The sequence below is a fragment of the Amphiura filiformis genome, chromosome 20, assembly GCF_039555335.1.
Source record: "Amphiura filiformis chromosome 20, Afil_fr2py, whole genome shotgun sequence".
In the NCBI taxonomy this organism is placed as follows: domain Eukaryota; kingdom Metazoa; phylum Echinodermata; class Ophiuroidea; order Amphilepidida; family Amphiuridae; genus Amphiura; species Amphiura filiformis.
Genome location: NC_092647.1, coordinates 39,119,988 through 39,192,076, shown reverse-complemented (window position 1 = coordinate 39,192,076; position 72,089 = coordinate 39,119,988). Strand labels below are relative to the sequence as shown.

The window sequence follows — 72,089 nt, the reverse complement described above, 5'->3', positions numbered from 1 at the left end:
TAGATATTACACTACAGGATTCCTGGCGACGGTGTACCTCTGCTGACGTTGACAATCCTGGTAAAAGTCCACATTTGCACTAACATATTTACCTTGAAAGATCCATATAATTTTCATATATTTCCATGCATTATGAAGTAAAGTACGAGATTTTCAAATGCAAAAGAGTTTCATTGTTAACTATTTTGGATTTTACTTAAGCAAATCATTTAAACTTTAGACATATCTAATCAAAAGAAATCCCAAAATTACGTGCCAATAAAAATGCAAAACTAAATATAATAATAAAATAAATAAATGAATAAATCTTGTCTTCTTTCAAAAACTACCCGAACCCCAAATCACTTTTTAACTAGTAAACGAGGTTGCTCGAATTGTTATTGCTACTTTATTTGATATAACTCGACAATTATTTAAAAAAGAACAAAAACCACTTGTGTATGTTTATAACTGGTTATTATGAACTTTCCATTCCTTTCTGGGGCAAGCTGTCTTGGATCATATATTTGCTTCTTTATTATAATAATCATGATTGAAATTTAATTATGCCTTTCGTACAGCATTGTCCGTACTCTATCAATAATGATATCAATAATCGCAAATATCAAAGCAGTAGCATAATCCTTGATAAAGCACTTAGTGATAATGAATATCACGAATGCAGTATTTAAAAAAAACCTCGGAAATAATGAATACAATTGGATACGACGCCTTTAAGGGTAGACACGGTATTGTTGGTCGAAGCAGCCAAAATATCGATTTTAATTATCGAAATCAATATATTATTGACAAATATTCACTTTGATGTTTTGTAAAAGTTCATTCTACAAATCATATACTTTGAAAACTTGCTTGATTTATTGTTGTTAATGAGTTAGGTACGTTTTACAAAAGTGTTGTTGTTTCAGATTTCACACCACCAAATAGAATTATATCGCTGTGCGCCCTTAATTTCACTTCTTAGAAAACCCTAAAAACCCCAATTTAACATTAAAATGAGCAGAAATTTGCATAATTTTAGCCAAATTTGGATTGGTCATGATTAGTAATATTATTTCCTGCAAGTGTACCACAGATGGGCGAGATCAAATAACTTTTAATGATTTTAAGCAGCCTTTTCTTTACAGAAACACTGGCATGGTTTTGCCTGTACAATAGGCAATTCCCAGACATCGTAGACTTCGAGGGCCAGTCGTAAAAAATAATGACGGTCAACCTATATTTTTTCCCAGCCAGAGGGATCAGGCAAGGGCTGATTTCAACCATCATAGCTGTCGCTTAAAACTGAGTCGCTCCTGTGAAGAAAAAATGACGTTTTCTAAAGGCAAATCTATGGGACTCTGATTTGGTGGTGTGTTCATCCCTCTTTACAACATAACTCAAGAACCACAGGACCTACAAAAGTTTATCTGTGATATTTGAATTCTTCTACACACTCGCTATGAAATGATCAATGCAATTTTTTCCAAAGCTCACTACCATTCGCAAGATGCTGTGAACTACCAAGTCGCAACAGTTTAAAATAGTTGGTAACCTTAATGAGAGAGATATAATGCGCATGCTGATCAATACTTTCTTTCGAATGACGATAATTTAGGATGTGGCCTAGAACGCTTCTATATTAATGATGCCAATCTTACCGTGAATGTTAATGTTTTCATCTTCCAAGTGTTTGGACGGCTATCGAGAAGCATCAAACTTAAACATATAACATCGGCTTTGTTGAATACTAATGCAATAGTTTATGGGAGAAAGGGATGGAAGACCGGGATAGTTCATTTACATTTACGATAATATCTACTTGATAAAATGAGGCAAACACTGACATCTTCTGGTAATGAAAGATCAATATGTTGATGGTTATCAAAGCCATCATTACGCTTAAATATCTAACTGTCAATCTAAAATTTAAATAGTATCTTTATACTATCGATGGTACATGTATCTATGAGTTTACCCACATGCAGTATATCGTTATGAACACGACAGAGTGCCGAATACGCAAAATTGCTGTTCTGAGTAAACGGTGTTTGAAAATCTTGGTACCATTCTATTGGTCCTTCTAAAAATTTAGAACCTTCGTGAGCACTCATTTGAAATGTATATTATATTATTGGCAATACTTGAATGTTCTGAAATAATCGATATATCCCTCAAAATGCGTTTTAACGGTTATTCGGCTTTATGCTGTATCCAAAATGTCTCTACCACTGCGCAGAGAGAGGTCGAATATGCATTCAAATACGTGTAAACCATAGCACGCATTCTTGATTTGGGGCTTTTGTGTAGAAATTACTGGTTGTCCGAAGGCTATGTAGACTTAACTTGCTATATAAGTTATAAGTAGTCATCCCTGTAATATTTAGCAAAAACTCGAGGATTTTCAAGCAGAAATATGCGCACTCACATTATTAAACAACAGCAATATCATGTGGGGAATGTTTATACTTATTTTGGTATCACTGGATAGAATATACCTACAGCTATACGTTGGTATCAAATATATTAGTATAGGACATGTAATATAGAAAATTCGGGGTTTCCTGCAATACAATACTATAGATCAACATGATTTGTACAGCTAAGAATACGATTCGTCTCTCTGCCGAATTCATTTATCGCACTTAGGCGCGATTCGTCCAAATCAAAATTTCAATAACTACGTCGGTGAGATTTACCATTAATTTTTGGTGGAAATAAAAGACAACCTGAAATATAATCATAAGCATACAAAAACCCAATTTGCTCCAAATTCTCGATTCGTCACTCTGCCGAATTCATAACGAATAACCATGGATCATCGGCCAATATTGCCTGTCACTTCCATCTTTTTAATTTATTTATGTTGAACAAGTTATTATTGTAATTTATTGACTACCTTTTGGGAGAGGCGTCTGGACCAGACTCAGGAGCTGTGACCTGTCCTCGTCGATCAAGAAGATATCCGACCAAATTGCTAAATGACATGGACTTTGCTGATGATATCGCACTTCTTGAGTCTTCCACCCCAAAGACACAATCTCAGCTCCCCAGGACCACTAATGCCGCAGCAGACCTCAGACTTATTATCAGCGCAACCAGCGTACCTAAAACAGAATATATGACCATCAACTGTCAACCCCACCCTCCTCTCCAAGTGAACCCCCATTAAAATGACCCCGACTTCATATATCTAGGCTGCATAATGGGTCCAGTGATTGTGACCTGAAGAGACGGAAAGCTCTTGCTTGGACAGCCTTCTGGAAATTAGAGCACCTATGAAAAAGTCATACAATCCCAATTTCCACCAAGCTTAAACTGTTTCACACAACCTGCGTCACAGTTTTACTATACGGCTGTGAGTCGTGGGCTATCTTTAAGGATATGGAAAATAAAATCAACTCATTTGGCACATCCTGCTACCGTATTATGCTGAACATCAAGAGAGTATACTGAATACTACCATCTACAATCTGACAGAGACAGCACCACTTGTTGAGAAAGCCAGGACTCCTCAACTGAAATTTGTAGGGCATATGCTCCGCTTGCCTGACGATGAGTCTGTAAAAGAGTATGCATTGTATGTCCCTACTCATGGCAAGAGGAAACCCTGACGGCAACGAACCTTCTTCTGAAAATACCTCCATTGCCTTTTGGGGGATATGGACAGCACGTTGAGTCAAGGTCAACTATCAGCAATGGCTCAAGACCGATGTAACTGGAGAAAACTTGTAGTCGCCTGCTCCGTAGCCGAAGGATGATGATGATGATGATGATGATGATGATGATGTAATGTAATATGAAAATAACGTGCACAGTAATACTGATAACATCATCATTACCCAGCTGATGTAGGAAGCGTGCGCGTAACTGCCTTATGATTGAGTCTGTGTGTCTTTAGTGATGACGGTTATGTTTGATACGTATTGATGCGTATTGATGCGTTAAACTTTTATGATACCTCTTCCTTCAGATTAATGTATTTTCAATGAGTTATATGGTTTTGTTAGGGAAATGTATTAATACATGTTCTTTTGTACAAGTAACTAAGTGTTGTTTTGAATTGTGTGTCTGAATACCACTACTAGTATTTGAAGCGTTTACCCTCATCCTAATGGGAGTGATATCAGTGATTAGCTATCAGTACTTTTTTTCTAATGTGTATATGGCAATTATAATTTATATCAAAATCTCAATTGTCTAATTTCCCGACATCAATCCCAATAACGATTTTTCTAGTATTTAAACTTAAGGGAGGTGTAATGAGCGAACCGTGGTTTGGATTCCAGAGGGAGGGTGTCTGTAAGAGGCACAGCCATCAGAAAATGAATAACTGAGATCGCGCGCCAAATAAACTTACTGCAGTAATTTTCCAAGTCTTTACAAAAATAGGCATAGGTGGGAATCGAACCCGGCACCTTCCGGTTCTGAATCAACGGATAGTATCACTAAGCCAACTTCCTATTTGCACTAAAACCTGTGATATTAATTCTTGATAATGCTTAACGGAACAAATCAATACTAATGTACGATGTCATTCAAAATCAAATAGAAGTCCCACAACTTAAGTAGCAATCGATAAATCTGCTCACTCAATCATCAAATAATCATTCGAAAAATAAATAAATAAATAAATGTGTCCGTTCTCTCGAGCCCCAAAACGTCATTAATAAAATAAAATAAATAAATAAATAAATAAATAAATAAATAAATAAATAAATAAATAAATAAATAAATAAAAAATACATAAATACATAAATAAATAAAGAAAGAAAGAAATAAAGAAATATATAATACAAAAAGAAATTATAAATTAGTTTTTCTAGGCGCTAAAAATAAAGCAGCATAAGAAAAGTGACAGACGCATGGTTTCGAACAAGCGACGCTCAGAACAGCAACTAAGAAACCACAACGCCTTAGACCGCTCGGCCATAGAATCACACAGTCTATTCAATGTCAAAGAAATATATTAACCTTTAATGTTACGCAATATTGGCACAAGACACGGGCACATGTCTGCGGGTAAAGATACTGCATGATAGAAAGGCGCATAAAGGGTCTATCCCTGAAGTTATACTAACCAAATGGTCAACCAATTCTTTGTATACCAGCTACAGTCAACATATAGAAAGAAGTATATTGTTAGGCGTAGACGCAATCATCAATGCGGGAAGTATAAAACCATAGTCGCCACTCGTGCACTTGTTTGAGTCCACGGGTATTCCGAAAACAGCCTTCAACCCTGAATTCAGAGGTCGATTTTGGGTTGTTACATGCAAATACAAAGTAATTATATCATGAAAAAACCCACAAAGAGGACTACGATACTTATTCAGAGCCAATCTACATTCTATCTTGGTGTAGATTATTCATCCAGTAGTTCAAAACATTATTTTGTAAATTAAATCAAATACTGGAACTAAGATTTGCAACTCACTTTGTAAAGGAAATTCGCGATAGCTCAGTGGACGATAACGCGATCATTACTTCTTATGATGTGAGCGCCCTTTTCACCTCCATCCCACCGGACGACCCCATCAAGGTTGTTGAGGATTTCTTATCGGAGGATACCACTTTGAGTGAACGCACATATTTAACCGTTGAACAAATTGTTGAACTTGTCACCATCTGCCTCAAAAAACTTATTTCTCGTACGACAATAAGTATTTCATCCAACAATATGGGTGCGCGATGGGCTCAGGTGTTTCCCCAATTGTGGTCAATCTCTACATGGAGACATTTGAACAGCACGTGCTGAGTAGTTACCCCGGTAAACCGCCCAAATTGTGGCTTCGTTTTGTTGACACATTCATTATCATAGACAAAAGCGAGTCGGAGTCCTTCTTTAATTTCTTTAATCAAGTTGACCCGAACATCAAATTCACTCAGGAGGAATGGGTGGACAATAAGTTAGCTTACTTGGACTGCTTGGTTCACTTGAACAGTGACGGTACCCTCAACTCAACGGTTTATAGGAAGCCCACGCATACGATCACTATTTACAATTTGACTCACACCATCCGCTGATCCACAAATTAGGCGTGATCAGAACCCTCCAATACCGTGCGGACACGGTGATAAGCAATTCTGAGGACATTCCGGAGGAAAAAGATCACCTACAGAAAGCCCTTGGACATTGTGGATACCCCGGTTGGGTTTACTAAAGCGAACAAAACCACAGACACACCGCTAAATCCACCACAGGAGAGGTAAACTACGACAATCGCACACAGGTAACCATCCCATACATCGCTGGTTTATCTGAAAGGCTTAAGAACTCTTTCAAGTCCTTCGGCATCACTACGTGCTTCAAACCTACCAACATCCTACGGGGGAAACACGTGCATGTCAAGGACAAACCCCCCAGAGATAAACAGTGCAATTTAGTTTATGGCATTACCTGTGCTGCCCCGGACTGTGGTGACTCCTATGTAGGCGAGACAAAACAATCTCTACGAGCGCTATTGAACCAACACAGGCGCCCTAGCTCCAGCGAAGCCCAAAACTCCGCGGTTTACAACCACTGCAATAAGAAAACCGAACATTTCTTCAACCCTGAGGAAGCGGTTATCCTAGATTAGGAGGAGAAGTAGTTTGAGCGAGGAGTCAGAGAATCCATATGGGAGAGAGTGGAGGAGCCCGCCATTAACAGAAAAGGGGGACTCCGCTTCCAGTTGTCACACGCATGGGACCAGGCGTTACGAGACATTCCTCGCCGTCTGACGTCACAACATCTGACGTCATCACAACATCTTCAATCAGATGCCTGACGAAGTCCGATGCTTTCGGACGCAACGTAGCAAAGTGAGTTGCAAATCTTAGTTCCAGTAGATAGATAGATAGATAGATAGATAGATTTTATTTGGCAATTCAAAAAACATTATACAATACATCAGAACAGAATAAATGCATTAAAATACATCACACAACATATTTATAAAACAACATACAATGCCAAGGATAGCCCAAGAAAGCCCTAAAAAGGGCTTATTTCCATTGGGGTCCTTTATATAATAAAAACATTACATAAAAAAATTATTGCACCTTTGGTGAAACAACTGCATATAATAAAACTGCATAATTATGATAAAACAGATTCAAATCAAGATAAAAAAAAGTGGCTTTTAACTGCCTTTTTGAACTGTGAATGAGTTGTGGATTGTTTAACATCAATTGGAAGCAAATTCCATTCCTGTACACCAGCAAAAAAGAAGGTATTACACTTCTGGCCCTTAGCTTTTGGTACCAACAAATTTGTTGCACTGCCCGTGGTAAAGTAATTGTGAGTCTGAGAAAATTTCACAAAATGAGAATTTAGGTACTCTGGTGCAATATCATTGTAAATTTTAAAAACATGATTGAGTTTGAGTTGTTTAACTCGGTCTTCAACTTTCAACATATCCAACTTCTTAAATTGTTCAACACCAATATGGGACCTGGGCTCTAGCTTCAATATGAAGCGAATCAGTTTGTTTTGCATTACTTGCAGCTTCTTTTTCAGCTTTACAGAAAGTGAAGAAAACCACGAAGAGCAACAATAATCAAAATTACATTGTATAAGGGCAGTGCAAAGGGTCTTCCGGGTTTGTTCATTTAAAAAGTGACTTTGCCTATATAAGAAACTTAGTCTACTACAAACTTTTTTGATTACTAACTTTGCAATACTTTCACCACTTAGATCTTCATCAAGAGTAATCCCAAGGTACTTGACAGAGTTGGTGGGATTAATAATTTTACCATCACAAGAAACTTCAAATTTGTTCACCCTGCTCAGTCTGATTTTAGAACCAAAAAGAATAGATTCTGTTTTGCCAAGGTGTAGTGACAATTTGTTGTCAATCAGCCACTGTCTGCAAGACAGTATTTGATTTAATTTACAAAATAAAATCTACATTCTGTTATTTACAAAAGCCGACGATCAAAGTAAAATTATAAAGGAGCAAGACCAGATATCAACGTTAAATCACGGTAAGCCTAAAATCGCATCGAAAACGCCAAAATGCAGTCACAAAATTTATAATATTACTAAATCACCAAAACGAATTGTAACGTAGGTATGCAGAAAAGAGTTGTATTAGCAATAACAAAGTATGTGCAAAAAGATTTGTCTTTGGCATGTCGCTTTTTTGAAATATCACCAAAAATATCAAAGTTTGGAAAAACGCCCCAAAATTTAAAACAAATACGAACCTTCCAAAATAAATATATATTAGCATTCGGCGGCCCAGTTACTACCTGTCTCTGTGATTTGGGGTAACTCGTTGCTTCCTTTCTCCAGATACCTGTACTTCAAGGTCGCTCATACCCCACGCCTTAAGGGACGTTTACACAGTATTTTTGTGGGACCTGAGACCACACACAAAAATTGCCGAATCCACTCGTTCTTCAAGATAGGCCGATTGACTCGGGCTATTAAAGCATATCACTTACACAATATGAGATACCGCAGCGTTTCCATTCATACACGTTTATACGATCTGCGTATCTTTCGTATTGAAGATATACCATTTGATCCCCAAATCCCTAAAAAATTAGATCTTTGGGGAACAAATGTAAATCTTCAATAAAAAAGGTCTTTTCCAACCAGACACATACACAAGTACACATCATTAGATTTATAAAGTTTATTTTGAGGACAATTAAAAAAAAATCGAAAATATCAAAAATATAAAATATATAACGCGTGCCATAATGTGTTACCTACCTGCTTCATCATTCTGTAACTATCGGGTTGTGTAAATGTTTCAGTTTCTTTTCTGAATAAACTTATCAATTTTAAAATCATTATTAAAACATCCAATTTTTAAAGCAAATCGGAAGGTGGTCATCACCCAGAGACATTTTGACCCATTTTGTGAAAATATCTCACAAATTATATATCATAGTTTAGCTGAGATTATGCTCTTCCTTATTCCAAAGGTATCAAAGACGGTAGAACGAATGACGAGGTTTCAATTTTGTTTTTAATAACTGAGGCTTTAGAAGCTTCAAATTCCATTTTTCGGGGTCTGCTTTGATCTAACCTAACCACAAAGAGAGCTAAACAAATGCAGCAATTGACCATTGGTTATGAACTTTCCTCAGATTTAACCTATAGTGCATTAAAAGCAAACTTACCGCGAGATATCCAATATACCGCCATTTTTAAAATCTCAAGTGCAAAGCCCGTAGGCTACCAGAATGGGCAAATTACTGAATAATAGTCTGGTTGAAATACACGTAAATAACCTAATTTTAAAATTCGATTTTTGTTCCCACATGACAATAACTTTAATATTGTAGTGTATGGGTGTCTTTAAAAAAATTAAAATTTAATTTCAGGTTGCTTTTGTGATAAATAATTATCTCGGCCTAGATCAATTTGGAGCTATCGCCTGAACAGCGGGCTCAATAAACGGAGCATAATTGAGCGTTCTGTACACTATAAAGGGTTGCGGGTATTTTATAACAATTTCAAAGTCTCGTTTATAGTCGTTTTACTACCCACTCCGACGTACCTTTAAAAATTGATGAGTTATATTTAGCATATCATTCACACATTCACACATATCAGAATATTGGAAGAATGCAAACAGCCGACACTGCGATACTACGCTCGCGTGGACGTCGACTTTTTGAATTTTTCAGAAAAACAGCTTTTTTTAATTGTGCAAGACTTGCACAATTAAAAAAAGCTTTTGTTAGTATTACTTGTTCGATTTGATTCAATTTGGGTTCTATTCGGATAAAGTGTTGAGGAATAGAAACTAAAAGAATAGGTTTAGTACAATTTTTAAGCCTTCCTATTTATTTTATTTTTTCATTTATATCGCGCCTTTTGTGGATGTAAGGGCTTTTGCAACAGAATAAATGTACCCCTTTTCTAGAAACACCTTGGCAATCAAATTTGAGCCCATATGTTTGCACTACTTTATGTAACTTGACTAATGCTTTCAAAATCCAAAAGAAAAAATGTTTTTAATTATGAAGTTTTGATTAATTCCGGCAAAATGACATTTTTGAACATTTCCGAAGCTACAGCTTTCGTTAATTACAATTTCAAACATAGTGAACCCAAAACAGTTCCGTTTGGTTTGTATAGTTAAAGAATATTCAAGGCTACAAATACAGATACATCAAAAAATAATTTTCCTAAAATGTTGTATTCATTTAAAGTTCAGATTTCCGGAAATTCCCTAAGATTTCCCAAACGGGAAATATACCATATATCCGGAAGGGAAGGTGGTATGTCATGTCAATAACTCAATTTCAGCCAAACGTGGCTGTAAGTGCTTTTGCAACAGAGCTCCTCATTGGTGTAGGTGCATGCAGTCTATGGTTTTTTTGCTGTCTATTAAATAAGAAGCTAAAGCAATGTCAGTATTTCGATATTTTCAGGAGAGAGTTTTGCATAAACAAAAGAAACACTGTCATAATAGAACTCATATTATACAGACGACATAATACCTGGCGGTTTTTTTTATAAAACTTTGTTTGAAAATTTGTATACTTTAAGATTGGTCAAGATATCAGAGAAGCCTAAACATTTCGATGATCTTTCTCGCCTGTTAACTCAAAAGGCTATAGTAGACATTACCGGGAGAGTTATTTGGACATCACCATGATCACTGATATGAGATGAGAGTTAGATCAAACTAGCTTGAGTGTTCCGCCTACTTTTATTATCGACACGTACTCATACAATCGTCCTTTGCCTTTTTAAACATTATAAAAATGGCCCTTTCCGGATTAAAGTAACCGTTAGGTAGGCAAGGATGCATGGCGGCGGTTTACGTAACTTTTGATCCACATACACTAGTAGAAATTTGCAATGAGAATTCTTTCAAAACGATGAGAATTGGACAAAAGTATGAGAATTTAAAATTTTCTCATAAATATAACACTTTCTCATTCAAATGAATGAGAAATACCAATTAACGTGTCAACCACCTGTCACATTGTTTTAAATGAGAAAATTTAAATTCTCATACTTTTGTCAAATTCTCATCGTTTTGAAAGAATTCTCATTAAATTTTCCACTAGTGATAATAACTACAAATGGAATTTCTTACACATTTCTTACGAGTTGGCGAAAACATCTGAAGATGCATTCTCTTGAGAGTTACCTTATATATTATTATACCAAGGAAGCAATAAAGGAGAACTTTCTATTTATATTCCTTAACCACGTTTACATGTCACATACAATAAAATGTAATGGTATCCGTTATCTTGTACTGTCATCTTTGATTACATCAAAACTCTCAAAAATAGAACACTCAATGATGTCTGATCCCACCATTTCATCTTCTTCAAGAACGAGGTGTTTGATTTCGCTCAAACCTGAGCAAGAAATAAGAATTCACCTAATACACAGAGATTCAAGTCAATTTGAACAAGTGAAAAACCCGTGTGGATCAATAGAAGATTTCATGCTGATGTAATGTTGGTTAAAGACAAACTCCGATGTGTATAGAAAAAAATGACTCTCAAATTATTGTTGCTGGGCGAGAAAACAGAAAGGATTATGTTTGCCGATAATGTGCATATTGTTGATAGCATTTGTATATATTTCTTATGATTGGAGTGGTGGCAATTTCGTACAATATTTACCATTAAGCTACCAATAAACATAGCTGTAACGCTACTGTTCTTATAAAGTTTCCTATAAAATGAACGCAGTAATGACCTTCCTTTGTTATAATTGGCGTCATGTGACGAACCGATTTTCATTATCTAAATCAATATATTATTGAAAAATAACACTTTGATGTTTTGCAAAACTTCATTCTACAAATCATATACTTTGAAAAGTTGTTTGATTTATTGTTGTCAAAGAGTTATGTATGTTTTTCAAAAGTGTCGTTGCTTCAGCTCTCTTTAAAAACATAACTCAAGAACCACAGAACCTACAAAGTATATCTGTAATATTTGAATTCGTCTACCTAGCAAACACAAAAACGTTTTAAAACGTTTTAAATAAGTTATATTTTGGGTTTTGGTTTAGGTAAAAACGTTTTAATAACATTAAAATGTCGGGTTATATAAAGGTCATGAAATCGTTTTAAAACGTTTTGTATGAAAACACACTACAACAATATTTTAAAAATGTTTTCGAAATGTCATTTTAAACTATTTTTGCAAACATTTTTGGCCAAATATTTTGTCAACACTTAAATAACATTATGTTAAAATATTTGCACCCAGCAAACACAGTAATGTTCTTAAAATGTTTTTTACAAAACGTTTTAATAACATTTAAATGTCGGGTAATATAAAGGTCGTGAAAACATTTTAAAAACGTTATTGTAAATATTTTGGGCAAACATTTTTTGCAAAATATTTTTTCAACCCCAAAATAACATTCTGTTTAGAATGATGTGTACCAAGTTTTCAAAAATGTTTTTGGAATTTTATTAAAACGTTTTTATACCCTTTATATAACTCGACATTTAAATGTTTTCTGTAAAACATTTGTGTTTGCTGTGCAGTAAATTACCAACAAATGTTTTTAATGTTATGAAAACGTTTTATACTCATTAATGTACCCTTTATATAACCCGACATTTAAACGTTTTCTGACAACCTTTTATAACCTTTTGCGAATGATGTCGAAAACGTTTTGTGTTTGCTGGGTACATACTGGCTATGAAATGATTGGCATAGTGAATTTCGAGGGTTTATTGCAAGGAAGCCCTATATGTAATAGCTGCCCTATAGATATTTAACAATTTCGGCATTGTATATTTTACACATATAAAGATATTATACCTGGCAGCCTTTGCAGATACTCAGATAGGGCCTTCTAGCACTTACCCCTCGATTATTAAAACAAAAAGAAGCTAGGTCAACTTAATACCCAATGTAGATATTCATAGTAATAAAGAGGATGTTGATTATTCTCTCCTCAGGAGTACAGCAATCAATGTTAATGCATGGTGTCTACCCCGTAGAGATGAAGGAAAGCTACTATTACGTGATTCTATGTAATGGGTGTTGTAAAACAATCACCTGGTTGCATGTTACACTACCTAAGCTGCTTCGGTGAACTTCAAGCGATGTTAATTATATTGGTTCGATTTTTCTTAAAATTTGTAAAGTCTGCTATTAAATACTAACTCTCTGTTCATCAGTACATATACGAGAACAAATGACTTCCAAGCAAAACTCTTTATAGATTTCATATTATATGTTCAACCTTGACACATAATGCCCCCTATTAATTGGCAATTACATCACGTATCTTAATGCACACAATACAAACACTACGAAACCTAATATTTTACCTAAAGCATTAATGCACACATTATATATTTTAATAAAAAATACCACATATTATCTTTAATGTATATAGTCTATTTCCTTTCTACTATAAAACTATCTGAAAGCAAGTTTTTGAACCAAGCTGCAGCCAAAGTAAAGTACATTAACAGAGTATACTGCGTGTTTTTCTTGGAGGGCAGAAGTAAACGAATGATTTACAAATGTGTTATTCATTGATAATATTGCTACATTAATTGTATACATTATTGTAACTCTGAAATGGTTGTTTAGTTCATTCATAAATATTGTTATAATAATAATGATAATGTAACTTTTACAATGAACACAATCGAGCAGTGAAAAGCACCATTAATTAGTGCAGAAGCTTGTTTTGTTTGTTATTTTGGTTCCAATAATTTGCAATTTCGAATCATATGTATATATTTGCTCTTTTTGGCTTATAACCAGGCAAAACAACTTTAACATTTAATATAATTCACATATCTGTCATAAGTTACACACAGTAGTAAGTTGATAAATGTATGACAACATTGGTATAGGTAGGCTCTTGCGTTAGTTAAGTTTCGGTTGAACAAACATGCGCCATTATATTAACAAGTTTGACCAACATATCACACTGTTTGAAAATGTCGACTTAAACGATATGAAAATATCGAATTTTACGAGAATTATTATCATCGACATGAGAGTCAATAATTTTGACTATTGAAACATCTTATCATTAAAACGATGTTAACATCAAAGCTAGCTTAATATAATTTTTCGCATCGTTGATCCAAATATTTTCACTGAAAGTTTGAAATGGAATACAAAAATCAATTACGATGAATGATATTGTCTCCTTTGCAGAGAGGATAAAAAAAATGAAGTCATATTATTTTGAATTACCAATAATTATGCATATCAAATTGATAATTAAAATCTAGTCAACTGGACTTACTATTTTTGCGCGGCGAGAAATCAGACGGCTTGAAGAAGCATCCAGGATAGGATGTGAAACGTCGTCAGTCAAAAATAGTAAGTCCAGTTGACTAGATTTTAAATATCAATTTGCTATTTTATATACCTGGATTACGGTTGTTTGATGTATATAGAATTGGCTTCATTATTAACTAAATGCAAACTATAGATGGCGCTATTTATCCTAAATCATATTTCTTTATTTGCAAGGGATAGGTGATTAATACTGCCATTAAAACAGCTGAAATAGGGGAAACAAGCAACGAGGAAATTTTATAAACATATTTTATCAAACAATAAAAGGAAATATTTTTATTAAAAGCTTGAAAGAGTAATTTCCAGTAACTAAATAGCGCCACCAATTTTGTCATTAATAGATACATTTACTGAAATTAAAGTTGAAAATGACTCAAAAGTATCTGTATACATTAGCATGATATCACATTTAGCTGTTTAAGCCTAAAATTTGGTTGTACAATGTACATGATGTTTTGTTTGAAAAACTTATAAATGATCCATTCAAACAACCGTGGGATGACTGAGAATATACACAAATAATTATTCAGTTGACGTAAAGGTCTAGACATGTCTTGACATCCTTAGGAACATGTTTATAACATGAGCCGCTAACTTCATATTCGTATGATCAAATCACCAAATGTTTTAGAAAGTCTACATTTTCTACCTATGAAAGAGTATATTTCCTTTCGGCAACTGCAAAAACACTCCATAACTATGTTAACTAGTTCTTCAGTATATTGTATTTACACAATTATACCACATTTGACATTTTTGCATTTATATAACACATTGTTTGATATTTCGTCGTTAAGCCTTAATTATCATATAAATCATTTTCTGGATCTAGTTGAGTACACAACAATAGTGAATTCATGTTATTCATAACTATTTTATTGTATTTTTTATTTCTATGTAAATACGGTTTCTAAAAATGAAGATTTGTGCGAAGATTAATATCTACTGAGCGCATACTACAACCAAGAAAAATAGACAGGTTTAGCAAGGTATCTTTAGAATCGTCAGACATTTTGTCGGGTTAATTATCATTCTCCAGCTACTGCATGCTTTTGCCGATTTACAGATTCCCAAATTCTGATCCATAAGGTTGTTACATCTGCATAACGCATGTTGTTAATGCACGTGTCACCCATCTGCACACCGGAGCGTAGATTTTGGATATCTATCATGGCAAACTGCAGATATGGCTTGAAGAGACATAGCGGCAGAAGTCAACCCTGTCTCGCACCAAAGACTTTAAACCAATCAGTGATTTTTCCATTTACTACTCTCCTGAATACTTGGTTATGCTCTTACATTCTTCCAATGAGGTTCGCCATTTTTTTGTCTACTCCAACTGATAGCAGACATTTCCAAAGGGCCTCTCTTCATATGGTGTCAAATGCTGCTTTGACGTCTACGAAGTTCCTGTGTATAGAGGCCGTCAGCGTGACGTCATATGCCGCCATCTTGTGGGTACACGCTGCGATGATCGTTCGATCTCTATGCGTGAACAGCAAAATCACTGCGTCGATGCGTGAAAACAGCTGCGTGGCAAGCTGCCCCCTGCGAGCAGTGTCTGGCGCATGAACACGCGTATCAATTGTACCCACAAGATGGCGAAAGGCTGACGGTCTCTATTGGTATAATGTCTTTCTTTGGCCTTTCCAAAGATTTGGCGGACTATAAAAACAGCATCCGTAATGCCTCTGAAAGTCCTGAACCCACATTGTTCCTTTCTCAAATGGTTATTCACAATCTGATGTATTCTGCTAAGAACCATCCTACCATCCCGGGATCGAGAGGGGGCAATAGGTATATGTAGTTGGCTGGGTCCCGATTGTCACCCTTTTTGTACACATACCGGGGATTTTTCCTTCAGCCTATGCTGCGTTGATGATCTTCAACATCATTTTGTTTCATCTTGGGTCCTCCTGCTTTCAACACTTCTGCTGAGATTTTATCCCAACCACGAGTTTTGTTGTCCCTCGATACCTTACAGTTACTTGGTGAGTGTGATAAAAAGTAATAAAAAGAAAATAAAAAACATCCGTAGAACAAGTGATCGCGTTAAATAATGAAAATTGTGGGCCTCTAGTGGGAATATGAGCAATCCCATCATCAGGCCATCTGTTTGAGGATATTTATATTTAGAGGTCCTCTTCGATCAAGAGTAAGCATATTTGATTGCTCAGAAGAAAACATACGTCAGAAATGGAGTGACGTAAACATATTAATATTTTTATTTGAATTTGAACAAAATACAGTTTATACAAGGAACAGAAAACATAACCAAATACACCGCAAAGCCATCAATCGAGGTAGACAATATTTGGTATTTGTTTATTTAACATTTCTTCAAATATTAATAAATGAGAAAAACAAGAAAAATAGATTGTATTTCACTGATGCGTTAATCAGTGTATAGCACATCCCATAGTACCGATTTTGTTTAAACACTTATTTATAAATTGCATATATGTATACGGTAGCACGAACCTTTTTCAATGATCCTTGTCATTAAAATGCAGAGTTCTGATTTCAATCGTCAATGCTAATTTCAGGATCATGACTGTTTGAATTTCAATTTCAAATTAAACTTCAACTTTGGAGATACACGATACAAGGTTTTATGGTAATAAATTCGTCATTAATTTTTTTTACCCATTAAACGCACTCAGGGAAATATTATCAAATGCAAATACATCCCACTTAAACATGTTAAATAATCAATTCGGGTTTTTTTTTGTCCTTCATGTTTATGTAAAAAATAGTTTTGGCTTAGGCAAAAAAAAATCGTCATTATTAATATTAATTTTTCCGCATTGAACGCTCTCAGGGAACTAGTATCAAATGCAAATGCATCCCACTTAAACATGTTACATTATCAATTTGGTTTTCTATTCTTAATGTTTATGTTAAAAATAGTTTCGGGTTACGCGAAAGGCAAAATGAAATGAATCATAAGTATTCAATTTAATCTAATTTACATTTGCCAATATTTCATTTTTTATATTTAATAACACGCACTTTTCTTTAAAAAGATCGGAGTCTGTACAAAACCATTACTCTTATCCTTCCGATGAGTTAAACTAAGTTTCAGACTTGCTTACTCGCTTGCTTGCTTATTTCGGGTGGTTTTCCCGAACCACGACAGCTTTCCATTATCCTCATGTCCTGTATCGCCGTTCCCAGGTCAGATGCTTGCAGTCCAGTGTCTTGCTTGAGTACATCTACATATGTAAGGGGTGGCCTACCATTGGTTTCTTGTTCCATGTTTTGGGTGTCCAGATTATCAGATTGGCGACAGGTTCGCACTTACCCCTAAAGCAGTGTCCAGCGAAGCGTATTCTCTTTTCCTTCTCTGACCTTTTCTGAGAGTCTTGGAAGGTCTCCATGCAGCCCTTTATTGCTGATATGCTGCTTCTAATGGATGTTATACACTCCCCTAAGCATTCAAGTGTATCAGCCGTCCAGCTCTTTAGATAGTTTGGGAGTTATGGTCCATGCTTCGCATTATGTTAACACAGACTCAGAGGATGATTTAAGCACTACCCAGCACTCCCCTGGGGTCACCTTGCGGTTAACACACCTGTGTGAGTAAACATGACACCACTGCTCACACACAACATAGACGTGCATGGTTAAATTTGAATTTGGACTGATATATTTACAATAAAAACACATTCAAAATGTTGGTCGATTTCACATATTATGTTATCTACAGAAGGTGTGATTTATCCTTTGTGCATACATCACTTTTATTCTGAAATCGACCAAGTAATAATGACACACCATACACACACACAATTCTAAAACAACATCTTTACACAGACTCCACTGTTGCACTGAAAACCCGCATGCAGTTTTAATTTCTTTGGTAGAGCAGAATTCCAGATCTTGCGTAGGCTGTTACATGCTCTCCAAGCCGATGCCTTACGTGTTTTACATCATGCTCTGTGCTAACCATCCAACACCTTAGACTGGTGCAAAATGAAGTGTTGCCTAATAATTGATAACGAAAAGCGTCAATATCCTCCTTTTTTGAAATCTTTTTTTTTTAAATGTCCAATTGGAAACCAATGATCCATTTCCATTAGCCTTAAGTCATGTAAGTTGTAGATGTCAAATATTCAATATTGCTCACCTGGCTGTGATTTGAAAATAGATCAAAGTAAACCAACGTGTATCCAATGATTGTGCTAGAATGTCTAGAACATCTTATTCGGGTTAATATTATGTAATAAAAATAAAATAAACCCAAGTGATCAAAGACAACTTACCCCAGAAAGGGATGGAAAGTTTGTTTAAATATTTACATTTACGTCTCTTTTTCTTTTTTTAATAATACTGGTTAATAAATATAGTTCTCGACTCATATCAAACAAGTTGAAATACGGTGTCTGCATTTGGGACAAAATGAGAAATATCGTTTTCTAGTTAACGGAGTATTTCGGGAGCCTAGCATCCTGTTTTTATGACAATTTTTGGTTGATATGAACAAAAACAGCTTATTCCCAACATTTCAGTTGATTCCGAATTTGCATGTTGCGAGTTATAAATGATTATGTGTCACTGTGTGTATTACACTGCACCATAGACAATGTGTTGTAATTTCGTTCACATAATTCTAATTTCACGATATTTTTACTAAATGAATTATTTATCTGTAGGAAATGTTTGTACATAAACATAATAAAGCCAGAGGTTTACAGTGATATAAAAATCTCAATTTTTTTGAGGATCACGAAATGCCCCTTTAAGGGCTTGGGCGTATACGTTTGGGTTGTTTTAGAAAGAGGGCAAGATTGCCATTGGCACGGTATTTTGGGATTTTGTTTTTTGATAATTATATAGATACTTCTAAGATCAACATGATTAAAGCTGATTTCCTTACTATGTTTAAAGAAAGTTTAGAAAATTATTCTAAAATGAACAAATGAAAATTTGTTTTTGCTTGAAAATTTATTATTTGCCTGTATCTTTATTGTAGATCTTTTCAACGTAGACAGGTTAACATGTTCGTGCAAGTTTTGACTTTTTTACCACGATTGTCAACGGGATTCGTGATTCAATTTATATTCAATTAGACGAGCCACCTTGCATTATCATATTTATATCTAAAGTGCTCCGGGTTTTAATTAAAAGTTGTTAAACAGCATGCACTTGGTTCAGGCATTATCAAAATGTTTCCTTTCAATAGGTATAGTTTGTAAACATGGTAAATGCGAGGATACTAACAAAGAGAACTTAACTCAATCTGTATTGTTTTATTACTCCAATAATGGGAATATATACAGTTATGTTAATAGGTGAGGAAATTGGTTTGATGGAAGTGATCGTGGTTTTAAGGTTATTAATTATTTTAAACTGTTGTGATTTGGTAGTTCACAGCATCTTACGAATGGTAGTGAGCTTTGGCAAAAATTGCATTGCTCAATTCATAGCCAGCGTGTAGAAGAATTAAAATATCACAGATATACTTTTAAAGGTGCTGCGGTTCTTGAGTTACGTTGTGAATAGGGCTGAAACAACAACAATTTTGTAAAACGTACATAACTAATTAACAACAATAAATTAAGCAAGTTTGCAGAGTAAACGATTTGTAGACCGAAATTTTGCAAAACATCAAGGTGTTAATTTTCAATAATATATTGATCTAGATAATGAAAATCGATTTTTAGGTTGTTTCGACCAACTATACCTCGTCTACCCTTAAGTGATCATAATGGTTACACAAAACTGGCTGAATTACTTCCAACGTTGATACGCAGACATGGCATTACTCATTCAAAATATCACTTTATGTGGTATCAGAACTACTGAGCCATATTTTGTAACACGGACTACGAAGGGGGGTTTGCAAACGTCAATGGTACCAATGTATAGCTATAAAAAAAATGGGTCTCCTGTATCCAGTGATACCAGATACCAAATTAAGAACAAACATACCCCACATAATGTCACTATGACGTCATAATGTGAGGGCACCCATGCAAATTTGGAAAATTCTGGCTATGTACAAAGAATAAGCGAAATTGATATTCGGCTAAAAATTCGACAAAAATGCCAAAATGGAATAAAAGGAAATGACTATTTCAACTTACTAACAAGTAAAAAGTCAGTAGCTCTTGGAATAACTTTACAAGAGTGAAATGAAAATCATTGATTTTACTGTAGAAACCAATGGTGGGCCTCACCAATCCCCCATCTATGGTCATCTTTGACGGCCGGTCGTACCCCCGAGTAAGGTGCTGGGGTAAAAATTGTATCACTAAAATGAGCACAAGGCTGAATATACGATTAGCTTAGGTCGTTTGGGCGTAAATGCGTGTGTTTTGTGGTTTTCTTGTTTTTTTTGGGGGTTTTTTTTATGACGGATAAAACATCTTGGGGGTTGATACACCCCCCCCCCCCTTCGTAGTTATAGGGTAATCTAAAATTCCATGCCTGCATGTTGAAATGATTATTTCCTGCATCATACCATCAGCTGACATATTTTGTTTTGTTTCATTTGCTTTTATCTCTGAAGAGAAATACCCGCAAAAAAAAACCCACCTATCCGTTGATAATCTAGTTTGTACCGCAATGCGGCAGTGGTGCATTATAAAACCAATGAACCAATCAACTTTAGATTAAAAGCCCACTTCATTTGCTTTTATCTTTCACCAGTCTAAAGAAAAATACCCGCAAAATCAAGTTGTTGATAATCTATCTGTAGTATTCGGTAAAAGTTCCACATCAGCGGTGTCCGAGTGCTCTTCCTTATTAATATATATGTGACCGTACAGCACGAATGAGCCGTAAATGTCCTCAATTGTATTCTGAGTTACAGTGTAAAATGGGCATGAAGGTCGTATTCATAGGTACCTCAATTGGGTGCTACGTGTACCTCATTTAATGAGATACACGTAGCACCAAATTGAAATACCTATGGATATGACCTTCATGCCCATTTTACACTGTAACTCAGAATACAATTGAGGACATTTACGGCTCATTCGTGCTGTACGGTCACATATATATAAAACTATTAAGAAGTAGAAGTATCACAGACAGCTATACAGTGCTCGATACCAATAAATGGTACAGCTATTTTAAAATATAAACACAGATTTTATAACATATCATCGTGTAGTGAAATGTTATAAAATCTGTGTTTATATTATTTAAAAAAAACTCTATAAAGAGCAATGTCAGTAGCATAAAAATACCACGTAATAGTATCGCAGGGTCGGCTGTTTGCATTTGCCCGTTATTTATTGATGTGTGACTGATATGCGAGATAAAAGTCATCACTTTAAGGAAATCTCCGGCCATCACAACATTATTCCCATTGACCTTAAAAACAAATAGAAACAGTCGTCTCTCACCACGCGATATTCAAATTTCCCGGGCACCAAAATAGCCTGTGGTAATGACGTTTCAGTAACATAATGAAGGCTGACGACAATTGAGCACAAATAACCATGACGTCATTACCTTAGACAATTTTGAATATCGCGTTTTGGGAGAGCCGGCTGCTTTTATTCGTTTATGTTTAGTTTAGTTTAGTTTTATTTCACCATTAAATAACTTTTACATAAGTATAGCAAAATCATATGGTAGGAGACCAAACAGAGCAGGTCTCGAACAATTTATATGTGCGTTTGTTTTAAATAAAACCATGTGATTCGTGCTTGATAATTGTTTATAACATATAACTGTCGTGATTATCGGAGTGTTCCTTTAAGAATGAGGTTAATGGGAGTGAGTTGCACTTTGTCTTTAATGGATTTAAGGGATGATATGGGTCTACATCGATGGCTGAATTACTCCCAATGTTGGTATAACATGCATCAACTAACACATTCAGCTTTCAGAATCTTTTTGTTCCATTTCATTAACACCCTTTATCGCTGAAGGGACATAGCCACAAATGAAGTTGTTGATAATAACCTAAACTACAATAGTTCACGTTCTGTCATCTCGGGTTGACAATGGCACTTAAATTATACCATACTGACTATACATATCAACTATAGAATAAAAGCTTATTTGAATTCGTAACAAATTTTTTTTAAAAAGGATTGTGGCAATGTTTTGGAACTGTGACAGAATGAAAAATTAATGGAAAAATCCTTCACATATTTTCCTGATGTGTTCAATACATATAACAAATTAATGGAATATTGCATTATCTTTGACTTTCACCTGGTTAACCACTTAACTTATTTTTCTTCAGGCGTATCAAGGTGCCACAAAGAAATATTCGTAAATCAATGAAAGTGACACAAGCTCTTACCAAGTTTAATATCTTACCTAGGCCATCATGTCTGTAACGAGAAGAAATAAGATCTATATTTCTCTACAACTTAAAATTGAATGCAATCCATTATTTTTGATTGCTATTTATTTATTTATTTATTTATTTATTTATTTATTTATTTATTTATTTATTTATTTATTTATTTGTTTATTTATTTACGACCGTTTATGTGCGCAATTATTATACCCAACGATGAACTGCTTTTGCTGTATTTAGATGTGTTGATTCAAATGTGTTTTATTCAGTTGTACTGTAATTTCAAGTTGTACTCTAACAAACGTGTGTTAGTTTTTAGTCAATATATATTTTAATCATGTCAAACTTGAATATCACACAATATAATATAGGCCTAGATGTTATTTTTTCAAACGAAATAAAATGTCTTTATAAACTTGACAATATTTTCATCTTTTGACTTATTCTCGCAACTTATTTTCGGAAATTACATTTCACTCAAATCCACCTGAAATTTCTTTTTTTATCTGTGCACAAAGAATTGTATAGGACATAAAAGGGGTATTAAAATTTAAAATTTAAATGATGTATATTGAGACCTCTACCTCAAATTATTTACAGTTGCCGACATTCCTCTCAGCTATGACTACAAGTGCAATGCGTGCATGTTTCCTACGTGTTGGTAATGTTACTGTCTGTTCAAATAGCTTAGATTCTTGAATCGCGCCATATAATTTCGTGTAACAAAAACCGGCGGACCATCATCACCTATAGACCCTATCCAATAACCGGAACGATATAACAATTGAAATGGCAGGACAGATTGGTGGACAGATTGTTTTGCTAAATTGGATAGGGTATATGCACTAAGTTGAGAATGAACCGACCCACTCGATTTGTAAAAAGGTCGCGAACCCTTTTGGTGGACCCAAGTAACTGACTAAAATGAGGCAAAATTGACAAGAAATGGGGTTTTAAATTGAATTTTAGAATTTGAAAAGTATAAATAACGTTAGGTCTAAGGCTGTGCTAACACTTTTCTTTGATGATTTTGGCCTCAATTTTTTATTTTTTCATATATCTTAAGAATTCAAGAATCTAAGCTAATTGAACAGACAGTAATGTTAACGTAATTTATATGTTACACCTTCAAAGTACACGACTTACAATATTGATTAAATTATATCGATCAATTTGCTGCTGTGATTCTATAATGATTAATTCAATTATATGTAACCAAAGATGGAAGTGACATAATGTGATTTAACATAAATTATTTAACACACTGCGAATTGGCACTGCTTTAACACTTTAGCATGGCTTGATAATCAGGTGTAAAGAAATGAACACAATCTTAATCATCCCTAGAGTGTCAACGTAATATTTTTATTAGAAACATCTTATTGTTACGATCTTAATTTGATTTGAATGAAACGGTTTGAAACAATCTACTGAAATCAGTATGTCGTCAACACTACTTAAAGAATCCACGCTTACACATCACCACCATCACCATCACCATCAAAAGGGCACATCGCGGATAAGTATCAATATATTTTATTTCAAACATTATAGTCAGCTCAACATACATTTCCTACGCGAAAACAGGACAAAGCAACATAGGGAAGCATTGTATGCTTTCCACACCAACACACAAAATACACATCAACATAGGGAAGTAGTAGACTAGCAGTGTACGCTTTCCACACCAACACATCCCGGTGGACAAAGCAACATAGGGAAGCAGTGTACACCTTCCACACCAACACATCCCGGTGGACAAAGCAACATAGGGAAGCAGTGTACACCTTCCACACCAACACATCCCGGTGGACAAAGCAACATAGGGAAGCAGTGTACACTTTCCACACCAACACATCCCGGTGGACAAAGCAACATAGGGAAGCAGTGTACACCTTCCACACCAACACATCCCGGTGGACAAAGCAACATAGGGAAGCAGTGTACACTTTCCACACCAACACATCCCGGTGGACAAAGCAACATAGGGAAGCAGTGTACACTTTCCACACCAACACATCCCGGTGGACAAAGCAACATAGGGAAGCAGTGTACACTTTCCACACCAACACATCCCGGTGGACAAAGCAACATATAGGGAAGCAGTGTACACTTTCCACACCAACACATCCCGGTAGACAAAGCAACATAGGGAAGCAGTGTACACTTTCCACACCAACACATCCCGGTGGACAAAGCAACATAGGGAAGCAGTGTACACTTTCCACACCAACACATCCCGGTGGACAAAGCAACATATAGGGAAGCAGTGTACACTTTCCACACCAACACATCCCGGTGGACAAAGCAACATAGGGAAGCAGTGTACACTTTCCACACCAACACATCCCGGTGGACAAAGCAACATAGGGAAGCAGTGTACACTTTCCACACCAACACATCCCGGTGGACAAAGCAACATAGGGTAGCAGTGTACACTTTCCACACCAACACATCCCGGTGGACAAAGCAACATAGGGAAGCAGTGTACACTTTCCACACCAACACATCCTGGTGGATAAATCAACATATAGGGAAGCAGTGTACACTTTCCACACCAACACATCCCGGTGGACAAAGCAACATAGGGAAGCAGTGTACACTTTCCACACCAACACATCCCGGTGGACAAAGCAACATAGGGAAGCAGTGTACACTTTCCACACCAACACATCCCGGTAGACAAAGCAACATATAGGGAAGCAGTGTACACTTTCCACACCAACACATCCCGGTGGACAAAGCAACATATAGGGAAGCAGTGTACACTTTCCACACCAACACATCCCGGTAGACAAAGCAACATATAGGGAAGCAGTGTACACTTTCCACACCAACACATCCCGGTGGACAAAGCAACATAGGGAAGCAGTGTACACTTTCCACACCAACACATCCCGGTGGACAAAGCAACATAGGGAAGCAGTGTACACCTTCCACACCAACACATCCCGGTTGACAAAGCAACATAGGGAAGCAGTGTACACTTTCCACACCAACACATGCCGGTGGACAAAGCAACATAGGGAAGCAGTGTACACTTTCCACACCAACACATCCCGGTGGACAAAGCAACATAGGGAAGCAGTGTACACCTTCCACACCAACACATCCCGGTGGACAAAGCAACATAGGGAAGCAGTGTACACTTTCCACACCAACACATCCCGGTAGACAAAGCAACATAGGGAAGCAGTGTACACTTTCCACACCAACACATCCTGGTGGACAAAGCAACATAGGGAAGCAGTGTACACCTTCCACACCAACACATCCCGGTGGACAAAGCAACATAGGGTAGCAGTGTACACTTTCCACACCAACACATCCCGGTAGACAAAGCAACATATAGGGAAGCAGTGTACACTTTCCACACCAACACATCCCGGTGGACAAAGCAACATATAGGGAAGCAGTGTACACTTTCCACACCAACACATCCCGGTGGACAAAGCAACATAGGGAAGCAGTGTACACCTTCCACACCAACACATCCCGGTGGACAAAGCAACATAGGGAAGCAGTGTACACTTTCCACACCAACACATCCCGGTGGACAAAGCAACATAGGGAAGCAGTGTACACCTTCCACACCAACACATCCCGGTGGACAAAGCAACATAGGGAAGCAGTGTACACTTTCCACACCAACACATCCCGGTGGACAAAGCAACATAGGGAAGCAGTGTACACTTTCCACACCAACACATCCCGGTGGACAAAGCAACATAGGGAAGCAGTGCACACTTTCCACACCAACACACAATAGTACAAAGCAACATGGCATGGGGGAAGTGGAGATAGCGGTGTGTACGTGTTCGCTTTACATCCACATTCACTATTATATTGCGGCTCTTTTAGATTCCCCAGGCTCGTACATCTGAAATCGAGTCTCACTCCAAATAATTGTCTAATGTTATCCAGTCATTCATGTTGTTTTGTAAAGTTTTCCAAATAAGTAACTAAGGTACCCGTAGGTTACGTCCCACTTTAATGTAACCATTTATGCTTAATACTTCATTTACATTCTAGTACAAAGTCACTTTATACGCCCCTATTTGTTTGACTGAAAACGTGCATAAAGACATGCGATACATCAGTAAATTGCAGATAAAAATCATGAACAATGATCACTGTTTATCTTGTTTTGTTCAAACATCGAAATATCTTTAGCGAATGCAAAAAAAGATGAGACAAATAAGATAGAGAGCACATCTACTCATTTTACCTATTCTGTAAATAGAAGATATGGTAAAGAAGGGGATGACACACACGTCCCTTTAAGATCCATTGGAGTGATAACAAATACTATAAACTAATTATTATCCTCAATTCGTATATATGAGTACGTTGAAATAGAGACTTTAATTGTGTTAGTTTTTTTTTTCTGCCCATTTAATTGGAGCAGAAACACAGACTAAACTATCGTATAGTGAGCACAGTTATACAGAATAAAGTAGCATTCAAAATAGGGCACATCTTTTACGCTGAAGATTTGTTGTTTTAAGGTTTAATACTAGAAACATTTGTTAGTAGTCAACGCGATTAAATGGGACCGAGGTCGGGAAATTAGACAATTAAGGTTATGGTATCATAGCGTCTAGTGTCTAAAGCGACACATTTATCACTCTTATTAGGTTAACAGTTACACAGTGATGGTAGGTAGGTAGGTAGGTAGGTAGGTAGGTAGGTAGGTCAAGGGGCACAGTAACAATATGGATTGTAAAAAGATATGAGCAGTAGGAAAAAGTTGACGAAAACAACTTGATATGCACTCTCAGTGACTGGCTCCCTAAAAATAAAACAAATCATCAAAAATAAGACTTAGAGTATAGTAAAAAGTATCTACTAATATACTTTACATGTGATATAACAATGAAAACACGTACGCATTTCAGTACAGTATTGTTTTGCTGTTGTTGTTGTTGTTGTTGTTGTTGTTGTTGTTGTTGTTGTTGTTGTTGTTGTTGTTGTTCGTGTTGTTTTAATTTTTTCCTGCACTGGGGTTTTATGTTTGTAATGTGTCATGTAAAAATGTAGCTAATGAGATTTAAACAAATTCTTTTTTTTTTTTTAATATGTTTGTTTTGTTTTGTTTTTTGGTTTTACTAGCTTGAACGATCCCTGTCATATATCAAATCAATACAGCACACATGCAGCTATGGTACCAGCACAAAATCAATTTCTACCAAAAGAAAATGTTTCCTGCATTGCGTTTTATTAATAGAATACAATGGTACATTTCAAAAGATTTGAAGTGTAGACTTCGCGTTAATAAAACTGGTCACGTTGCTACATTTCACTTATTTCTTCTTCGTAAACTATCCATTATTTGTTTCTTTTTTAAAACTTTGACAAACCTCGACCGACCTACTCACACTACACAAAAGCATTGCAACATTGCTGAAAAAGACGAATTCCGCAAACTGTAAGTTGAACATTGATCCAATATCCTGTCGATTTTACATGACGTACTGGATGGAAATGTAATGTTGCATGAAATAAGTAAGATAAGGCTAACAAATAGGATGGAAGGTGTTACTTGTGGTGACGACATGCGCCTATTCCAGTGCTTACGATTGATTGATATTTTATTTTATTGCCAATTCGTGGGCCGTAGGCCAAATTACATACAATAAATTACAATATAAAAAATACACATAAGAACAATTAGAATTAAATATTTAGGCAGGCATTGCACAAGATATAAAAGACACAAAAATATACAATTTGAATTAACATTTAGAAAATTGATTATAAAAGTCACTAAAATCGTATTATGAAATATTGCACTTTTTTTATATATATAAAATGACATTGAAAGTATAGTATATGCAGAACAATTCTGGGTGGCAAAGCAAAAACACAAACTATTTATTTAGGAGATCAACGAAATATGGAAGAGGACTATTTTTAAAACGGTTTGTCCTAGTCCTAAACTGAGAAAATTTGCTGCAATTACGTAAAGCACGACCATGACACTCCTTCCTGGTAGGAGGGATAAGAGAACTTGTTCGATTTGTTTTGGTAAGCCCTTCGGCGAACCTAAGACAGTGGTCCTCCCTCCTATCAGAGAGGGTGTCAAACTTGCAGATTTGAAGCGCGTTACTATAAGATAAATAGTGCCGACCCAGAATTGTTATGCAGGCACGTTTTTGGATGGCCTCTATATCTTTGGACTGTTTAGCTGCGATTCCAGAATGCCACACCACATCAGCGTACTCAAGAATTGGCCTGACATAACCACTATATACGACACCGAGCTCTTGGTTGGTAAAACCAAAACGCTTAAGGGTTCGTAGCATGAACAACCGGGAATTAGCCTTTTCAACATCGCGTCCATCTGGACATTCCATTTAAGGTTGTTCTGTAGCCACAAACCAAGTACCTTGGCTTCGGTGACGTATGATAGTGGTTCAGTGCCAATTCTTAAGTCGCGATGTGGCGGCAATGGATTAGAAAAAGCAATTTGCATGGCTTGACACTTGCTGGGATTCAATTTCAGGTGGCTGTCACTAGCCCACTCTGAGAACTGATCAAGATCACCCTGAAGTGGACTAGCACAACCACCGAAAAAGTCATCAACATATTTCCAACACCGACTACCAGCGTCTTGTGCTGCTTCGTTAATAAGAATCTGAAACCCAATTGGGCCAAATTTTGTACCCTGGGGTACACCACCATGAAGAGTTGTATAATCTGAGAGCACACTGTTGTATCTGACACACTGTTGACGGTTACGGAGGAAATCGCAAATCCAAGGAACAATGGACCTACGGACTCCCATATCGATGATCTTACCAATAAGAAGCGTATGGTCGACGAGGTCGAACGCCTTCGAGAAATCCGTAAGTACCACCGTTCCTATGTTGCGACTTCTCTCCGCTCCTGGAAAAGAAAATGAACAAGAGAAACTAAATAATGAGAAGTTGACACTCCTTTTACATTACCATATTGGCGGATGTCAATATCATTTTGAATATCGTTTAGGACCCAATCAGTAATGAAACCTTCAGCTATTTTGGCAAAAATTGATGTGAGCGAATCAGGTCTCAACTTATCAATACTTGGTGGATACTGTTTAGGAATAGGGATGACAATTGCTTTCTTCTTCTGCTCAGGAACATAACCCTCACTATAAGAATTATTCAAAATATCAGTAAGCGGCACACTTAACTCATATGCAATTTCTTTGACCAGTTTGGGTGGAACTTGATCAGGACCGCAAGATTTGGCAGACTTAAGTTTACGTAACTCAGCATAAACTTCCCATGGGTATAACTGAGGGACTGGTTCTTCAGCAGGAAGATAAGATGGTAACCTGCTACAGTCGAGAGGATCTAAACAATCAGACACATGAGCGAACTTGGAATGACAATGGCAAAAAGACAGATAACCTTGTAAATGCAGAGACAAAAAAACTTTAGAACACAAAATGAATAAATGATACCTTTATAATAGTAAACCATTGGAGACTATTATAAAGGTATCATTTACTCAATTAAAATTGCTTTTTGCAAGATATCAGAAAAACGGTGGTGGAAAATGATTAATGGATGTGTCGAGTGGAAGAAGTTGTCAGTTGTAAGCTCTTTCAAGGTGTGGGGGATTCATAAGAGAGAAATGTCACTTGGCTACCAATAAGGCACTGGATGACCTTGAATCGCACCAACAACATTGTCTTATGTGTTCATTACGTGTTTAACTGTTATTATGTCCTTTATGGAGTTACCACGTGACCATAATTTATTATTGCAATTGAAATTCTCGAATCCCCCAATCCTTGCAAGACGTCGACCATCTTTGACTGTTATTTTCGTCCAATCACCAAATTTCTTCCGTGACCATTTTCCTGATGCCACTTAAAACCACTTAAAACATTTGGCGACAATTCTAGAGGCATCTGGACATTTTGCGAACTAAAGTTTCTTTGTCTCTGCATTCAAAAGGATTTCTATATTTCGCAATTATCGTAAGTACTGTAATGGGCGCATGATGTCACCACAAGTAACACCTTCCATCCCATTTGTTAGCCTTATCTTAATATTTCATGCAAAGAACATTTCCATCCAGTACGTCATGTGCAATCGACAGGATATTGAATCAATGTTCAACTTACTTTTAGCGGAATTCCTCGTTTTTCAGAAATGTTGCAATACTTGTGTGCAGTGTGTGTAGAAACACTATAAACTTACCAAAACATTTATTTATCTTTGTACAAAGTCAAAAAGTTGTATACTGCGGTATAGGACATGAAAGCGGAGATAAGATGTGTACTTTATACGTTACATATTTCCACCCTTTGTGCATATTTTGACCTCAATCGCAAATTCGTCGACATACACCACATGTTTATTACATTCACATTTGTAGATTGAGTGATCGATTGAATTGATTGGTATATTAACAACAATAAAAGATTAATAATTACAATATTGCGCAGAATTTGATACATTTTAAAAATACATTGTACGGATACATAGAAATCAATCTTTACTGTTCAAATAAAGATTTTATAAAAACAAGATCGTCCATGTAAATCACAAATAAACAAATAACTTATTTCCAGTGGGCCCTTGAAATTAGCCGATAATGAAAAAAAATGAAAGGCAAGATCGTTTAAAGAAAAATAATTAGAGAAGGAATTGCTCTACTATTGAATAGATGACTTGCACATAAGTTAATAGAAAATGACTGAAGTATAAAGAAATAACTTGACAATAGCTGCACCGACGATAGCCCTCGTTGAAAATGGGTTAAGCTTTAAATCTTAAGGAGATATCACAAAAAGTTTAACACTAGAAGTAGGTTACGTCTTAAACATAAAGATACACCTACTCAATCAAAGGGTGTTTATACTTGCAGAAGTGTGTAATTTGTACTATACATGTTTCTTACAAGTCAAGTTGGTTATCGTTATTAACTGATTTGTTCCACATGCAACCAAAGGGGGAAGTGACAGAATGTGACTTGAGTGTGATCTTAACCCTGGAATTATGGAAACTATCGAGCCTCCTAATTGCTAAAGTGTTGGTCTAAAGTATATAAAAGTATTCATATTTAGAATGGCAAAGACTTGATAAATTCATCTGTGAGGTCAAATTTGGGCCAAAATTCTCATTTTTGGCCCAATTCCCCCCAAACCGTTTTTTGGCCCAAAATGTTTCGTTCAACGTAACAAAAATTCTTGGGCCAATTTTTTTTTTATTAATAATTTTAAAAACTAGATAAAAAATATGTAGGAGCTTTTTGGTTTTTTGTTTTAAATTTTGACCAACTTCACCAAAAATATTTGAAATTTGGGCGAAAATCGGGCTTTTTTATTATTATTTTTTGACAATTAGCATTTTTGTGAATATTATAGTTGCCATTTTCTCAATGAATGAATTTCCAACAGTTCATTAATCAATTACTTTTTCTTGCTAACATTTTTAAAGGTTTTAGAGTTTCACATCATCACTGCGTGGACAAATGTACATATGGTCTGTTTCATTTATTGAAGGGTTCTGCGAGATTCATGTGATGCACAGTCAAGGTCAATGTCAAGTTCATCATATGTCATTCATTTACAATGTTATTACTATTAATGCTTCTGATATAGCCCCAAGCCAGGAGATTGTGCAAGTACTGTGCAGCTGCATTTTCTTACAATGTGGTAGGAAGTTGTCAAAGGGCTGTTAGTGGTTGCTTTCTTATTATATATAACAGGTGAATGCATCTATATTGTAACCTTTGAGTCACATTCAAGTTCATCATGTGTCATTCACTTACAATATTATTACCATGTCATGCTTAAGCTTCCTAGCCCAAGCCGGGGGATGTGCAACTAGTATTTGCTGTATCCTATTGTGTTAAGAGCTGTCAAAGAGGCTTTAAGCATGTTAAGTGTCATCTTTCTCTTTAAATTACCGGTAAATACATGCTTATTTACGCTTCTTAATATTGGAATGACTTTAAAGGACAGTAAAACATAAAGATACATCTCGAGGCCACTGTGTAACTAAACCCGTGTGAATATGCCCCTCTAAAGTTTACTTGAGCAGCGTATTATTACTTCAACAATAATGACAAACTATCACCCTTCGGGTACATGTCATTTATTTAGAATATTAAGAACCAAACGTGTTTTCTAGTGCTTAAACATGTTAATAGAATGTCAGTAACTTAATTAATATTAAAGTGCAGCGTGGCACGTTAGTTAAGATGTTGGCTCTGGTGCAAATGGCCCTCTGGTTTCAAGTCACGGCAGAGGTAAACGTTCTACTGCATTGTGGGGTAGACGCAGTAGATGAAAAAAAGAATGCTCACATTCTGTGTTGCCCATTGACATTTCATTTCATTTTGACGATAACGATTGATAAGAATGAAAAATTGGTGTAAGCATCTTTCAAATGTTTTTATATATATGTTCAAAAAATAAATCTTCAAAATGTCAACAAATTAATGGAATTTTGCATTCTGTTATCAATTAATTTTCACCTGGTTGACTCCATTTTCTTCAGGTGTGTCAAGGTGTTACAACTCACAAGGGCAAATCAATAAATGTGGCACAAGTTACAAAAACATCTTTCAAAAAACTATATCGTGCCCATCATTTATATAATGAGGGAACATTTCTCCTCAGCTCAAACATTGAATGAAATAAACATCTCAAAAAAAGTAACTAACCCCCTTAAATAATTCCATTTTTCTAAAACGGGCTATTGTATTACAAATCTGTTAATGCGTTGAAAGCAGTTTATTTCTGTATATTTTGACACCGCATTTGATACGATAGCCCAGAAAACAATAAAACACCGGTCAATTTAATGTAGTGAGGTCCAGATTTGAAAGTTGCACTTAACACGTTGCTTACACAATACAAACACACTCAGATATCATTACACATTTCCTTAAAGTTATTTTTTTTAAACTTCCGTGGACCGAGCTGTGCGTCAAGCGTCTACGAGCGTACACACAGAAAAAATAAGCAATCACGCTGATTGGCTGATCAACGCACTTGACAACAAGTCGGTTGACCCATTGGTTGTCTGTTCGGCGCGTAGTAGGCGACCATGTCTCTTTTACGCGATCGCAATTCACCCCGATCACGGAAGTTTTAAGAAAACAACTTTACATTATACTGAATACAAATCAATAGAATTTACTGCAACTTTCAAAGCTTGGGTTACATTGATTTAAATGTACGCTGTGACGTCAATATTTAGTCAATTGCTACAAATGATGTGTCAAAATATGCAGAAATAAATTCTGCTTCCAACACATTTTACAGATTTGTAATACAATCGCCCGTTTTTTAATAATGGCTATTATTTAAGCGGGTTAGTTACTTTTTTTAGATGTTTATATCGATATAAACTTTTAAAACATTCGACTGAGCTCAGTTCGTTTCTACTGTCTGGATAGACAGGATAGATTCTTTGTTACTCTTAAAATAAGGTTGACTGATGAACTCAACCAGTTGTCTAATAATCGCTATTAAGGTTACACAAAGAGACGTATAAAAAACGTATAAAAGACGTATAAAGTTGTTCTCTAAAACAGAGTTTTCTCAGTAATCAAATATCGCAGCGAGTGAAATGTTGGTGCATTGGATGTAGCTTAACATTTTTGTGTGTGTTATATACAAATTATTAGAATAAATTTGAAAATCCTTCGTTTAAAGCATTTTTACCCACCATGTTCACAAGATCAAAAACACGTTCCATGAGGTTTTTTCAAATGTGCGCTCCGTATAAATCCACACCGAGCGATTGTTTTCTTCTTTTTCGTATTATATTACAAATCGATCAAAGAAATAATGTTGCCATGGGGAAGAACCAAATACAGTACCGATTAAATTTTAAAAGCCCGTTTTGGGGGAAAATTTTGGAGAATTTGCTTGAGAAAAAGCTGGTTTGTGAAATTATCGATATCTTGATTACGAGACGTTAATTTAGACATCTGAATACCTACATTATTTCTCAACATTCTGCCAATTGCTATTCCATTTGATTTTCACTCCAAATTGAAGCTAGTTTTGCAAAAACGAGGTTTTCCTCCATCAGTTCGTTCAAAATTTCAGCGCCGACATGCGTGTTTATTCTAAGAGCCATAATGCGGACGCGATTGTAATCATGTAAATTATTGCATCCAATTATAGTTATCATCCGCTTTGAGAACAATCAATTGTGTAAGCTGATCGATGGCCGAGTGGATAGAGCGTTGGACTGGGAATCTAGTATGAACTATTTTTGTGGGTTCGAGTCTCCGTGTGGCTGAATTTTCTTTTTTTTTCTCTTTTCTCATTTTTACTTCTTTTCTTTCCTCTTTTCTTTCTCCCTCTCTTTTTTCATTTCTTTTTTTTTTCCTTTCTTTCTTTCTTTTTCTTTCATTTTCTTTCTCTCTCTTTCTTTCTCTTTTTCCCTATTTATTCTTTCTTGCTCCTTTCTTTTTAGTTTTATTTGATTGATTCGCTGAGTGCAGTGAATCGTGATTGATTGTTTTTCACTTTATATAATTCAGAAATTTGTAGGCCTGCTAAGTCTGTCTTGTTGATTTTCATCCCAAATTCGATTTACAAATAATTGTAATCAGGGAATAGCAGCATTGATTTCATCAAAGATATCAAGGCTATAAATTCAAAATCAACACATTTTCCAGGGCGTAGCTTGACGAAGTGCCCCAATCAATTTTAAAATTTATAAAATCCTTGTGAAAATTGCCGAAAACGGCTTGTGGCACCCCCCCCGGCATCCGAGCTCCGGGCACGAGCTAAGCCAAGTTTCATAGCCTTTTCATGTCTTGACCGTGGATCGATATTCTATTGTAAGTAGGCCTACGTCCCGGTACGCTTGTTCATTTTCTGCATGGCTGTTTCTGTTATGAACTTACGCCCTCTGAAATCAAGCGCATGAAAAACTCTCGGCTAACCTTAACAGTTCGTTTGTATCCACACAAAACATTTATTCATCGATGAAAGTAAAATATTAGTTGAACTCAAACATTAATTGTAGAAGACTACGGATTTTCAAAGTGTTCGATATAGTTCTCATTCATAAAGGTTCGATTCGTTGTCACGTCGGAATTGAGATTGATTGTCGATCCATATTCAACGTTGCCGGTTTCATCGACTTCGCCTGCTTGCCTCCTACACATGAAATCGGATCTTGCTCCAATTTTTTTCTTATGCTTTCCATTGTTGTGTTGCAATGCTGCCAAATCACTTCCTCAAGTACCCGTAGGTTATGTCTTCCTTTATTATAACCATATTTAGTCATGTTTACGACTTCACTTTGAACATCCCTATTTGATTGCCTGAAAACGTGGATAAACACTTGAGATACTTCAGAAAAATCAGATAAAAATCACCTGCAAAGATCAGTGTTAATCTTGTTTTGTTCAAACATTGAATTAAATGTCTTTGTTGACTACTTGACATTTAACCAAAGCAAAAGAAAAAAAGAAAGAAAATACGATAGACAGTAGAAAGTTGATCGAAATATACTTATTTTTAATTTTACCTATGCTGTAAATAGAGGATATGCTAAAAAAGTTCCCTTTAAGATCCTTTGGAACAATAACAAATTGCTATAAACTAATTATTTTCTTTACCATGTTTACGTACATTATTTTCAATTATGGGTATGTTGAATTTCTCTTCTGCCCTATTTACTGAAGCGGAAATCGCGGTGTACATATTTTTGTTTTGATAAACCTATTCAATCATGATCTATTAATCGAGTGTTACAACTACCAGGTAGTGTAATTACGATATTTTAATAATCCTTTGTTACATTAATTTTGTTTAATATTATAATTTCAAAATTTGAGGATGTTGGTTATTGATTAACTACACAACCAAAGAAGGAAGTCTTAGAATTTAAAATAGTGGTACGTTACAAGTGCATATCAGCTCTGACGAATACCGATTGTTGACGAAGTTTAGGAAATATCACCTCAAACCTCGATAAATTTGTTAATAACAGAACGATGTTGCATAAAGTCCGAAATTGTCAAAGTCCCCACAGAGCCAAAATTCAGCCTTCTTAAATCCGTCATTTTAGGCAAATTCAGTACATCATGAACACCATTGTGTAAACTTATGGAAAGTAACTTTTCTATTTTACACCGTCTCCCCACACACCCCAATTAATATTTATCCCGTGCGGTTTAAGCAGACTCCTTTTAGACTAGTCTTGGCACTTCTTGAAGAAATATTCCATACTTAATTCCGTATAATTCAGCAACGTATTGTGTTTTCCTATGACAAAGTGAAGTACAACACCTCGATCAAGACTAAAATGCATCTCAAATATGTATGATATTGCTAGGTGTCTTATGCATGTATTTATCAATACACATATCTACTCTGAATCTTTCCACCACAGAAAATTAGAAACATCTGTTTCCACCACCACGTGTTGAACAGTCCGGTCCGACTGCCTGATCAGGAAGTACTGCCGAATCAGGCAGCATGTTGCCGAGTTCGGCAACACAGGCTTTGGTAACCCTTCTGAATTCGACAGACTAAGGACTAAATTGTTCATGGTGATTTTATAAAAGATCGGGGGATATTTTACTTTGACACACATGAGCTACATGTAAGTTGACAATTTTTCACCGGGCGAAAAAAATTCCACCGGGAGAAAAATAATTTAAATAAAAAAACAATTTTAACGGTTTTTAAAAAATTTGATTTAAATATGCAAATTAACTTTATTTTAACTAAAATTGATGAAAAATTACTACTAATTGTACATTCATTGATAATTTTATATATTTTACCTACTTCTTTACTCTAAACCAAGAAATAACGGTATATCAAAAGATGCTCTATTTGAAATAGAGCATTGCATTGTGGGATACCATACTGCCTGACTCGGCAACATACTGCCTGATTCGGTAGTACTTCCTGATCAGGCAGTCGGACCGGACTGTTGAAGGGATAGAACTTTAGAACATCAACACTGCGTGTGAAAATTAACATTTGGCGTGTTTTTTTAGTGAAACGATTATGAGAAATACGTCTCATGCACCATCAAGGTCACTGTCATCATGGTCAGGTTCATCAGAAGTCATTCACTTACATTGTTATTACCATTTCATGCATTACATCATAGCCCCAAGCCAGGGGTGTGCATGTAATATTTGCCATATTTTCTTATAATGTGTTAGGAAGCTGTAAAAAAGGCTGTTCGTGTCGTCTTTCGCCTTAAGGGGTACTACACCCTGTGGTAAATTGTGACTATTTTTGCATTTTCTCAAAAATAATAACACACTGGTAACAAAAGTTATGTATATTATTGGGGCAAGAATCCAATTACTACACTGAAATTTCAGTGACTCAAGACAAGCGGTTCAGTATATATGATAGGAAATGAGGTACATCCTAGCGGTACCTTATTTCTTATCATAACAAACCGCTTGTCTTGGGTCACTGAAATTCCAGTGTAGTAATTGGATTCCTTGCCCTATAATATACATAACTTTTGTTACCAGTGTGTTATTAGTTTTGAGAAAATGCAAAAATAGACACAAATTTATTGAGGGGTGTAGTACCCCCTTAACCGGTAAATGCATGTGTATCTAAGCTCATTAATATTGAACTGAATTAAGACGTATGGAACACAATGACACGTCTCGAGGCAATGGCGTGACTAAACTCGCATGAATATGCCCCTCTAATCTTTCTCTTTTCTTTTGAGCTGCATATTTATATTTTGTATTGACATATTGCCTCAACAATAATGACAAAATGTCATCCTTCATGTTATCCACGTAGAGTTTTAGGAACACAACGTGTTTTCTAGTGCGTATTTGTTTACAAACTTTTCGGTAACTAAAATTACCGGTACTAGAGAAGAGCGTGGGACAGTATAGTTAATATCTTTACCTCTGGTTCAAAAGGTCCTGAGGTTCAATTCACGGATGAGGCAAAATCATAGACCATGATTACCATCTTATCCCCTCTATATCCATTACTGAATTAGAATTGTATGGAGTACATCAGTAGAAAACATAGACCTTGCAGCCAGTTCCGATCATTTAACGGTTTGCATCTCGTAGACGCAGCCCTGGGCATCACGAGATAACAGAATCTGTCATTGAATTATTCACCCAGTTTAAATAAGAAACAAAGCAAACAATCAAGAGAGATAGGGGAAAGGGTACGTAACGCAGAATTCCATGGGGTAGAATCCGTTACATTTGGGGCCAGTAGAACCTCTAGATCTTGAGACCCTGCCACACCTAGGATTCCTAAACGTTATTATTTTCTTTTTGAGAAATTGGTCACCATGGTCATGGCTGGATTGATTCGGAGATCGTGGGATTTCAATATATTATGTCAGTAATGTATGTAATGTAATGTGCGCCTGCAAGAAAGAAGCTGCAAATGTTTTATCCTGCCTGCAGTAATAATCATTGCAGTAAATACTTCGTCAATAGTAGGGAAAGGGGATATTACGATGAAGAAACATTTACATGTTCAATACTGGTAGTTATTGTTATTAATCTATTAATCTAAACAATTCTATTGTTTTGTTTTGATATTAACCGCTTCTGTCCATTATTGTTAGCAAAATAGTTGAAATAGGCAAGATTTGTTTTTAATTTAAATTTCCCCTGATAATTTTAAGGATATCTTTTGATATCAATTTTGAGGTAAACTGAATTGCTTACTGTATAATTATATATATTATATTATATTCCTTTAATGAAATATGAAAATGACTACATTTGCTCTTGATAATATTATACTTGCAGGATCTCTACCATAGGCCTCCTGTAGGATCTTAAAGTACAATCTTCAACGTAGACAGTGAACATGTTCGTACTAGTCCTGACTTTTCAACAGGAGTGTCAACGGGTTTCTTGATTTAATTTACATTCAACAACTCCTCCTATACCTTTGTACAGGAGCCAACTGTTGTTAAACCGTGATGAATCCACACTTTTACTGTAGCGTATACGCGAACGCGAGCGAGACTACGCGTTACGCGAGAGCGCGTAAAATTCGTCATGCCTGGAACCTTTGTGCGTATGCAAGCTTACAAGTTGAATTCAGTATTTTTCAGGTAGCGGCTCAACTTTGCCGTTTTATTCTGTAGTTTTATTGCTGATATTAACAGAGAAATCATCGAAGTTTTTGTAAGACTTAGTGACAATGATTAACTGACATTTCCTCGGAAAATAATCGTGAATTATATGATCTTTAGCTTCTTTTCGTTGTTGAAAGGGATTCAATCATGTTTCACGTTGTTCATCACCGTTTAACAACTCGCGTCCGGCACATCTGCGTGGTTAACTTCGCTCGGGCAGCTAAAGCTGCCCTCGCGAAAATAAACCACGCAGACGACGCGGCCGCATCGTTGTTAAACGGTGATGAACAACGGTGAAACATGATTGAATCCCTAATTCAATTATACGATGAATTTTGCATTAGCATCTCATTGTGCTTCGGGATTTCAATTAAGTTGTTAATAAACAACATTCACTTGGTTAAGGCATGATCAACATTTTTCTGTTTATTCTGTTTTATGGTTGCAGTTTTTACTTGTGTACGAATCAAGACAAATGTTAACTCAAACTGGTTTTTTTTTACAATACAATACAATACAATAAACGGAATTTATATAGCGCCTTAGCATAAGTATGAACAAAGCGCTTTACAATGATCTTAAAAGTACAACTTACACTACATCTTAGGCTACACTTAAGGGCGTACTACACCCATATATTGGTTTGATTGGTCTAAATAAATATTTTTTTCATTTATAGCTAGGCGATATATGCACGGATCATGTGAAATAAAAAAAATATGAAAAAAGAAGAAAAAAAGTGCTTTTAAACAATTGTAGTAAGTCATTTTAGCCCTATATATATTTTGTTTACTGTATCCTAGTTACTCAGATGCGTGTTTCATAACAAACCATGATTTATTCTATTCAGCATGTTCAAGTAGGGTACATGAATAGAATACATTAAATCCTTTGTTATACTCTCTATAGAAAATCTAGTGGTGCATGCAAAATATATAAACACTTACACAATGGATGTATAGTCATTAGTCAATAATATTATAATGTGCTGTTAGGAGAAGAAAAGGCTATTAGGTCACCGTATGTCAGGTTATAGGTCAATTGGTTCAGGTCAAATTTAAGCATCAATTTTGAATACACATGTGAGAGTTTGTGATATCATAATGAGGAATAATTTTGATATTCTGTCTTTAATTGGATATATATCGAGAAGTGCAAGGTGGATATACTAATATACCTTGGGATGTAAATGGTGAGTATAATTTAGAATGCCTAGTTGAGATGGATTTCACAAATAAATATAAAATAGTTACCAAAATCACAAACGTTAAGCTTACGGAAAACTACCCAATATGGTGGTATAGGTGACAAGAAATACCATTTTTTTCAACATTGCTGTAGTATGGTTGTGGTAACCTGTTACCTGTGGCTTAATTAAGTTTCAGTGAAATAATGTCGCAAGTTAAAAATACAAAATATAGCTCAACATTGAAAATAGAAGCATTTTAACCAGTTCCTTTTTGATAGTTGTGGAGCACCAAGTTCATGAAGTCATAAAAGAAATCAGGAACCACTTATTCCCATTTTACATATCAACTTTATTTCCCTAACGTGTTAGCAACACATATCCAAAATTTTAACGAAATCCGTTGATAGTAAGCTTTCCAAAATGAAGTGAATTTAAATCATCAGTGATGTACCACCTTTTGGCTTCTACTTTTAAAAGCATGTAAGCTACGTTGATACCGATGCCACCAATAAAACGAGAAGATTTGCCCTTCATTTTGCATACCACTTTGTCCAATTTTTTTGGTAATTTCTTCACAAAATGCAAAAAATGCAAAAAAAAATCAATGGGTGTAGTACCCCTTAATGTACAACTTAATTAAAAATAAAAAACTTAGTTTGGAAACAAATAGGTTTTCAGGTTAGATTTAAAAGTGGCCAGACTATGTGAAATACGAAGTTTTAAAGGTAATTTGTTCCAAAGAGCTGGCACAGAATTGCAGAAGGCATTATTCCCATATGTTGTGTGAGTTCTTTTACATTCAAGCAGACTGCCATCAGCATGTGATTGTAGGAATATACCATCAGAAAATTACACCAATGATAGGAATGTATACATTTATCTTATTAGATGCATGATGCAGTCATGTCTACAGTAGAATTCACAACGACCTTTGCAGGACTTAAACCCCATTAAAAGCTATTAAACCAAGATAACACTCATTGAAAACAGCTCAACTGATTAAATCATATCTTCTCTGGTTAAATACACACAACATATGTTTCTGCTTTACACGTACAATGGAGCAATGAGCTGGTATTATAGTTTCAGTTGGGTGAATGATTATAAAGCGAACGCTAGAGAACAATTCTGTGTAGGCTTTTGTTTACGAAATGAGACAATACATGCTTATTGTTAACCAGCGTTCTTGAAAATGAGAAGCATGGTGGTTTGCAGACTTAACACGGTTTGGAAATAATTTCTTCATATTTTTGGTGTTATCTGTCGTTTACATATCCTTCCTAAGTACGAATATTTCCAAACATCTAAATTAGCTAAAAATTTAGGACATGTTACAAAACTATATTTTCTAGAATTTTAGAAGAGTACTTTTAATATTGGCCGGTTATTTTTTACACACGACGTGAACTAGGCAAATCCCCATACTTCTAACGTACGCTATTTGTAGAGGTCACGCGTCAATGGTAAGAGCACTGTGTATTGTGTATTGGAAAACGGACAGGAACTGCAGTATGGAGGGCATTAATTTCCAAGAACTGAAGGTTTTTGATATGATTTGAATTGTTCGGGTTTTGACAACCCAGGATAACCCAAGAAATCCTCTATTCTATTAAAGCCTATTTCCATTGGGGTCAATTTGAACACCGGGCGGGTTGGGAACAGCCAGGGTATACTGAACAACCCTACTCTATATTCAAAACTGGCTGCGCGGAACATGTACAGGTATGGCTCTCTGTACACGGGGCTATGCCCCCTGGACCAACGTCACGGCGTTGCCCCTGGACCCCACCAGAGATCCCATCCCTTAGGGGGTTTGCTCCACTCACTTCCCTCGCTACGCTCGGCATTTGCCACAAAACATTCCTGCATACGCCCCTGATAAAAGTTGCGGATAATCTAGATTGTGCCACATTATTTATCGCCATGTTGTATAGAACCAATTAACTTAAGAATAAAAGTTCTTAACAAATAGACTATGAGAATTGACAAAGAGAAATAGTGTTTGTTTATTTTCATGTTTCAGACAGGCGTATTGTATAAATTTATGTACTCAATAATTTCCAATAATGAACTATTTGTGTTGCCTTGATTTATCTGAAACATATTGCGAAAATAACAAAAGATAACAAGCCAACACGATCGAATTAGAAATAAATACCATCGAAACATATAACAGTAATTGTTGTTTTAATAGCCTTACTTTTCACCTACATTGTGATTAAACTCAAAGAGATATTTTCCCGAACGCTCGCGTATTAATCGGTACCGTTTCAGCATCATCTGCTGTGCGGAGTTCCAATGTGTAACACGAAAGATATGATCAAGCGTGAGGTATGTCTTGTGTAGGCGATTGGCGTTTACGTTGCCAAGTGCCAAGTACCGAAAAATTACGAACATTTACGCGTTCTCTCCATTACTGTCATATCGTGAATTGCCAAATAGCGGAGGTGTTAGCTATAAATTACGGTATGTTAGCAAAATATTTTACCCGACGACCATATGTTGACATTGGCTAAATAAGCAGTAATTTCGCTAAAAAGGTGTTGTAATTCATGGTATTTTCTTGTTTGTTATTTTGACCTCCTACCCTGGTTAAAAACAAGTACAAAAAAAGTACTGTACTTTTTATGTACTTTTAAAAAATGTACTTATTTGGAACGCGAAATAAGTACATTTAAAGTATAAAAAAAGTACAATTGAAAAGAAAAGTACAGTAAAAGTACCAGCAGGTCAAAAGTACATAAAAGTATACTTTTTAGCCATAGGAAAAGTATACTTTATTTGGCTGTGTGAAAAGTATACTTTTGAATACTTTAAATGTACTTATTTCGCGTTCCAAAAAAGTACATTGTTTAAAAGTACATAAAAAGTACAGTATACTTTATTTAGCAATATGAAAAGTATAATTTATTTGGCCATATGAAAAGTATACTTTTTTTGGTCTTGTGAAAAGTATACTTATCACATGGCCAAATAAAGTATACTTTTCACATGGCCCAATAAAGTATACTTTTCAAATGGCCAAATACAGTATACCATGCTCTACATATGGCTTAATAAATTATACTTAACATACGATTAAATTTGAAAATTTGTCTTGTAAGAAATTAAAAAAATAATATATTTTTTAACTATCCTGGTTGCTTTCTTGTCCAGGTAACACAACATATGTCAAGGGCACATTATTGCAACACCTCCTTAATTAATAATAATAATGTACACTTAATACTACAGCACTTGTGTCCGTCAAAAGATGCTCAGGGAGCTTTGCAGAAACAACAAATTGTACAATACTGCAAACAATACTATAATACATGTAACTCATATAAACTCAGATCAATGTTGAGATGTTCATGCTTCAAGCCGGGCATAGGCATTTTGGAAAAATGTGTTTACAAGTTAATTTAAAATAAGTTGCTTTAAAATTAAAAAAGTTGCTTTAAAATAACACAATTATGTTCTTGGTAAAGCGAACTGAAAATGGCAGGTTATTGTTCCAAATGTTTGCAGCTGAAACATGAAATGATCTGCTGACCCACTGGTTTCTGGCAACTGTTTCTTGAAGAAGTCCTTGTGTAGCAGAATGGAGATTATGAGCTGGTGAATATACAGTTCTACACAATTAATTATTCTGGAGCTGATATATAGACGAATATCCAACGAGCCAAGTCATGGTCAGGATTTGGTCGGCCATTACTGGGTCCCTGGCGCACCAAGCTGGTGTTGTGACTGCCCAATTGGGTGCATGGATTAAAGCTGCTTAAAAAATCGATGTTATATTGTATTGTGTTGTAAACTTTCATCATTCTTTATACGTGTAACACGGGTGATGGAATGCAGTTCATAATTCCCGCCAAGGACGCATCATTTCACATTTCAGGTGAAATATACTCAGCGGGGACCCAGCCATGGCTGCCACTAAGGTGTAGGAATGCATGAAATTGGATTCGTCTATACAAAGTCTTGTAGACAACAAAATTCTTTGTTTAAAAGTAGCCAATGCAGGTCATGTAAAAACAGGTGTAATGTGGTTTTATGTAGGTATGTTCATGCATGCAAGTCTGGCAGCACTTATGTTTTGAATTATCTATATAGTCTGTGCAGTTGAGTCTTGTGATGCCATATGCAACAGAGAGTTGTCAATGTCTATCGTTGAGGTTATTGAATTACCTAAACATAGCACATTATATGATTACAGATTGTTTTTACAAAACCAATAGATTGTGGTGAATAGATGTTAATAACTCACCAGCTGACGTTTCATCCGTCTTGTTCAGTCGGATTTCTTCAGAGTTGTGATGAAGCTCTGCTACTGTACGACCTGGTGTTGCCAGTTCTTGAGTCGCTTTGTAGCAGAGGGTTGTAGAGATTGCTCAGGTTGTATGTGCCCTCGTCTCGGTTCATGGTGTTGCTCATTCCTCTCCTCCTGATCCATATGGATTCCTTTATCCATCGCTTTATACGTACCGCCTCCTTATCAATAACTCTCGACTCCTCCCAGTTAATTAAATGATTGCTTCTTGCTGCATGGTCAGCAACAGCTGACTTATTTCGTTCGCTCTCCGAAACTTTGCGTTCTGATCTGGTATATTTTCTAGAACAAGCTCTGTCCACGTCCTTTTTATGTTCAGACAGTCTAATGCCAAATTGTCTACCTGTTTCACCTATATAAGTTGACTTACAGCCACTACAAGGAATTTCGTACACACAATTGGCTGTATCCACAACTTCCCTTTTATCTTTTGGGTGTACCAATAGACGTCTCAGAGTTGTGTGTGGTTTCATGGCCGTGGTAATGTCATATTTCTTGTAGATTCTTTGAATTCTTTCTGACAAACCCTGCACGTATGGTATGACTGCAAGGTTTCTTTTCTTTGGAGTGTCGGTGTTGTTGTGTTTCTTAGTTGGTTTCTTGTTGGTTGGTTTCTTTTCCATCTGATCTTTGACCTTTTCGATTGTCCAATCCGGATAGCCACAATTGTTCAGAGCAGTCTTAATTTTATTTTCTTCCTGTTCTCGGTCTTTCTCTTCTGTTACTATCTTATCCTTTCTGTCCAGTAGAGTGCGAATCACCCCCAACTTTTGGTGGAGAGGGTGATGTGAAGTGAAATTGAGATATTGGTCCGTATGTGATTTTTTCCTGTACACTAATAACTTCACTGAACCATCCTCCTTACGTACAATTAGGGTATCAAGAAAGGGGATCCGACCCTGTTCTTCTTGGTCATAGGTGAATTTGATGCTCTTTGTTGGGTCGATCTGATTGAGATGGTTTGTCAAGTCTTCAACACCATCTTTGTTGATTATCTCTAAAACGTCATCAACATACCTTTTCCATAGGCGCGGCTTGCAAGTAAGGGGAGCCGATGCAATTGCTTTCTCTTCAAGCCATTCCATGAACAGATTTGCCGTCAGTGGACTTACTGGAGAACCCATAGCAGCCCCGAATTTTTGCCGATACACATCACCTCGGAATAAGAAATAGGTAGTTGTGAGAATGAACTTGAGTAATTCAACAATGTCTGTCACATCTAAGTTTGTCCTGTTCTTTAATTCCGTGTCTTGTTTAAGTCTGTCCTCAATGATGCCGATGGTTTGATCAATGGGTGTGTTGGTAAACAGACTCACAACGTCGTGGCTATTAAAGATTTCATCCTCCTCAATAAATACACTTGCCATGTCCTCCGCGAGCTGTTTAGAATTCTTTACATGATGGACACTATTTCCAACCAGCGGCGCAAGGATATCTGCCAACTCTCTAGATGTTTCATAGCCGATTGTACCGGTATAATCTACAATTGGGCGAACGGGATTGCCCTCTTTGTGTATTTTGTTCGTACAATACAATCGCGGAACATTATCAGCAGTTGGGTATAGCTTTTTGTATTGCTTATCATCGATTTTCTTTTCTTTCTTCAGTCTTGATAGTATACCAATGAGCTGTCTTTTGTATTTAGGCGTTGGATCTGATTCCATTTTTTCATAAGTCTTTTCATCTTGTAACAGATGATTACATACAACCTGAGCAATCTCTACAACCCTCTGCTACAAAGCGACTCAAGAACTGGCAACACCAGGTCGTACAGTAGCAGAGCTTCATCACAACTCTGAAGAAATCCGACTGAACAAGACGGATGAAACGTCAGCTGGTGAGTTATTAACATCTATTCACCACAATCTATTGGTTTTGTAAAAACAATCTGTAATCATTTGAACAATAACAAACCTGATGAATCTCTACAATAGCACATTATACCATTGTCACGGTCCATATTGGGTATACACCAACAATGTATACATCTGCAGAATTCAGCAGTGTTGTATGTTGCCTGCATGGGCACTCATGAATGTGCTGAAGGAGTGTGTAAGCTTACTCAATTATCAGCATTATATGGCATTTCTTGGTGTACAAAATATCTTAAACAATAACAAATACATAGTACCTTCTTTTGTGTCCATTGAATGCAATCAGAAATCCAAGTCATAGCATAATTATATCCATGTAAAATCCACAAAATGAGAGCTCCCATCTTAATATGTCATGTCAAAAACAGCTCCAAACAGAATGACAGTTATTTTTCAAATCCACAACAATATTGTCATGTGACCAATTTGCATATGAGGTCAAATGACTAATCCAAGAAAAGTACAAATTAAGTACACTAAAAAGTATATTAAAAGTACAGTTGGTGACCTCCTAAATGTTTAAGTCCCAGAAAAGTACAAATTAAGTACAATGGTGCTGTTGAAAAAATGTCTGAGTCTGAAAAAGTACAGAAAAGTACAAATAAAGTACTTGATGATGGGCAAAAACTTTAGAGTCAAAGAAAAGTACAAATAAAGTATAGAAAAAGTATATTAAAAGTACAAAAAATTTTAACAAAGGGGAGAAAAAGTACATTCTAAGTATACTTTAATTGTACTTTTCACTGAAAAAGTATAATAAAAGTACAAAAAAGTACACATAAAGTATACTTTATTTGTACTTATTTTTAACCAGGGTAGCTTACTGAATAAATACTACTCACTGCACCTAGTTTTCCGAACTTCGCACATGAAACATAGATTAAGTGTGTGATTTGTCGTCATGCCGGAATTGAGATTGATTGTCGATCCATATTTAACGTTGCCGGTTTCATCAAGTTCGCCTGCTTGCCTCCTACATATGAAATCGGATCTTGCTCCAAATATTTGTTTCGTGTTTCCCAGTCATTTTTGTTATGTTACAATGCTTTCCAAATCGCTGTCTAATGCCCGTAGGTTATGTCTTGTCTTATATTACCATCTTTTGTCACTTTGACTACCTCTTTTAAATACCAGTACAAATTCAAATCTCTTCACTTCATACACCCGTATTTGTTTGGCGGAAACGTGGATAAAGACTTGATATACATCGTTTAAATAAAGATATCATCAGCATAGATCACTTTTCACGATGTTTATTTTCTTTTCCATCGAAATATCTTCGTTGACTTCTTGTTAAGGGGGTACTACACCCATGCATTTTTTTTTTTGTTTTTTTTTGCATTTTTTTAAGAAATGTGAAAAGAAATTGGACAAAGTGGTATGCAAAATGAAGGGGCAAATCTTCTCGTTCAATTGGTGGCATCAGTATCAATGAAGCGTACATGCTTCTAATGATATAAGCCAAAAGGTGGTACATCACTGATGTTTTAAATTCACTTCATTTTGGAAAGCTTACTATCAACGGATTTCGTTAAAATTTTGGATATGTGTTGGTAACACATTAGGGAAATAATGTTGATATGTAAAATGGAAATAAGCGGTCCCTGATCTCTTTTATGACTTCATGAACTTGGTGCTCCACAACTATCAAAAAACGAACCGGTTAAAATGCTTCTATTTTCAATGTTGAGCTATATTTTGTATTTTGAACTTGCGACACTATTTCACTGAAACTTAATTAAGCCATAGGTAACAGGTTACCACAACCACACTACAGCAATGTTGAAAAAATTGTATTTTTTGTCACCCATACCACCATATTAGGTAGTTTTCCGTAAGCGTCATTTTTGTGATTTTGGTAACTATTTTATATTTATTTGCCCAATTCATCTCAACTAGGCAATCTAAATTGTACTCACCATTTACATCCCAAGGTATTTTAGTATATCCATTATATATCCAGTAACAGACAAAATATCAAAATTGATGCCTCATTATGACATGTATGATATCAAAGACTTCCACATGTTGATGCCTGAATTTGACCTGAACCAATTGACCTATAACCTGACCTTTGATGACCTTATAGCCTTTTTTAATCTCTTTTCCTAACACCACATTATAGAAGATAAATACATGGTGTACTATTAAATTGTCTTTGTGGAAGAGATTAGGCCTATTTAATTTATTCAGTGTTATAATCAGTGAGTACATTTCTATAGATGGTATAACAAAGGATTTAATGTATTCTATTCATGCCCCCTACTTGAACATGTTGAAAAGAATAAATTATGGACAATTTATGGTTTGTTATGAAACACGCATCTGAGTTACCAGGATACATGTAAACAAAAAATATATAGGGCTAAAATGACTTACTATACAATGGTTTAAAAGCACCTTTTTTTTTTATTATTATTTTATTTTTTTCTTTATTTCACATGATCCGTGCATATATTGCCTAGCTATAAATGAAAAAATATTTTTTTAGACCAATCAAACCAATACATGGGTGTAGTACGCCCTTAAAGCAAAAGAAATTGAAATAAATCAAAAAATGTTCATTGTAATCTAATCATTTTACCTATTCTGCAAACAACGGATACCCTAAAGAAAGGGTCAGCATACATGTTCTATTTGAATCATACTTTTCTAAGATGATCATTCAAAGCAATAACAAATGCTATTGATTAATTGTGAGTGGACGCGGCGAATCAGCCGTAAACTCGGCAAATTGTATTCTGAGTTAAAGTGTAAAATGTATGTGAAGGTCGCATTCATAGGTGTATCAATTCTTTGCGACAAGTGTCTTATCAAACGCTGTTTAAATCAATCAATAATACTACTGCTGAAGAGGATAATAAGCTTCTACCTATTTCTATAGAATAGTTCTTGTCTTTGTTTGCTTTGGCTAAATCCTGTTCAAGTGGTAGATAACAAAGCATTGTATTTTGTCTAGGTATGAATAATCAACAATGAACAATGAGAGGATATTTCTGAACCTCGTTGACTTGGGGATGATTTGAAATGACCGCCTGTTGGATATTTATTACCAGAAATGTAGAAAAACAGACACATGTAGAACCGATAAAAAATATAATTTTGTCGAAGGAACAGAGTTCAACAAATCATAACCCCGCTTATGGATATCGTTTGAAGTCAAATGATATACCATTTTAAAGCTTATGGTATATATTTTCTAAACACAAAATAAAACAAAATTGACCGGGGCCGACTTTACGGCTGATTCGCCGCGTCCAGTCACAATTATTCTCAATATATGTATTGGATAGGCCTATGAGATTGCAATATTCATTTTTCAATACTAATGTAGTTTCAATAACAAGACATTTTCGAATGTCTTGGCCGAGTGTTGAACTATGACCCAACCTCTTTCCTGCCCAACTATGGCATGTAGAGTATGTATTGTTCCGTTGTGATGAACAGAACAGAGACTAAGAGTTACTAAGAAAGTGGGCACCCTCGTCTCTATTCATCATAATATCAATTTGTAAGCGCTATTTAGCAAAGTCATAGATCATTCAATTTTCAACCGTATGACAAAAAAGGCAAAAATAGTAACTTTTTAGACAAGATTTGCAATTTAAAGAGAATTGGCCATTGCTCATTCTATCTAGTGACAATATAAGTTTGCTTTTTCATTTAATGACATAAAATTTGAAAAATATTGTAAGGAACACTTGAGGTTTGACTTTTAAAACCTACATTTTGGTCAAAACATGTGATTGGATAGGTAGTTTTCGACAGATTTTCCACATTCGCCTTGCTATATAACATTGAATTGCGTTATCTGTTGACCTAGTGACGAAAAGTATTTTAGGGGGAAGTGTTAGCTTTCGTTTGATATTAAAAAAAATCCTGATTAGATGATGGGAACACTTGCGGTTGGTCTCGACAAAAACAAGCTGTGTAGCAACGTGTTCTTTTTACGCGATAATCAGACAGAGCAGACGAACATTTTTGCACCGCTGAAGTAATTTGCTGAATGGTATATGTCTGCCTGTATACCTTTAAATGCTTGTATTTTGTTTGTAATACATGTTTTCCCCCTAAACATCCGGTAAAATTTAAGCTCATGATCAGTAATGTAAAGTGTCTTTTGGGAGCTGATGGATTAATACTGTATGTTTACCCTACAACCATTAGCTCAAAGTACAGGAAATTAAACTTCCTGGGGAAAATGACAATATCTGGACACATAGATATAGCCCTCGTTGAAAATGGGTTAATCTTTAAATCTTAAGGATATACAGCATATCATAAAAACGGTTACGTCCCGTGTTTTTTCTTAGTGTTACAATAATGCAAGTGTAATGCGTCCAAGACATTTGGCAATAATCAAAAGTACTGTGAACGATATGATATGTTGATATTTAACATTACAGTTTCAGAATTGGAAGAAGTTACATATTAGTTTAAACATAGTTTAAATTATACATATCGATTAAGTTCATATGATTTGATAATGATTAGTTCAACATGTATGCAACCAAAAAAGAAAGTAACAGAATCTGACATATCATAATTATTTAAAACACTGAAATGGGCATTGCTTTGACATGTTAATCAGCACGGGATGACATTAAGGCGGTCTCATTTAACCCTTAAATATCAATTATCTATTAAACAGAAACCATTTTCATCACCATTATCGTCAAATAAATGCGTGTCACTTGTTGCTCGAGAAGTTGTACAAAATATTGCACTTGCACTAAGATGTTGGTGCATCTAATGCACTCCCCTTTTCGGGGCTCGCGCATCAACATCTCAGTAAGCGTGCATTATAATGTACAATTTCACTCCCAACAAGTGACACGCGTCTATTGACCTATAAACATGTTTTGTTCTACTTCTGGACTGTTTTAAACAATTTTAATATTTTCTGTTTAAATATTTGGGTTTGCTGTGGAATCTCTGATTATTATTTTGATCCATTCTTATTAATGTGTTAGTCTGTGTTTTAATACATGTAAATCTATGAACGTGCGCTTGTACTTCGTTGTAAGGCAATGAATAAAAATAAATAAGAATAAGAATCATTATTAAAATAAAGGATTCATCAAGGATTATGCTACCGCTTTTATGCTTTTCGATCGTTATTCCCTAATTTGGATTATTGTTCCACTTTCTGAAATGTAGTATAACCATTATGTATGAGTAGTGCATAACATATTAAATTTCCAATCATCTGTAATATAATATAATTCAAAAATAAAATAAACTCAAATGATCAAAGACAGCGCGTCTGGAATGAAAATAAAAGGAAAAGTTTGTATTACCAGGTATAAACATATTTAATAGAGTTTTATTTTATTTTTGATAAGTTCTCGAGTTCTATCAAATAAGTAAACTATTCAGTATATGCACTTGGGACTAAATGAGTAATACCGTTTTTAAGTTAAATGCTTTGGGGTTCAATTATTCCGATAATTTCACGACGAAGGCAAGATTTGTTTTAATTTATATTTCCCCGATTTTTGTCGTTTAAGTTTTAGATATCTCTTGATATAAATATATTTTTAAGATAAACTGATTTGTACAAATATATAGATAGTGTACAAATATATTCCTAAAATGAAATATGAAAATAACTACGTTTGCTCTTGATTATATTACCTTGCAGGATCTTTCCTGTACCCCTCCTGTAGGATCTTTAAGTGCAATCTTCAACGTACACAGGTGAACATATGTGTGCAAGTTCTGAGTTTTCAACAGGAGTGTCAACGGGATTCGTGATTTAATTTACATTAAATTGTATTTTGCATTAGCATATCATAGTGCTACGGGGTTTCAATTAAGTTGTTAATAAACAACATTCACTTAGTTTAAGGCATGATCAACATTTTTTTCTGTTTAATGGGCGTAGTTTTTACTAGAGGGTGTAAGAATCAAGACATAATTATGTTAACTAAATCTGTTTAGCTTTTTACACCAATGCTAGGAATGTGTTATTGGGTGAGGCCATTGACTTCCAGAATTCGAGGGAGTGAGATTGACTTTATTCCCAATGTTGATATCGCATACAGTATCTAACATACGGTATAAAGCTTTTAAATACTTTCTATTTCAGTTGCCTATATCCCTGAAAAGATACACCCATAAAAGTTGCGGATAATCTAGATCGTGTCACCGAATCTTATGCATTATGTTCGAACCAATCAACTTCAGAATAAAATGTCTTAACAAATAAGCTATGCGAATCGAAACAATTGATTTCGGTGAAAATGCTGCGGAATTGTTTAACAGGTATATATTAAAGGTTTTTGACCTGATAGAAAACCTCACCCCCCCCCTTACCTTAATGATATATTTATATCAAGAGATGTCAAACTTACGTGACAAGAAAATTGAATTAAAAACAAATCTTTTGAAATCGGTCGGGTAGAGTGCGCTCTGCCTGCGGAAGTGTTAGTGGGATATCGATGTATCGGACAGATTATTTTCCCACACTTCACACTGCAAAATATATATAATTTAATCTAAGCCCCTTAGAGGATTGTCAGTAGCATAAAAATACAATTACTTGAATAATGTAATCTTTTATTGTCTTTCACCTGTTTTGACTTTATTTTCATGAGGGTAATGATTGTCAGGGTGTCACCAAGGCATTTTCGTATAATGCCAATAAAAGGGGCACACATTCTAAACAATTTCTTTCAAAATGACACGATTGCAATAATTACAGACAATACAAAAGTATGCGCACCAAAAGTTTTTGAAAGCTAAATATCTTACCTAACATGTCTAATGAGGGAAATGAGAGAAATAGTTTCTGTTTATTTTTACGTTTCAGACTGGCGTATTATATCCATTAATATCTTGAGACAAACAAAATATAACAAGAGACAACACAAATCCGAAATAAATAAAACCCAAACATACCTACACAGTATTCGGTATTTTTATACCTTCACTTGTCACTCACATTGAGTAAAATAATTATGTCTAACATACAGCTCTTACGCATCATGGAGGGCGGGTCCGTTTCTATTCCTTGCAGTCAGGATAGATTCTTTGACTCTCAAAAATAAGAGGGCGATATGAACTCAAACAGTTGTCTAATAATCGCCATTAACAAGTCGTAAGTATCCATACCATACATCAATCGAAGTAAAATATAGATAATTTGTTGTTGAACTCTTAACTTAACTTTAGCAGACTACGTGTTTTCAATGTGCTCGATACGCGAAAGTTTCGTTTCTCCTCTCTGCGGGTTCGATTCGTCGTCACGCTGGAAATTCAGATTGATTACCAATCCATAGTCAACGTTGCAGGTTTCATCGGCTTCGCCTGTTTGCCTCCTATGAAATCGGATCTCGCTCTAAATATTTGTCTCGTGTTTTCCATTTTTGTTGTGTTGTAATGCCTTCCAAATCGCTGCCTGGAGTACCCGTAGGTTCTTTCTTGTCTTATATTACCATCTTTTGTCATCTTGACTACCTCTCTTCACTTTAAGCAGCCGTATTTGCTTGGCAGAAATATGGACAAAGGCTTGAGATACATCGGTAGGTAAAATTCAGATAAAAATATGATCACTAAAGATCGCTGGTCATGCTGTTTATCTTATTTTCCATCGAAACATCTTCGTTGACCTCTGGATCTTTAGTTAACGTAAACGAAATTAGAACAAATTAGAACATGTTGATCGAATTCTAATCATATATGTCCCTTTTGAATCATCCTTATATATTATTGTTATTAAAAATAAACATGAACCTTTGAAGTATAGAACACCAAATGCTATAAACTAATTATTCTCTATACGTATGGGGTATGAGATTACATTGTTCATTTTTCAAAGTCAATATTGTTAAACTTCACTAAACTGACAATTTCGAATATCTTCGCCGAAGTTCTTCCTCAGAGTGTTGAACTATGACCTAACCGGTTTCCTGACATTTTCTGCCTCTGGAGGGTATAGTAATCATCGTGATGATCTGGTCATTGACATAACTTACAAAGTGGGCTCCGTCGTCTCATGCCGGTCAAGACATCGAAACTGTCAGTTTAGTGAAGTATTGTAATTTGATTTTCTAGAAACCTGACGAATATATTTACGGACGTATTGGGTATGTTGAACTAAGATTTAAATTTTCATTTTAACCTTAAATTATCGTTGGTCATGTTAGTAGCCAAGTTAGCTCAATAAGTAAAGGCGTTAGACTGTTGCATTGGCCTTTGACGAGGTGCGTTCTCTGTTTGATCTCATGAATAATTGATCTAACTTTTTACCTGGACAACTAATTGCTTATTTTGCCCCAATTTAGCATTAAAGTTGATACCAAGGTATGTGTATTTGCCACCATACACCATAGTAGAGTCATTAATAACAATTCCGTGACCGTGAGGGCGAAGATTTGTTTCTCAGTGGAATCTTTTCTAGGTTAAATAATTTTTTTCATCCCATTCCCCCTCCTGGAGAAGGGTAAGTCCAAAATACAGGTTTCGAATATAAAAATTTTTTCTAGGATTACTGTAAAATACAGATACTATCCGTCTTGTCATCTTGTCACAAGGATTAAAAAGTATGGTTTCGACTGTCTACGATTTACAGGTCAAAGGTCAATCACACAAAGTTAAAGTTTTGAAATATCCAATTTCTTTCCAAATAGGTCTAATTTTTCCATCTGGTCACATGATTGAATCAAAAATAGTTTACACTGCACAGTGTCATCGCCCCGATATCTTCATGGCAGAAATCCCCATGATCGTAGATCGAATCCACCTCTTCTTCAATAGCCACGCATTTTGTTCGGACCTGTTTAATAGTTTTGAGACGCAAAATGGGCCGAGGGACATCCGACTATAAGGCTATTGACAATAGCCTGGTGACTAATCTCTGCAGATGTCAGTGTACCTGGTACGTCATCTGCATTAGACTGCCTCCACCATGTACCAGTGGTTCACATTGCCCTTGTAACGTGATAAATTTTCGTTACCCCGATTGTTTACGGATGAGGGCAGCTGTCTATTTTTGTGTGTGCTGCACATATAAGATCTGAATTTTTTGAAGGTTTTGATTTCAAAACGCACGGTTGTTTCTCAATACGCTCGCTAACGACTTTCATGTTCTTTCAACACATTATATTCAAGTGCAAGCCTTACAATTGGCTTCTTTAGAAAGCAAAAATTACGGGAACTATTCATCATTTTCGACTTCGGTATCCAAAGATTTATCGTCTGAATATCAAATCGTTCATAGCAGATACACGTGTATTGATTTTAGTTTCCATGCCTGTACAATATATTATTTACCAGGCGATGTGCACTCTTATATATATTTGGTTATCGAAAAAAACTAGGACAATGACCATTATTTTCGGTAAAAGGAACACAGTAGAGAGGGAAAACTATACCCGTTTTGGTAAGATTAACAATTTCAGCTTATTTTGAAAGAAATCGGAGCATTTTAAAATGTTAAATATTTGACAAATTTTGTCTTCACACACCGTAGATATCAGACACCTTACATTTTTATATTTTTCATATATAGTTTGATATGCATTTATTTTACAGTAATCCAAAGATTATTTCATATTAGAATCCCCTCCCCTCTTGGAGTAAGCCCACAGTTTCGCGAGGGGTATACATGGTATAGGGGCTCAATTTATACTTAACCTACATAGGAGACCAATCAACTGAGAAACAATCCTCCGGTCTCACGGTCACGGAATTGCTGTAGATGACATTATTTGACAATTTTTAAGCGGTATTGCAGCAGATGATGGTGGATGCGATATCGCTATTTTTGACGTCGCCATTGGATTAACACATAATCATGAAATCTTCACAAACAATTCTAAATTTGTTATGTGGTATCAAAGCAAAATTATCTTACTCTAAAACCGTTGGGGTTCTGCAAAGTACCCCACTGCAAGTATGTTAATTGTCCATTTATAATCGCTAACCGTGTATTGTGAATGGGGCTGTCAGCCCTGTATCTTCGCCAGCCTCGTACGTCCGTGTTGCGTGTCCTATGCCGCCTGATTGCAGCAAAGTATTCTAGCCAGTATTAAACTACGCTAAAATATACCTCTCCGGGCAACTAAAAATGCAAATTGTCAATAACATGACGATGATAAAGTTGGTTATCTCTACGGAAGTTTTAAATTATATATTTTGCTTCTAGCTCTACCTTATATACCTTTAAAAGCCTGTATGTTGTTTACATTATATGTGTTTCCTCTAAACATCCGGTAAATTTTAAGCTCATTATCAGTAATGTAAAGTGTCTTTTGGGAGCTAATGGATTAAATGCTGTATGTTTTTACTTTAACCATCAGCTCCAAATCCCAGCTCCAAATGCAGGGAATTAAATTTGACAATACCTGCACTAATAGCCCGTGTTAAAAATGGATTAATCTTTAAATTTTAAGAAGACATAAAGTGTATAACTATATACACCTACTCAATCAGAGGGTTTTTTATTATTATTATTTTAGTATTTCAATAATTATTACAGGTGTTGTGCGTGCAAGACATTTCGGTAATCACTATTAATATGCACGATATTTTGATATTTAATATTACAGTTTCACAATTGGAAGAAATTATAAATATTTAATGAATTTGATAATGATTAGTTCAACACATATGTGATGCGATCAAGCAAAATCAGTTGGAACTCGGAAATATTGATTTTGAGATATAGCCAAACAAAGGGAATATTTCCTTGTGTTACCTCCTGTTTTGGAAACTCTTTAATTGCTCATATCTTTGGAACTGGATGTTCAATTTCAATGGAGTTTTCTGCAAAATCCAGCTTTGTAAATGCATTTTACTATCCTATAAGAAACCGAAAATTTAATATTTCCGAGCTCCGACTGATTTTGCTTGATCGCATCACATATGCAACCAAAAAAATGAAGTAACAGAATGTAATAGCTCGTATTAAGAATGCAATTCGATAATCATTATAATTTTGATGTGCTCTCATGTCCTCTATAAAAGACATGACCTTAAAACTCCCACACAGTAAATGTTAAACGGAGTCAGGTAGTCCCATTTGAAATTCACACTCCCTGTATGGAAGATTAAGGGCATGTGTTCCATAGGGGGTGTCGGATTTCAACTACAATAGCACATTTATTTGATATCAGGAGGACATTCCTCGTATTCAGAATGCAATTCGATATGTCTGATGTGCTCTCATGTCCCAGAAAAATACTGTGCAAACGTTGATACCCGAGCCTAACATAATTGCTACAGTGGAGTGTGGCAACAATGATTATCACCCCCTCTTTCCATTAGGATTGAGGGGCAGATGCTGTGGACAAAGACCATAATATTCCCTTATGAGATAATAGTGCATGTCTGATATTAAATTATTCACCCCTTTAAATAAGAAAAACAAATAAGAGTGATAGGGTGAGAGGTATAGTGAATTTTCCACAACAATCAATTACAGTTGAGAGCCAAGCCAGTAGGAACTCTAGTTCGTGAGCCCCAGTTACTCACAAGACCTCAATTGCCGTATAATATTTATTTGAATAAATCGGGGCTGGCTAGGTTGAGAAAACGGCTAAAATGCAATTCGTTTTTGGGTGTATTTCAATCTACAATGTATATTTTTGTGCTGGGATGGATATATTCTGTATTAATGTATATATATGGGCACGATGTACTAACATCACCAAAAACGATGTACTAACATCAACAAAAACATCAAGGCAGGCAGGCCCGGTGCTGGCGACTCCCATACGACAACTAAACACTCCAAGTGGGACCCCAATATAAGGACCCGCAGGGCAAGAAAGCAAGAGTAACCTTTAGGGTGACGGGAGCTCTTTGCTAGGTGACGGGTAACTTTTTACCTATTACCCCATAATTTCCTTCATTCTTCAGGCCCTACCCTCTATCGTGGCTAATTTATACTTAGTTTAAGCTTATTTGCTATTGTTTATGGAGCAAAATTGTTTCTTTTTAAGCCTGCGGCACAACCTTGAACAACAATTCGTCGGCCGCATCACATACTCACGTATTTGCAAAATACGCATTTCGAGAAAATCGAACTTGAAAATTTAGCGATTTTCATTTGCCTTGATTAAAATATTATTGTCGATTAAAACCAGGTTAACAGTAATGCAAATATACCATATTTTCAATATAATTCACTTATCACTATCAGAGCATAACTCATTCTGCAAAAATCAATATTAAATAAAATACGTCACTATGTGAAAAGGACTAATGTCAATTTCGCCGTTCAAATGACAAATACGTCGCGCAAATACGTCAGTATGTGAAACAGTTGCGCAAATACGTCAGTATGTGAAAAGGACAAAACAGCAATTTTGCCGTGAAATCACAGAGTCGCGCAAATACGTTGCGCAAATACGTCAGTATGTGAAACGGCAAATTCTTCAAATTGCAGATACGATATACTGGGCTTGCGCAGTATAGGTGATCGGCAAATACGTGGTTATGTGATGCGGACATTTCAAGGTTTTGTAAATACGACATAATTAAATTAATTGATATCTTACTAATTAAGCCACTTTGAGGCATGGTTTTTGGTGAATATATAGATTAGAACATAACAAACTAATATACCAATTTTCTCACAAATGTTTAAAATGTCGAATACGTCAGTATGTGATACGGCCGACGATTATTATTGAAAACAATTGAAACATTTTGATAAAAAAAAAGGTCAGATTGCCCCACTTGCAAAAACATTTAAAATGGTTTGCCATATCTCAGGTAACATGGCCAAAAAGATTAAACTCCATTCGGCCCTGTTGATCTTAGCTATTTTGTGGTGTAACAAAACATCCAAAAATGCAACTGTTCTCATTTTAATTTATTTTTGCCAAAGGAACAATTTGAGACCAATTTGATTAAAATTGAAGCATGTTTTAATTGTGGACACCTGTGGACCCCAAAATTTGACCTTCGACATTTTTCCCTATAACTCAAGAACTGTATGTCGCAGACCAGTCAAACTATCGGCCATTTTGGATTTATGCAAATTAGGCACTCTTCTTTGATGTGTTATTTAATACGCTTTTTCTGAAATGAATAGTAATAAATGGATTCTGTTACAATTAGTGGCAGATTAACCCCTTGTTTTTCTTAATTTGACTGGACTAATAAGGATAAAAATATAGTAGAAAATGGAATGTAAATTATTCACATTATTATTATTCAAATTATCCAATGGAAAGTAAATTATTCATTATAGTGATAATGCATGATAATGACTATGATAAATAAATAATCTAGATAATAACAAATTACATTGAGCAATGACATGCCGAGTAATTTCACTTTAATTAATCCTGTTTCTATTAAATTTGTATTAACAATTACTCTAATCATTCTAATGGAAAGCTTGTGTCTTCTTAAAAACACATTACAATTAGTGTAATTGGTCATGCAAATTTCATATATAGAAACAGGCAATAATAGTGAAATTGCTTAAAGAGGCGTGGTCCGATTTGTCATATTCTGTTTTTATCTTGCAATGAAGGCTATCGCTAAAGCTAAATGTTTCCAAATTTTGTATTTTTATGCTCCAGCGGTTTTGATCTAAGAAGACAAAACGTGTATAATAACGCACCATGTAGGATAGTACATACACTTCCGATGTGGTTACCACAATTCACCGCGTTTTTGGTCACAAGATTTAAACGAAGAAAAAAAAAACTCGAGCGTTAAATTTACTGAGGTAATTCGAAAAATTTGGGCTTTCTTCTGATACCAAAAGCTCGCTTTTGTTGAATAAAAATAAGGGAACATGAGGAATTACTATCGACCGGGTCAATAACCTTTAAATATAAGAGAAAAGCAATTGTTGATCCATTCCATAGCACTGATATTCCCAAGAGTATATCGGGCTACTAATGTGGTAATCAGTGGTATGGCTCATAAATAAATTACCGGAAGATTCAAACCGACATACACACTTTTATTCAGCTGATATTTTACTTTAAAATTGTATTGACGATGGGTGTACAGCATTGTCCCCTAAACTCCCCGTAGGGTTATTACAAGTGCCTCAAATAATTATGGAATATATTTCACTGCGCTTTTCAGCCAAATCGATGGTATTAATTCATTTAGGCAACAGTGCCACACACACTACAAAATCAAAATCTTTGGGAATTACTTTATTCACCTGAAGAATCAATTGCGACAAGCTAAGGTCGACAAAATATAGTTTAAATGTATAACAAAACTCTGTCAAGATTTCATAACTAAGCCTCAGGCGAAAAACACTTCCTAGGTCATCTTGTATCTCTTGTATTGGGTCATGTATTGCCTCAGGGTATATCAAAAACCTGTGCATGACACTGAAAGATAGAAAAACTGAGAGATATAGGAATGCAAACTTTGTTTTGATAAGGCAGGGGCAATGTAATGATAAAGGCTGTACCACACAATATCCATTGGTTACTGCATATCATGTACTTCTCTCACACCATGTCATAATAAACATTAGATGCTGGGTCTTCTGTCGTCTGGAGTATAACAACATTCTCTCGGTCGGTGTTGTTCCATCTATAGAGGTTATCCACGTTACTCATGTGTGACTTCTAACGAAAGGCGCTGGTTCCCGTCGTATTCCTCATTCAAACCAATTCAATGCACGACCTTGGAGTTACCTGCATGACTTTGGCGGGTTATTTTGAAACAGTCATGGTTGCACATGCAGGTACTTCTTTTGAAAATCCTAACAAGGTGATAGGATATACAGCTTATAGAACAAGGATAACCTCTATTGCACTTATACACTTCTCACGTCTGTCAAAGGGGACACCCTCCCGAAATCCCTATTGGTTTGTACAGGGCGTTTCATTACAAGTTCATTTTCTCAGCATAGAAAATACCAATTTCTCTCGTACTTAGTAATTTATTTAAAGTTAATTGAAAAATAAAACTTTTGGAATTGTTTCATTGAGAGGTATTTATTTTACGGTATGTTTTGTGATTTCATCCATTGTGTGCAACGGTGGGTGTCCCCTTCGTGTCCGAGGGGGCGAGATGGAACAGCCAAATATTGCAAAAGTAGAAAATGGGAAGCAGCGATCTATCGCAAGTGATGTCATGCCGACCGACAGAATATTAAACGATATCGTTTATTCCGTAAAGAATACTGGCATTATCTTCCATGACTCTAACTGCGTGTTTCTACTGGGGAACGGTTGGCGGGTAATGCGGTTTAGTTTAGAGTGTTACCGGTTAATGTACCCAGTGGAAACAGATCAGTTTAGAGTGATGCGGTGTGGACACCCGGCAACCGTGATCCACCTCATGAGGTAGACCATGTGGTGTGACACCCGGTATTTCTGCCAGTGGAAACACAACGGTTAACGGTTGCTGGGTGTTGAACTTCTTTTATGTTGATTTTCTGTATCACATCGTGACCTTAAAAGCAGCTTGGGGTCAGGAAAATACTTTCAGTACTTCCGGTACACACCACAACCCTTATTTTAAGCACCTGTAGAACGTGGTGGTTGTTACTTGAATCGGATTGTGGGTAACCAGGTAATACCGGGTAAAAATACAGAGTGCTCAGTGTAAACACGCAGTAAGAAATACCACGATATTCCACTAAATATATATTGCACGTTTACCCCTTATTATTAACTAAAATATGTATATGTACAATATCATTTATCTTTAGACTTTAAAAATATTAACATGGTTCATCTGTCATGTAGTTTAATAAAATACAACAATTTATATACTCTACTTATACTTTATAATGCGGCTGGAAATTCTTATTATTATGGGTTTATTACTCCGAAAATCAAAATTGAAAATGAGAAACATGTAATAATTAGGGATTCAATCATGTTTCACTGTTGTTCATCACCGATTAACAACGATGCGTCCGCGTCGTCTGAGTGGTTTACTTTGCGAGGGCAGCTTTAGCTGCCCGAGCGAAGTAAACCACGCAGACGCGCCGGAAGTAGCTAAATATCGTATAATTCACGATTATTTTACGAGGAATGTCAGTTAATCATTGCCACTCAGCCTTACAAAAACTTCGGTGATTTCTCTTTTGATATCAGCAATAAAACTACAGAATAAAACTGCAATGTTTAGGCACTTCCTGATAAATACTGAATTCAACTGGAATTCCACTTGTAAGCTGGCATACGCACAAAGGTTCCAGGCATGACGAATTTTACGCGCACTCGCGTAACGCGTGGTCTCGCTCGCGTTGGCGTATACGCTACAGTAAAAGTGTTGGTTCATCACGGATTAACAACGGTTGGCTCCTGTACAAAGGTATAGGAAGAGTTGTTGTATGACTTAGGCACTTTGGTTATGAGGGTGACGTTAAAATGTTCACACCATACTGATTCGACGTAGCGTTGTATTTTATGTCATGATCGATAAGGCGCCGAAAAAAGAAAATCCTGTTCTACGGGCCTGACCGACACACATTTTACCAGAATTTGGAAACAAAGTTTTCCTGTGCTAATTAATGCGGACCAAAATTTTGAAAATATCAAGAACAATCGATCCTATACTTGAAAGGTCCGTCCGCCCGTATAGAAAAGGGTTTTTTTCATCGCCTAAGCCCTTTATATCTTTATACGTGTACTATAATGCCGTGTAAAGTAGTATTAATATTAATTAAATTGTATGGATCATTTGGACTAAAATTACAAACAATTCAGGAATTTAATGATCTCAGCATAAACATTTCATCACATTAATTTGACCGCTTGGTTTTAAATAGGATACATACAGTATTTGACCAGTGGCGTAACGACGGGGGGGGGCAATATGCCCCAGGCGCTACCACTAGGGGCGCCAAATCGATTTGATTGAAAAAAAATTGGACCTAACATTTGCCAATAAATAAAGATAAATAAAACCCCGACATTAACCAGTTAACAAATGATTCAACTTCAAACTCTCTTCTAAACTGTACAGAAAACATGAAAAATGTTATTTCTGTGCGCACACAAAACCTTTTGGCAAATATACTAGTATGGCGAGAAGAAAACTGTGGGGGGGGGCGCCATTCTGAGTTCTTGCCCCGGGCGCTAACAACCCTAGTTACGCCACTGTATTTGATATATTTAAATCTGTAAGTCTAGTAATACTAACTAGGTTAAAATCGGAGTGAAAACATCAAAATTGAATTTTAAACGTCTACTGTTCCCATTTTATATCTAATTGAGGTCATAGACGGTATAAAGCAGGCAATCAGAAATTAATTTTCCATGATATGTTGCCTCGATGAGCGGGCAGAGCGATTTTAATCACATTGAAATCCAAAAGTAGAATATAAATTAATATATGATTGTTTTCTTTCCATTTTAATGATTGCGCTCTTTGCTTGTAACAATATTATGACAAATTTTATTGAAATGATATATTAATGGCAACTTTTGAAAAATCCCTTACTTTTGGTGAGTATGTTAAACTTAAAATCCAGCTATGAAAAAGTTTATGTTTAATTTTGATTTTTAATTCATGATATTATTAGTTTCATCAACCAAAATCAATTTTAATTGCATTATTTTCAAATTGCGTGACATTTGCTGATATTTCGTTCAGTAGAAAGGGTAGGAACGGCTGTGTTCACTATGTCATTGGCTTATCGACTTTCTCAAGTTAATGTCATTCTCTAAGTTTCAGTATTATTTGTTTGAGAATAGTAGTTTCAAACAAGGATAAATTAATGGCAGATTAAAAGTAATGTAAAGCCCATATTGCGGCATTTATTTTGTCTCATCACCATGCAACGACTTCAGTTAATGTTGCAATCCGGTCTCTGTGTACAGATTTCTGATAAAGACGGTCATGACGGTGAATGGGTCGCTAAGTAATTCAAGCCGTTAATTAGGTCCATAATCTTGATTCACTTTTCTTTTCCTAACACACGAGCATTGCGATACAACTAACACCAGAATATCAGTGAAATCTGAGATGAGAATTTGAAACTGGTAAGGTCATTATACCCAGTGTTTCGTATTCTTAATCAAGATAAATTGTTCATTTTAGATAGTTAATGTAATCAATCAAAAACAGTTTGATGGATCGCATTTTGTGAATTGAGTTAATATCACATATTTGTACTTATTTATAGTGTACTGTATATGATAATAATTAATACAGGGTGTCCCAAAAAAAGAGGCCCCACATTGCACCCTCCTTTTCTACTATTTCTGAAAAGTTAATCAAATATATTTTGGTATGTAAAGAAACCTTAAATCGTTAGCTTTAATAAACCAAAACAATTCTTTCAATCGGCTCACAATTTTTGAAGATATGCCCTCTTTAAGAAATGTACCCGTTTTTCACTCTGTCCACGGACGAGGTTTGGCTACATCAAAGATTTAAACGAAACACACGGTTAATGACATGGATAGATAATAGCATTAGGCTTGGGAAAGCATTCACTATAAGCGAGGATCACCAGCTAGCTTCAAACATCTTTGCAACCCCGTATTTCTGCTGCATTCGCAAGTATCCGGCGCACAAGGATGGTACGCAACGCAATTAATGCAATGAGAACTAGGGCTGAAACCTGTATTCGTCATGGAGGCAACCAGGTAGAGGGCAGAGCAGCACAGTAAACTCACTTCAAAAGAACCAAAGACAAACTAAACAGCCCTTTTCAGGGCTACCTTTTATTCCAAAAAGAGAAATGACTTATGTTGTCAATAAAAAGAAAGCAACGAGAAAAACGGAGTCCCATCCCACATCAATTTCGCCCAAATTAATGACACTTAACAAAATCCATAACCCATAAGCCACCTGTAAAACCCATTCCCTAAAATAGTTGTTATTTTATAAAGTTATCATCGAGGAATGTTTCATATTCATGCATGGTATATGCACTTTTCAATCTTTGAAGTAGCCAAACCTCCTCCGTGGACAGAGTGAAAAACGGATACATTTCTTTAAAAGGACATATCTTCAAAAGTTATGAGCCGATTGAAATAATTGTTTTGGTTTATTAAAGCTAACGATTTACGGTTTCTTTACATACCAAAATATATTTGATCAACTTTTCAGAAATAGGAGAAAAAGAGGGTGCAATGTGGGGCCTCTTTTTTTTGGGACACCCTGTATAATAATTATTATTAGGCCTATTATTATTATTATTATTATTATTATTATTATTATTATTATTATTATTATTATCATTATTATTATTATTATTATTATTATTATTATTATTATTATTATTATTATTATTATTATTATTATCATTATTGGAATTTTATTGTTCACATATCGTGGCCAAACGGCCAAATTACATGTAAAATTACAATTTGAACATACAAACACTTTAAGAACTTTTAAAAGACATCAAAATTGCATTAATAGGGAAAAAAAGTATTAGTTCAGGAAAGCACCATATTGCACACAAATATTAATTTTAAAACCAAAATACTATTGCACTATGAAAAACATCAAAATATACTTAAATTCAAAACATGTCAAAAACATTATAACAGTTGCACCAGACTATAAAAAGCAATCATGGCAATGAAGAAAAATCCCAAGAGGAGATTACTGATTTAAAAGATTAACAAAATATGGGATAGGGCTCAGCCGAAAGCGCTCAGTCCTGGCACGGAATTGGGAAAAATTGTGGGAGTTGCGCAAATTGCGACCATGACTCTCAAGTCTGGTAGGAGGGATTAATGACTGTGTTCGTTCATTTTTAGGCAGCTCTTCAGCAAACCTACGACAGTGCACCACCCTCCTATCAGACAGGGAGTCAAGTTTACAACTAACCAGGGCATCATGATATGAACTGTAATCTCCTCCCAGGATTGTTCTACACGGTCTCTTTTGGATAGACTCGAGTTCTTTGGATTGTTTAACAGAAATACTGGAATGCCACACAATACTGGCGTACTCAAGAATCGGTCTTACATAACCACTGTAAACGACACTCAGCTCTTCACTATCAAAGCCAAAGGGACCTTAGCATAATCTTCACGTTTGTGAAGATTATCATTCATCCAAGTAGTAAACAATAATAATATTTTGAACTACAATCTAGGCAACTGGACTAACGTTTTTGAGTGTGAAATTTTCACGTTCGGTCCTGAACTACGCCACATTTCGCCATACTGCATTTTAGAAACGCTTGCTGTTAGAATAAGAAACATTTTAATTGTAATTATTGCACAGGTCACGGCGACCCTGTGACCTTTCCGGAAAAAGCCGAGTGGCAGGTTTTTCAAATAAATATTTTCTGTGTAAAAACTGTACCATCAGATAGGTAATGGAATATATAAATATTAACTGTACATCTATCACAACAATTTTTGATAACAACTTGCGTCACAATTGATCTAGTATAGAAGGTAGAGAATGTATTTCAATCTTATATACGCCATTTTTTTTTTTTTTTGGAATTAAGTGAAAATTAATTTTGTAAAAACTTTATTTTTTTAATGTAATTTTCACATTAGACCCGACAAAAGATTACCGTTTTGTTGCTATGATAATCTAATCTTTTGATTTCGTAAATAAAATTAGGGGTCTAATGTGGATTTTGGATGCAAACTGGAACAATCCAATGCCTTGTCAAAAGCATTTGCTTCAAAATGGAGTTCGGATGCACTTCGTAATACAACTTCCGCCACTACGGGAAAGCACATGCACAGCAGAGCACGTGGCCGATATCAAAATCGACTTTATGTATTGTGTATGTAGACCTATTCATAGGACCCTCGTATTAATTATCTCTATGCGCTTGAGAATTCAACAATATAAATAATGGTAGCTTTATTATAAATACACATTAATGTTTTAAGCAGATAAAATTCCAAAATATGATGTAGTAATGAAGTTGCGATTTATTAATATTATATGTTTAAATTTTCACGATGACACTATCAAGTCCTTCGTGGTCGAGCGGTCTAAGGCGCTGGTCGTATGGTATACGTGATAGCCAAAGCGGTGGGGCCGTGAGTTCGAACCCCGCCTCTGCCAAACTTTAAAAGAAGTGAAATTAAAATTTACTTTTTAAAAATTTCATATTGGGGAAATGTGACTGGGAGAATTTATGTATGGCGTGGAGTGGCGTGGTCCTGAACGCATCATCAACCAAACTGATCTTCTGGGGTAAAGGTTCATTGACCTGTGCAGCGGATGTTGTTGTATCACAGGTCACCTTCGAGTTCAACCTGAGAGGTATCTTCCTGATCGCTCAACAACATCCGCTTCACAGGCCAATGAACTTTTAGTTGGGCTGATGGTGCGTTCAGGATCGAACGTGAAAATTTCCCACTCAAAAACGTAAGTCCAGTTGCCTAGATTGTAGTTCAAAATATTATTATTAGTTAATAATAATAATAAATTGTAAAAGTTTAAACTTTGGAAGATGGTCCCACTAACCGGTCGATGTAACATCATTATAGTATGGAAAAGCAACTGAACACATCTGAAAAAGTCTCCACTTATGTGAGGGCTGAAGGACAATCAATTTCAGCACATAATATTAATATGAACGTGTGTAGTATGATGATAACAAAACGTGTTCAAAATAAATCGGAATGGACGAGTTAATGGTTGAATGCAATTTGGCGCGATTTGAACAGTGAATGTGGTAATGTGTTTAATGCACGACATTGGGTTTTCTGACAACAGTCTTATTCGTGTTCTAAATTATAATAGCGTCAAAAGCAAAGCAGCAGAAAACTGTCATCTGAAAACTGTCCCCATTGATGAATCATTTTAAATCACAATATGCTTCCATTAAATGCCGGTAAATGCCTAAAATTACGCACCATGTGAATAATGTATATAGCATCAGGTGCAATGAGGCGCGGGAAAATATGACAGCCGACAAACGTAATTTTTAGTGGTATATTGTAGTTTCCTTAACCATTATCGTACATGTACATGTAGCTTTTAACCTATAACAGCTTTTACAAGCGTGAAAGTCGTACCGTTTTAAAATATAAGGACGTTTTGTGCATAATTTTGAAATGTTTTTACTAAAACGTCGGTTTCTCAGAGTTCACTTTTGACAATATTGCACGATTTTTGTGACAAGATAACTCGAAAAATATGCAAGCAAAAGGTAAACTTTTTGCACTATCGTTTAGAGTACATCAAAGCCTAGGGAAGATTTTCTCATTTTTTCAAAATATTTGTTTTAAACAAAAATATACACCATTATATGCAAAAAAAGAGACGAATTTCAAAAAAAAGAAATTTTGACATACAATTCAGAAATAATGATGCTCGAAAAGGTCCATGTTTTCTCCCATTACTCTGGCCTTAAGTAACAAAGATATTGAAATATTAATTGCAGTGCCATTAGTAGACCTATTTTATGTCACGGAAATATATCATGATGTATGAAGAATCAATTAGGCTCAACGTCATAATTAATAGTAGCGCTTAAAGGCAGTTATGTGTATTTTACTAAACATCATGGACAACATCATGAACAGGGACGAGGGGCAATACAATCTTAGTCACGCATTTCACGATCTTCTTGGAAAACCACCTGGCAACCGCCTTGCTAAGCAACCAGTATCATCAGCGGTAAACAGAAGATCATCACAACAACATCAGTGTTGAGAAAGAAGTCTGCTAGACTTCGAAACGTCCGCAGTGAGTACTGTTTCATTGGACTAGAAATATGAAATCTCGTTAGTTATGTGTATTGTGTATACCTGATTTACGGTAGTAACTATGCAAAATTGCATATGAAACAACTCAAAAGTTAAATCTCTCATGTAGGGGGTGTTGGTTGTGTATAGCGGGCTACAGGGTCGTGTGCGTACATCGATGTATGTGCGTCCGTCAATTGCGAGTGTGCACTGTGTATGTGGACAAGGGGTGATCGAGGTGTCGGTGGACAGTCTGTGGAGTGTGTAGCTATTTGATATAAATATGCCGTTCTGATGCCTTCCACTAGGAATGCGACGAACACTATACGAACCTAATACCTATAGATTTATATCCAACGTGCCTCTTTAGCTCAGTTGGTTAGAGCGTCGTGCTAGTATTACGAAGGTCGCCGGTTCGAATTAGGCTAGATGCACTGGGAATTTTTTGTCAACGTTGATGTGCACTGGCTACTCGGGGGAAAGATTAAAGTGTGTTCAAACATGAACCTTCCAAAATAAATGCACTTTCGCACTCGGTGGCCCGGTCATTACCTGGCGCTGTAGGTTGGGATTCCTTGTCGCTTCCCCTCTCCAGTTACCTGTATTTAAGTTATCCCTTACCCCATGTTTATGGATACTCTTTCTGTGGTAGGAGTGACTACGTTTTAGAGTGAAGAAAGAGGGCGCCATAGCAATGTCAATAGTGGTTGTGTTATATTACGCACAAATATCCAAACTTTCAAACTCGTTTTTCTGAGAATGACACTCAGACTGTTCTGGCTCTAAGCCCTCGATGTTAGGGTTAGAATAACCTTAAGTCCCACTCCCTTTACCTGCCCTAGGCTGTCTGCATTTAAATCACCTTTGATATGAGAGTCTAGCCAAAATAAAGGTCCATAATACTAAATACTGTGTGAATAATATTTGTGTTACATAATTAGATTTTGGATACAACTACGGTAACGTGATGAAGATTATACTTCATCGCAATGGTTAAATTAAGGTATCATGTTGGAGAAATTATTATATGCAATTCGTTGTCAGTATATTTATTATGTTTTTGATGTATATGTTTTATAATAAGCAGATACAAGATGCGGGAGAATTGAACACTCCCCACCTAACCTTAACAACTATGTATGAAAATAAATTATGGCATTAATTTCGTCAGCAATAAGGCCATCGCTTTTGGAACACCGTTTAGTCTTGTTGAACAGAAAATCGTTTTCCAGACCTCCTGCAAAGCGACATGCCATGGGCGTCAATCCCTGGGATACCCCCCCCCCCACCTTTTGAAAAAAAAAACCCCATTTTTTGACAATTTATGCCGATTGTCAAGCCGGATTGGCACTTATGCGACAGACCATGGTTATCCTCTTCATTGTGAATGTTCCTTTACAAATATTGGACTTGAAATTTAAACAAATATAAACAAATATTAGAAAATCAAAAAGAAAACATACAGATAAAATTAAGATAAAATGGTAGAGAATGGGGAGTCAATTATTGAAGGTTAATATAAAATGAAGTTAATAATTGATGATGACTATAAATAATTTACTCTCAAGGCGATATTAGCTACATTGAGCCATGACATGCCGAGTAATTAATATTGTAATGTCTTTTAAGAAAACCCAGGGTTTCCATTACAATGATTAATATCGCGCCCTGAGATCTTTTTGATGGTTTGTGCGCGGTATAAATACGCTCCATTATTATTATTATTGTTGTTAATATTATTGGCCATGCAAATTTTACGAAGAGAAACAGGGTTAATTATAGCGAAATGTTTTTAATATCTTTTGTATTTTAACAGATGAAAACAGTAAGACGCGACGTTTAATGATCCATACCATAGCATTGTATTTTCCATGAGTGTATCAGGCTACTATAATTGAAGACCGAAATAAAAAAGACTAGTTTGCATATGACGTCCTGTCAACCAGACCAAAAAATGCTGTACTGCGTAGCTCATCAACCAATCACGTCGCGCCTTTACCCTGACGTCAGAGGCTAGACGCAAACTAGTCTTTTTAATTCGGTCTTGAAATATAATGTGGTATGGATCATATATTTCTTGGCGAAGTATTTCAGCTCACCTAAATTCATTTATTTAGCTTGAGAGTTAAATAAACTGTAACAATTTCGGGTGGATTTTGTTATTTTGACGGTCATGACAGATGCATGATCCCCTAACATTAGGTTACCAGTGCCTCAAATATTTACTTACTCTTCCAATGTGCTTTTCAGCCATATCGCAATTCAATTAGGCAACAGAGTCTATACCACACATACTGCAAATTTATTATCATCTATCATGTAGTTTAATCAAATACAAAAATCTGTAATGTAATTGTTTCTATGTTCTGATTTATGGCAATGAGTAATAACTCCCAAACCGGGGAAACTAGTGAGACCATAATTATCTGTCCAAAATAACGAAATGTCACAAACAAACAAAAAGGAGAATAAAAACTATATTTAAAGTCGTGTCCACATGGAGGCTGACATTGGTGGGATGACACCTCGAGAGAAATTACAATCGTGTCCGC

General features: G+C 35.7%; 2 protein-coding genes across 2 annotated transcripts; both read right to left on the bottom strand.

Annotated features, from left to right (window-relative positions):
* Window positions 1-27,281: 27,281 nt before the first annotated feature.
* On the bottom strand, window positions 27,282-45,038 carry LOC140142304 (uncharacterized). The gene is made up of 4 exons (XM_072164273.1): window positions 45,024-45,038; window positions 29,572-29,869; window positions 28,893-29,392; window positions 27,282-27,296 (listed from the first exon to the last, which is right to left on the bottom strand). The coding sequence occupies exons 1-4, from the start codon at window positions 45,036-45,038 to the stop codon at window positions 27,282-27,284; spliced, it is 828 nt and encodes a 275-aa protein (XP_072020374.1).
* Window positions 45,039-45,061: 23 nt separating this feature from the next.
* LOC140142303 (uncharacterized) lies at window positions 45,062-46,750 on the bottom strand. The gene has a single exon (XM_072164272.1). It carries the CDS (start codon window positions 46,748-46,750, stop codon window positions 45,062-45,064), a length of 1,689 nt encoding a protein of 562 aa, XP_072020373.1.
* Window positions 46,751-72,089: the final 25,339 nt, after the last annotated feature.

Excerpts from the sequence above, each read along its gene's own strand:
- LOC140142304 (XM_072164273.1), bottom strand. Across the intron at positions 29,393-29,571 it reads TCCTAAACAGTATCCACCAA|GAGCGGAGAGAAGTCGCAAC; the intron begins GTATTGATAAGT and ends TTTCTTTTCCAG.
- LOC140142303 (XM_072164272.1), bottom strand. The coding sequence starts at position 46,750 with ATGGAATCAGATCCAACGCCTAAATACAAAAGACAGCTCATTGGTATA.